This window comes from Hyla sarda, chromosome 11 (genome assembly GCF_029499605.1).
Source record: "Hyla sarda isolate aHylSar1 chromosome 11, aHylSar1.hap1, whole genome shotgun sequence".
NCBI classification, from domain to species: Eukaryota; Metazoa; Chordata; class Amphibia; order Anura; family Hylidae; genus Hyla; species Hyla sarda.
In genome coordinates, this window is record NC_079199.1 from 26,523,406 (window position 1) to 26,595,494 (window position 72,089).

Genomic DNA, 72,089 nt, shown 5'->3' on the forward strand with positions numbered 1-72,089 from the left:
AGAGTGTCATTAGTGACTGATAAAAAGCACTTGATATGTTCGGTGCCTGGGCTACGGATCTGCTTAACCTCTCCCGACCGGAGCAGTGAAAGGGTTAATAGAGATTTATGTAAGATGCTATTTGCGCGGCCAGATCTGGATTACATTATTGATTAGAAAAAGGAATTTGAAAGCCCGAGAAGACGCTTCAAAGTAACTCAGTAACCTCTAAGACAGGCTAATCCTATTGTCGATGTTTGGCACTGTAGTGTCTTACTGTCTACCCTTACATAATCTGCAAAGCCTTGCTCAAGTGCCCATAGACATGAAGATAAAGCTTGTTCACACTTGCATTTTCAAGTTTCACAATGAGAGCCCTGCGGGGGGGGGGGGGGGGGGGAAATAGATGAAGTGTTCCTTTGGGAAAGTTTTCATTGCTTCTAATCTATACTGAGTATTAGCCGACCCGAATATAAGCCGAGGCCCCTACTTTCACCCCCAAAACCTGCGAAAATTTATAAGCCGAGGGAGGCATTTTCAGCACAAAAAAATATACTTATATACTCGAGTATATACGATATGTGGATGATGTCTTAGTGAGGATCGTTTGAAGGTGGATTACAGCAGAAACAAAGAGGGGTCCTTACCCTTAGGTGTTGCGCTCAGGGCACAACACCTACAGTTGTGTCTGGAGAGAAAGGTAGCAAGACCGCTGCCATGAGGAACTTTCCGGAGTGATGTCAGTCTATCCGGTAGATACATAATATGGAAATGTAAAAGCAAGTTCCTCTGAATAAAGGTGCTGGTCCCCCAAGTATTATGATAAGGTTTATTTGCAACGCGTTTCAATCCCGAACTGGGATCTTCATCAGGCATGATGAAGATCTCAGTTCGGGATTGAAACGTGTTGCAAATGAAACTTATCATAATACTTGGGGGACCAGCACCTTTATTCAGAGGAACTCGCTTTTACATTTCCACAATGAATCTGCTCAGCTCCTCCTGTTCTATAACACGATCCCAAACATGACAGGTTTTCGTCAATGAATAGAAGTATGGTGAACCCTCCGAATCAGATAATATTTGGATCAATGAAAAAACAGAATAGCATTAGGTTTTGTACAATTTTCTACAGGAATACTGTTTCAACTAGAACAAATAATTTTTCATGTACACAGGTGTCAAACAACCACAGTCATACAGTGTGCCTATGGATACAATTATTATTGGTCACTTTGGACTAGTTGTTTCTTGTTATAACTTTTCACTAATATATCACTCATTAATCTCTAATCTGTGGATATAGCCAAATGTTAGAAGATTAGAACAAAAGTGTTTTACATGAGACTGCCTCACGAATAACTGGTTGGAATATATTTACAATGGCCTGAAAGATTTTCTCTTTATCTCATGTAAGCCTGATCGTCGGCTTACATGATTGGCTGAAAGTCAAATCCAATTGAAAATATTAAAAACCAAACCACAGGACAGTTATTTCAAGTCACACAATATTAAGGATTAGAACAGTTACTACTTTGTCACAATATCAATGTAATACATTTTTTGTAATGGTCAAAATAAGCCATCTGACAAAAAGGGTTAACTTCACAGCAACATCTGGAACATGGCTGCAAACTACCATGAGCTAAAAATATTGGTATTTGCCAATGTGGAAGAAGAGTCTTTGGCCCCCTTTAGGGATCAGGGCTTGGGTGCAGTTGCTACCTCTACACTCCCTGTCAAATGTTATTGCATGGGGCCGATCACCCACGACCTCCAGAACAGGCCTCGACTCTTTCTTCTTCTTGCTGAGCATTCAGGGCCTCACATTTCAAGACAAAGAGATCTCTGCAATAATGGGCTGCCTAGTCAATCTCAGCTACCACAGTGTCCAGACTTACTCAGTGATTGGCTGAGCGGGCCATTACTGCTGAGACCAGTGAAAAAAGTCGACCCCCGTTTGGGAGATTGTGGGGTGTCCAAAATAGCTGATCAGACATTAATGGTTTATCCTTTATGTAAAAGTCCTGGAATGCCACTGTCACATATGGGCAGGGAACAGTGAAGCCACTGTCCCTACCTATTGCCCAACCACCCTAAGTGACGGATCAACAACCACGATGACAAACCCTCCCTGCTAAGTGCTAGGGCAGCATGGTCAAAATAGTAAAATACAAAAACAGTAGGAGTTGGAAAACAGCTGGAGGCTTACAAATTAACAGAGATACACTAAGGCACACACATGGTCAAATCAATGTCAGTCTAGATGAAGTCGGTACTAGGAAATAGCGGAGTACAGGAACACTAAGCAGGAGAGTAGTCAAAAAGACGTGCCAAAGATCAAAACCGGAAGTGAGAAACACTATGAGATTGCTGATTACTAAACAAAGTCTTTCACTGGCAAAGACTAAAAGCATACTGCATGTTTAAATAGCCAGCTACACAGGTGCGCTCTCAGCATGGTCAGCTGACCAGCCCAGATAGCTAGGGTGTAGCCAGCAATCAAACCAAACCAAAGCTCAAGAAAGTTTAACCCTTCGGATCAGACATGGACAAGTCATTACAGCCACTTTAATATATCTACCACATCATGGTGATTCTAAGGCACTGTATTTTTTCATTTTATATTCCTCATCTGAAAGGCTGTATTCAGGTGTCATATTTTTGCCCCATATGTTGCCATGTTTATCCTCGCCAAAATCATAAGAAAAGAGTAATACAGCTTATTGTCTGAAGTATATAACTGCAATATGGCTCCATTCAGATTATATGTTATTATGACAGCCTCCACTAATACTCTCAGACCTTATCATGCATTCTGGAAAATGCCAGAATTACCAGATTGCCAGCCGGATTTTTTTCTTTTTCAATATGCTGTGTCCTCGTCTCTCTACTCATGATATGATGGCTTGTACAACCAGAGGCATGAAGCCAAGCAGAACTGATAAGGCAGAATTGCTGTCTGCCAAGTCAAGCCAAAGAGTCTGCTGACAAACCTCCCAATGACACCTAATGAGTCGGAGACTCCTGTGCTTCTCTATCTAAGGGCTTTAATTTAGACATTTGTTGTTTGGATTTAAGATCTCATTATGCAAAAAACTGAAATAAATGAAATTTTTGGTCCAGTTTTTGATAACATTTAACAATATTTTGTGTTTGAGGGGAAAAGCTCTACTTTTGTAACAATGAAGAGGAACTGATGTGTGGGGATATAATGCTATAACCATATCCATATCCATATGTACGGAGTCACTGGATGTACTGATGTATGATGCCTCTGTATGTTACTATATGACATGAAACGTCTTTGTGATACAGTACCTAATGTAACATGGTCCATCAGGAACATACGCGTCCTCGATCCCGTGCAGCCCCTGTAAGGCGCCTCTGATAGCGTAGTGGAGTCTTTATGATGCACAGCTCTGCTCAGTGTCATATTGTTGAAAGCCCTACTGACCATTTGGGAGGTGGAAGCGCCGGAACTCACACCTCCTGGAGCAGCATATTTAAACCAGCAGCTGCACTGCTACCACACCAGTGATTGGTCTTCTGGCGAGCCTCACTAGCATTCTGAGTCCTACTCAGCCTTCCTTGGATCCTGAGTCAGCCTTCCTTGGTTCCCTAACTTTGACTTCTGCCTTTTGATTTGGACTTAATGTTATTCTCCTGGTTTGAACCTTACCTGTCCTGACTTTGTCTCTTTGTACTTTGTACTTGGCTGCCCTCTTGGTTTCTAACTTTCTGGCTTGTCCCTGGTTAATCTTTTGTTTGTCCATTTTGTACTCTATGGGGGAGATTTATCAAAACCTGTCCAGAGGAAAAGTTGCAGAGTTGCCCATAGCAACCAATCAGATCGCTTCTTTCATTTTTGAAAAGGCCTCTGAAAAAGCAACTTTTCCTCTGGACAGGTTTTGATAAATCTCCCCTATGTGCTTGTGTGTTGCTGACCTGGCTTGTCTGACTTCCCTGACACCCCTGTGCACTTAACCCAGTGACTGTGACCTAGTTGGGGGCTGCAATTTAGAAAGGATCATGCAAGTAGGTAGGGGCAGTGGTTGGGGTGTGATAAGCCTCGGAGGGTGTAGGGTAGCTGGAGTGTTGCTGAGCAGGTATCAGAGGTTTATTAACCCTTGTCACTCGTGACGCCAGGGTAAGGGTTAAATGCTGAGGTAATGCTGGGCCTATTGCTAGATAACAGAGTCTATATACAGCTGAGCAGCGATTGACAATGGTTGGGACCGGGTAAGTTCTCTTTAGTTTAGGAGGATTTTGTTGCATAGATCCGCTGGATTTAGGGGTAGGTTTAGGTCCAGTGATCTTGCTGAGATAGCGGGGGATTGTAAGAACTCACAGTCTTTAGCGAAGGCCGAGGCCGCAAGGCTGTGGCCTAGTAATCGTCTTTGGAAGTTGCGGAGGTCCTACTTCATCCAGTGTCAGCAACCCAAGAGAGTGATTATTGGCTGCAGCTCCCTTATATGGGCAGGGGCTGAGCGGTTTTGGATTGGTCCATAACAGCTGTCACTCACCGTTACATGGCATTGTGGGTGATCACCTGACACAAGAACCACCGAAGGTCCTTCAGCAAACCATACAGTTCTGAACACCAAGTCACATGACCTAAGGTCCTGCAACGCTAACAGGTAGGCATTTAAATATACATATTTACACTGATATTTTAATGAATATTAGATAACTGAGGGATGACGAGGGGCTAACTAGAAAAGAGGGACCCCACCGTTCCTAGGAACTCTGACTTTGGAGACCTCTACCAAGGTACGGTAGGCAATACAGTACCGGGACACCACAGGGGCGAGCACTAGTCTATACCGATCCCTACTCTAGACACGTGGTACATATTGTAAGAGTATTAGTGATGAGCGGCAGGGGCCATATTCCAATTTGCAACATTTCACAAATATATGGACGAATATTTGTTCTATGTTCACGAAATTCGCATAATTCGCTATGTTCATTCTCTTTTTTTTTTTTCATGTGAAACTTCCTAATGAAATTTGCATAGTGCGCATGCGCAATTATATCTTTCACGTAAAAGAAAGGAGGGATCAGTGTCCAGTCTGGAAGTGCAGATATTCGCAGAAATATTTGCTTAAATATTTGAATAAATTCGCATTTAAAAAAAAATTTGCATTTCAAATATTCACACTCAATACTAAAGAGTATTGGTGCCTTTGATTGAATCAGAGGTATACAGGAGTAAAGTAGGGAGCCAAAAACTTTTGTGGCTGCTATATTAGAATTTGGTAGAACTCAGGGCTTCTACGTCAGTCTATGAAGTTTTAGTTCAAAAGAATCCAGACTTCACCCAGAATGATTTATTTTATTATTTAAAGTAAATAATTTACTCATTAATTCCTAAACTCCTAGGAAATGTGTTTTCTTCTCATTTGCTCTTGTAGGAGTGTCAGTAGGAGATGTCTGTGAGTGCTGTATTGCAGCTTGGTACAGTCAGAGCCTATACGGCAGTGTGCACGAGCGCTAAGTTTTCGTAAAAAAAATCCATACTTTACCATCTTCATTTAGTTCATTATTTTAAGTAAAGCATTTACTCATTCATCCCCAGAATCTAAAGAAATGTGTTTTCTTCGAACTTGTTCTTGTAGGTGTGTCAGTAGGAGACATGCCATCTGTAGCTGGAGCATGGCATGTGAATAAAGCACAAATGTTATTGTACCCACACATGCTCACTGCATTGTGACTGCTAATGACTGTGCCGTGCTAAACTGTATGCCCAATATTAAAGTTCTTATTCTTTGTTCACACAGTTTTTTCTATTACCGTATATACTCGAGTATAAGCCGACCCGAATATAAGCCGAGGCCCCTAATTTCACCCCAAAAACCCAGGAAAAGTTATTGACTCAACTATAAGCCTAGGGTAGGAAATACATCATCCCCCCATGTCATCATCACCCCCGTCATCATCACCCCCGTCATCATCCAGACCCCTGTCATCATCACCCTGTCATCATCACCCTGTCATCATCACCCTGTCATCATCACCCTGTCATCATCCCCCTTGTCATCATCCCCCCCCCCTTCATCATCACCGCCTGTCAATCCCTTCATCAGTGGTCTTCAACCTGAGGACCTCCAGATGTTGCAAAACTACAACTGCCCGCATGCCCGGACAGCCATCGGCTGTCCGGGCATGCTGGGAGTTGTAGTTTTGAAACATCTGGAGGTCCGAAGGTTGAAGACCACTGCGGCCTTCGTCATCATACAGATTCCCCCTTTAGTTTTCTACTCACCTCCCCTCAGTGGGAAGGAAGGGTGAGCTGGTCCAGGTCATCTATGCTGCAGGGACCGTCCGGTGGGGAGGGTTAGTCGTTCCGAGCTGTCCATCTTTACCGGGAGGCCCTCTTCTCTGCTCCGGGCTGGCCGCGATCTAGTGACATTGCCTTGACAACGACGCACAGGAATGGGAGTTGTAGTTTTGCAACCAAGATCTGGAGGTCCGCAGGTTGAAGACCACTGAGAAGGGATTGACAGGCGGAGAGTTCACTTGAGTATAAGCCGAGGGGGGGGGGTGTTTTCAGCACGAAAAATCGTGCTGAAAAACTCGGCTTATATTTGAGTATATACAGTAATTATTTTACTGTTTTTTTTTTTTTTGGGCAGAATATGGAAGTGAGATACTCTGCTCTATCCAGCAAGATGTGGGAACCTGGTAAACTATCTACAAGTAGGGGAGTCAAAAATGACTCATAATACTCATACTTATAATGGTTCTGCCATATCTGTTATGGAAACCATGGTGCCAGAATGAACAAAACTAGAGATGAGCGAACTTACAGAAAATTTGATTTGTCACAAACTTCTCGGCTCGGCAGTTGATGTCTTATCCTGCGTAAATTAGTTCAGCCTTCAGGTGCTCCGGTGGGCTGGAAAAGGTGGATACAGTCCTAGGAAAGAGTCTCCTAGGACTGTATACACCTTTTCCAGCCCACGGGAGCACCTGAAAGCTGAACTAATTTATGCAGGAAAAGTTATCAACTGCCGAGCCGAGAAGTTCGGGACGAATCGAATTTACTGTAAGTTCGCTCATCTCTAAACAAAACCTTATGACAATGAATAAAGTGGAAATGTACACTCATGATCACAACTTCATTCAGATGGGAACCTTAGGGACCCTGCTTTTGTGGCCCACAAGCAGTCGGATCTTCACCAAACACACAAATATCCTGTGGATAGGGGAAAACTGTATTTAGTTGGATAGGCCCTTTTACAATATCTCAATAACTAAGCGTAAACATACAATGGTCGAATCTGTAATATAAGTGGACTTGCCTGTAATAATTGAAGTGTATCTGTCTTTTAAAAATATTTAAAAAAAATCTGCATGGTTTTGTTAAGTTGACCCTTCAAAGTGAAAAAGTGATTCCCATAAAGGCCCCCCTCTATGGTGTTACAGCTATTTCTAATTTTCTCTAATTCAGGATGTGGGACCAGAGCTGGAAGTTTACCAGTAATACACACACACATGCCTTTTTTTTCCAACAGTTGTCTGGCCAATCACAGAACAGCACAGCACTCATTCCACTCTGCTATACCCTGAAATAGTGCTATTGAAAGTGCACTAAACAGGCTGGCACTGTGCTGGGGGATTATGTAACAGTGCTATAGATGGCATGTGTATGTTGTGCGTGGGGAAGTTACTTATGCATTGGCTTTGCAAGGTACTTTGTGATCACAATGGAAAAAATCAGCAGCAGCACAGCCAGGAAGGGGATACACCCAACACTAACCTGCTTCTCATGATGATGATAATTATGATGTTAAAAAGCTAAAGAGAGGGTTGTTGCATTCTGGAGGCAACACTGTGTACATATAGTAGTAGAAACAGAAGGGACAGCTGCTCAGATGTTTGTGGGTGGTCCAATTTGAGATGGGAGCCTGTATTAACCTTTCAGGGACAGTGTGAATCTTCTGGAAGAGGCAGCCAGGCTTAGCTTGCATTCACACAGACTAGGCTTTAAAAAGCTAAAGAAGGTTACATTCTCGAGGAAACACTGTGTACATTTAGTAGTAGGAACACAAGGGACAGCTTCCCAGAACCTTGCGGGTGGTTCGATTTCAGGTGGGAGCTTTGATTAACCTTTCAGGGACAATGGGAATTTTCTGGAAGAGGCAACTAGGCTTAGCTTGCATTTACACAGTCTAGGCTTTCTTCTGCACACAGCACTAGCTAATCCCCACCCACACTTCATGTGTTCTGGTTTGGTCGTTCTGTTATTAGTGAACGACTGAGCCTAACAACAGGCAGTAAACAGCAGATTGCTAGAAGTGAGACATCTAGCGACTAATATTTTAGGATAAGGAATTATTTTTGGTAAAGTGATTTACCAATATGTTAGAAATCACATAGGCTATCACATGGAGGGATGCTGTTTGAAGCCAAAGCCAATGACATTAACCTTGAAATTCTACTAGTACTGCACTATGTTTCCTCCTTGAAACGATTGTTAGAAGAAATCAGACTCCGAGATCTTCTCTCGTTGCAAACATCTTCACTATTTTCATTACACTACATGTTAAGATTAAGTTAAAGTTCTGAAACCAAAGATGTATAAACTTAAAAAGTTAAATAAATAAATAAATGAACAAATAAATAAAGAGCTTCCATTGCAAAATAAACAATATTACTACAAACAAATGGCAACCAAGCACTTAAGTTCTAGTTACAAGGATGAGTACTCAATCCCTTGGGAATGCACAGTACAGTAATAAACTGTTGTATGTGAAACACATATTCCTGAGGTCATTGTTAACTTTCACTGTTCCTGAATTCTCTCTCTATCGAAAGATTTGTGAAGGTTCCAGATATATTTGAATTGCTTGAATTGCTTTGTATTTGGTGACAATGCATAATGAATGAGGCCAGAATCAATGCTTGGAAATGGAGCTATGTCTATGAGCTTATGTAAGTAGCGGTACAGAATCAAATACAAATGGCCTAGTGCAGTGCTTGCTACCAATGTGCCTCCAGCAGCCTTCGGCTGTCCGGGCATGCTGGGAGTTGTAGTTTTGCAACAGCTGGAGGTACACTGGTTAGGAAACACTGGCCTAGTGCATAAATCCTTGCTTTTGTATTTGGCTCACAAAACCCTCTGTTCTGCTGCTCACTCATTCTGACATACACTGCTCAGGAAGGGGTGTGTCCAAGGCAAGCACTGAGCCTGCCCTCACTCACTATGCATTTACTTCCTCCCTGAGTCTCCTGTACTGGGTTTCTTCATCCAATCAATGCAGGTTGCTCTGTAACCCCCTCCTCTGTTTTCATGCTGCAGTCTGATAGGACAAGAGTGAGCATGGAGGAGTGCTAGTCCTGCCCTCACTTATTAGAATTTGTCCTAGCCTGTGCTTCAGCTGAGACAAAGATGATGCTTCAGTCGGACAAGAATATCTTCTGGATGGTATGGGGACCCCTAGTGGTCTTTTTTTTTATAAGCCATGATTTCTGTAAAAAGGAGCTAAAACAATTTTAAGAATTACATATTAGAAAGGTCAATGTTTTGCCAAGATGTACAACATATAACAAAGTTTTTTATTCTGAAAGTTCCCATTCAAATGGGACTTCCGGCAGACTGCTTGCCTTAGCTCCGTAGTCCGCTGCTTAAGTGAGAGGTATAGATTTGCCAATAGTCTATGGGACTTCCTGCAAACCCGTCGACTGCTTGCCTTAGCTCCATAGCCTACATTTCATAGACTTAAATGTAATCCTTTGGGACCAAATTTATAGACCGCTTAGATTGCTTTCTTTAAAAGCGGGCTACGGAGTCGCCGGGAGTTTAAAGGAGTACTCCAGTGGAAAACAAGTGTTTTCAAATCAGCTGGTGCCAGAAAGTTATACAGATTTGTAAATTACTTATATATAAAAATCTTAATCCTTAAAGGAATTATTAGCTGCTGTATGCTCCGCAGGAAGTTGTGTAGTTCTTTCTAGTCTGACCACAGTGCTCTCTGCTGACACCTCTGTCCATGTGAGGAACTGTCCGGAGTAGGAGCCAATGTCCATAGTGAACCTCTCCTGCTCTGGAAAGATCCTGACAGGGACAGAGGTGTCAGCAGAGAGCACTATGGTCAGACTAGAAAGAACTACACAACTTCCTCTGGAGCACACAGTAGCTGATCTGGAGCACACAGTAGCTGATAAATTTTTTCCACGGGAGTACCCCTTTAAGAGTGTATCCTGCTTCTACAACAAAAATTAGAGTTACCCTTTAAATCTTTGTCAAGACTTAGAAGTCCAGTGGGTGGTCCTACTAATTGATTGAATGTATGTAAATAGAGAGTTGTCAGTCACGGAGTAGGACCACCCACTGGACTCCTAAGATCAGAAAAGGTGTAAATGAGTTATATACAGCTATACTGACCTATACACAATACCCTTGGCCCAAGTGCCATCTAGTAATATAATAAAAGGAAGAAAAAGACAGACCTCTAGGTATACATATGTGATGGAATGGAATAATGTATTGTGTGCAAAATGTGGGCTAGGTAAGGTGAGTGCAAATGTGGTAAGGAAAATATGTGAAATAGAAATGTGAATATGACTATGTAGAGATGTATAAGATATAAATGAATAAACAGAAGAATTAAAAATAAATATAAATATAAAAATAAATATAAAAATTTAAATAAATGTAAATAAAAATAAAAATAAGTAAATGTGTGAATGGTGGACTTGTGAAAGGTATAAAGAGATGTAAAACATGGCCCAAGCTGGGCTTGGACTTATACGTTATGAAACATTTTTAATAACAATACATTTTAATATATTTATTTAAACCAGCTTATCTATTATTACATCTCTTTATATTTTTCACAAGTCCACCATTCACACATTTACTTATTTTTATTTCTTTTCCTTTTTATTATATTTATTTTTATTTATTTTGTTTATTTATTTATATCTTATACTTCTCTACATAGTCCTATTCACATTTCTATTTCACATATTTTCCTTACCACATTTGCACTCACCTTACCTAGCCCACATCTTGCACACAATACATTATTCCATTCCATCACCTATATATACCTAGAGGTCTGTCTTTTTCTTCCTTTTATTGTATTGTGTCTGCCGACACGTAGGGTACGTGTATCACAAGTACCTCGGCATATATATATTTATATAGTATGAGCCCCCCCCCCCCCAACCATTTAGCTTTTTCCATGTAGTAATATGTTTAGTGACAACAATATAGCAGCAGCATGTCCCTGGAAATGACTTTATTATATTGACAACCATGCCGTAATAAGTACAGGATCTGCAGTAAACGTGGAAGCAAACATGGCTCCTCTTTAAGAATAACTCCTTTGCGAAGTCGATTTGCATAGTGCTCATGGACGGATGAGATGTGACGTATGTTATAACAGACAATGAAACAAATGTATTTTAATACACGACTGCTAAAGGTGCAGCAATTATTTCCTGACATTTCCCTTTTGTTCGACTTAGGTTGATTTTCTTTAATATGAAAACTGGGATTTTAAACAAATATATTAACTTCAGCGCAGACCTTGAGAAGAATGTAATAAGTTACCTAGCAACACTTTAAGTTTGTTCTTGTACTTTTCCTTATACACTGCTCAAAAAAATAAAGGGAACACTTAAACAACACAATGTAACTCCAAGTCAATCCCACTTCTGTGAAATCATACTGTCCACTCAGGAAGAACACTGATTGACAATCAATTTCACATGCTGTTGTGCAAATGGAACAGACAACAGGTGGAAATTATAGGTAATTGGCAAGACACCCCCAATAAAGAAGTGGTTCTGCAGGTGGTGACCACATACCACTTCTCAGCTCCTATGCTTCCTGGCTGATGTTTTGGTTACTTTTGAATGCTGGCGGTGCTTTCACTCTAGTGGTAGCAACCCACACAAGTGCAGCTCATCCAGGATGGCACATTAATGGGAGCTGTGGCAAAAGGTTTGCTGTGTCCGTCAGCATAGCGTCCAGAGCATGGAGGCGCTACCAGGAGACAGGCCAGTACATCAGGAGAGGTAGAGGAGGCCGTAGGAGGGCAACAACCCAGCAGCAGGACTGCTACCTCTGCCTTTGTGCAAGGAGGAGCAGGAGGAGCACTGCTAGAGCCCTGCAAAATGACCACCAGCAGGCCATAATTGTGCATGTGTCCACTCAAACGGTCAGAAACATGAGGGTGGTATGAGTGCCCGACGTCGGGGTTGTGCTTACAGCCCAACATCGTGCAGGACGTTTGGCAAATTCGATTGGCAAATTCGCCACTGGCGCCCTGTGCTCTTCACACATGAAAGCAGGTTCATACTGGGCACATGTGACAGACATTACAGAATCTGGAGATGCCGTGGAGAATGTTCTGCTGCCTGCAACATCCTCCAGCATGACCGGTTTGGCAGTGGGTCAGTAATGTTGTGGAGTGGCATTTCTTTGGGGGGCCGCACAGCCCTCCATGCCTGACTGCCATTATGTACCGAGATGAGATCCTCAGACCCCTTGTGAGATCATATGCTGGTGCGGTTGGCCCTGGGTTTCTCCTAATGCAAGACAATGCTAGACCTCATGTGGCTGGAGTACGTCTGCAGTTCCTGCAAGAGGAAGGCATTGATGCTATGGACTGGCCCGCCCGTTCCCCAGACCCGAATCCGATTGAGCACATCTGGGACATCATGTCTCGCTCCATCCACCAATGCCACGTTGCACCACAGACTGTCCAGGAGTTGGCGGATGCTTAAGTCCAGGTCTGGGAGGACATCCCTCAGGAGACCATCAGCCACCTCATCAGGAGCATGCCCAGGCGTTATAGGGAGGTCATACGGGCACGTGGAGGCCACACACACTACTGAGCCTCATTGTGACTTGTTTTAAGGACATTACATAAAGTTGGATCAGCCTGTATTGTAGTTTTCCACTTTGATTTTGACTGTGACTCCATATCCAGACCTCCATGAGTTGATAAATTTGATTTCCATTGATAATTTTTGTGTGATTTTGTTGTCAGCGCATTCAACTATGTAAAGACGAAAGTATTTCATACGATTAGTTCATTCATTCAGATCTAGGATGTGTTATCTTAGTGTTCCCTTTTATTTTTTGAGCAGTGTACATTTAATTACCTCGTAGGAACCCACCTCAATACAACGGAACGCTCTATGGTTATTACTCATGGGTCTTATTGGACACCTGCGGTAAACATTGACCTGTACAGTGGGAGATGATAGATTGAAATTCCTCCAGCTGTTCTTCACTTGTTTCTCCTGGGCAGTGCATGATAATGTCGTATTCACGTCCTAAGGACCCGTTGACTTTTCGTATATGTCATTTTTAATTGCTATGGTTTGACAAAATTTATCTGAGATTAGAGGGAACATGTCACATTAAAAATGCAGTTCAGCCTGCAGGCAGCCGGTAAGATCCCACTACAGTTATGACTTCCGTTCTTAGCAGAGCCCTGGCAGCTATAAGGGATCTCTTTTATGATGGATCAAATCAGATCCTGATAGATCTCATTTAATGTTTCTATGCTAGAAAGCAAGAATTCCATCCCATGGTATCAGCTGTCTAGGATCCAACAAGATGTGTCCCCCTGTCTGGCGCTGTGCACCAAATTGAGGCTCCAGATAAATGTGAAATGTCCCACTTAGGCCTCCTTTACATAAATGCGTTGTATGTTTTTTTTTTCCTCCGGTGCTGCAGAAAATGCACAGGAGGGAAAATAAAAGCAAGAACTGACCCCATTCATTTGAATGGGACAGTTCACAATCATCTGGCATCTCAGTTTGGATGCCGGATGATTGGACTCGTTGGACCGGCACAGACAAGGAAACGCATCTTGCTGTGTTCCCCCTTCTGGCAATCACAAACAATGGATGCCGCATATATGTAACTTTAGCCTTAATGAATGGGATCAGTACTACCGTTAGTTTCCATCTGGTGTTGTAGTAAACACCAAAGGGAAACCGATGAATATATATATATATATATATATATATATATATATATATATATATATATGTGTGAAGGGGCCTTAGAAGGTCACATGCAGAAAGATTCCAGATTCCTGAAAAAAACTGTTAAGCTGGGTTCACATATGTCCATCATGAACCCAGCCTAAAACTCAATGCAGCTGATACTACAACTGATGTGCATCAGTTGTCATCAGTTGTTTAGCATCCTGTGTGTATTATTGCTGAATGTCAAAAGTAGGAATGCGGCAAGAGGCATTTCCCTGTCGGTGACGGTCCAGCGTGTCCAACCATCCGGCATCCATACTGAGGATGATTGTGAACTGGAATGGGATCAGTTCTACTATCAGTTTCTCTCCGGTGCACACCAGAGAGAAAGACTGCAAGACAACTGATATTTGTGAAGGGGGCCTTACATGGAAAACACAGTCCAATCTACTAGCATCATGCCATAATTCTGAGCTAAGCTATCAGTCCGAGCTTAGTAGATGATCGATAGTTTTCATCGGTACCATTTTTGTTTTGAAAGGACTTTTTGATACATTTCTATTTGATATGAGATGTGTCCAAAAGTCTGCATTTCTTAATTTTTTTACATTTACGTTGCTTACCGTGCATGATCATAAACATTATATTTCAGTTTGGACGCTTACGCACGCGGCAATTCAAAATATATTTATGTTTGTTAATTTATTTTTTACTTTTTTTTGTAAAATGGGAAAAAGGAGGGTCATTTTATTTTTTATTAGGGGAGGGCATTCATGTAATTTTTAAAGACAGTTTTAAATCTTTTATTTTACACTTTTTAAGTCTCCATAGGGAAATATTACATGCAATCATTATTGATTGCATTTACTATTCAGTGCTATGATATTGCATATCGTTGAACAGTGAGCTATGCCCTCTCTGATGCAACCTGGCTTTGCTAGGCTGCACCACTGAAGCACGCCAGTCCAGCACCCGGAGGCAGGTAATGGGAACCCCTGGTTCCATTTTAGCCTATCAGGTCCAATAAGCACTACCTGTACTTGAAATTAATATATATAGGCACAGTTCCACATTGATCATGACATCTAAACAGTTAATGATGGCAGCATCAGAATCACGGCTACCCGTCATTAGAGGTGAGGTCCCGGCTACTAATAGTATCTCTCCCTCACCACCAATGAAGGGAACACAGTTCCTGCACTTTATCGGCATTTAATGATACAGATCATAGAGGTAGACTTTGGTCATTAAAGGGGTACTCCGGGGTATCCAAAGGATAGGGGATAAGATGCCTGATCGCGGGGGTCCCGCTGCTGGGGACCCCCGTGATCTTCCATGCCGCACCCCGTTAGAATCAGCACCCGGAGCGTGCTCGCTACGGGTCTGATTACTAGCGATCACGGGGACGGAGCATAGTGGTGTCGTGGCTCCGCCCCATGTGATGTCACGCTCTGCCCCCTCAATGCAAGCCTATGGAGGGGGCGTGACAGCTGTAATGCCCCCTCCATAGGCTTGCATTGAGGGGTGGAGCGGGACATCACACGGGGGCAGAGCCATGACGTCACTATGCTCCGTCCCCGTGATCGCTAGTAATCAGACCCAGAGCAAGCACGCTCCAGTGGCTGATTCTAACTGGGTGCAGTGTGAAAGATCACGGAGTTCCCCAGCGGCAGGACCCCTGCGATCAGGCATCTTATCCCCTATCCTTTGGATAGGGGATAAGATGTCTTAGTGCCGAAGTACCCCTTTAAGTCCCAGATGGCAAGGACGTACCTATATACCCATTGTCGTCTAGGGGTTGAAAACTGAGAAATCATAAAATATTGTACAGAGCCATATCTAACCAATACTGTTCAGGTAACAAATTGTAACTCTCCAACGGGTGTGGGCCCGGTGTGTTACTTACTGTTCTAGCTTTGGGCCAAAATTTCAGACCAGAGTCTAAGTATTCCCCTGGTTTTCATCCTTTATCCCACCCGGCCTTACACAGATGTTGGATGGCAAAATCTAACAGCAGTCATAAGAAGGGCTGTCACCCAGTTAAGACATCATTTATATAAAGAGATAAATCCTGGACCATTGCTCTACTTGTTCTCCTGATATTTTGTATATGAACATGCAACATCCTGCCCTGTATTTTGGATCAAACGGGCACAACCACCAGGTGTGTTCCAGGGAGTTGCCCTACCAATCAGAAGCAAGAGCTCTTGCTCCAATTTGTAGGGAAACCATCTGGAACACACCTGGTGGTTGTGCCCGTTTGTTCCTAAATACATCACTATTTCTAGCACTATTAAACTTAGTGTACATTTCAATCTCAGTAAACAAAAGTGAGGTTTTAGTTAGCTAATTTTTTGGTGTGTATAGATTTCTGCTGGAAGGTTCCACCAATATAAAGTCTGCTAATTTGTGTTCAACATCCTGGCCATGGTCACCTTCGGGTTTAGTTGCGATATACTTTCAAATGATCGTGATCTGTGAATGCGTTAGCACAGGAAGTACCAAAGAACAGAGGAGTAGATAAGCTTTTTTATTTTTTGTTTTTTGGCGGGTATCACAGGACATGAGCATCTCATAGGTTCTGAGACAAGCTTACCGCTCACATATCATGTCAACCAATCACAATCCGGTGTGGAGTCTTTCCCGCCAATGCCAATTTACCATTCCTTTTGCTGAAGATTGCTGCGATATTCACAGGGATTAAATGATTTAACACAAAATCCTTTGCGATGTTGCTTTTGTTTTGGAAATCAGAGAGAGCGCCGAATGGATGAGATTAAAAGCTTGGAGAAAGAATGTTTTAACCCAATCCATTTAAAACCTAAGAGAGAAACTTTGTTAATCCAACAGTGTTTTTAATCCCTCATCTCTACGTGCCAAGGAAATTATATTTAACTGTTCTTGCTGACTAATTTGTGTTGGTCTTATGACAAAAAATTGGCACATAAATGTTTCGTATTTTTCTGTTGTAAGAAAATATCTGGCAACTACTGTGAAATATATTCTTTAGAAACCGGACCGCTATTTATATAATTATGGAAGAATCGTGAACTCATTAACACCTTTTGTACTAAGCACAATGATCGCTCTAACTTGGCTTTAGAGTTGTTATTGAGAAGAGTGTCTCGGATAAGCATAAAATAATAGAAATGATCTGTACAATAATAATTCATGTAAAACAGACATTATGCATAACAATACAATATGTGGCAGGACAGTGACCAGATATACAGGTCAAAATTAACTTAAAGGAGAAGTTCATTTTATTTCTCAAGTCTAATAGAACAACTAATGTAAACACAAATAGTAAGCGTGCAGGTCTAAATGTGTGTAAGCAATATTTCTGATAATAATAAGAATGGGAGATTTATCAAAACCTGTCCAGAGGAAGATTGTCCAGTTACCTATAGCAACCAATTCTTTCATTTTGCAGAGACCTTGTTGAAAATTTAAGAAGCAAGCTGACTGGTTGCTATGGGCAACTGGGCAACATTTCCTTTGCACAGGTTTTGATAAATCTCCCCCAATGTCTTTTTTCATATAGCACCAACACATTCTGCTGCACTGTACAGAGATTGTTATGACTCTCACAGGTCCTTAAAGGGGCACTCTGGTGGAAAACAATTTTTTTTTAATCAACTGGAGCTAAAATGCTAAACAGATTTGTAAATAACGTCTATTTAAAAATCTTAATCCTTCCAGTACCTTTCAGATGCTGTATACTACAGAGGAAGTTCTTTTCTTTTTGAGTTTCTTTTCTGCTGCCACCTCTGTCCATGTCAGGAACTGTCCAGGGCAGGAGCAAATCACCATCACAAACCTATCCTGCTCGTAACAGTTCCTGACATGGACAGAGGTGTCAGCAGAGAGCACTGTGGTCAAACAGAAAATAAATTAAAAAAGAAAAGAACTTTCTGTGGAGCATACAGCGGCTGAAAAGTATTGGAAGGATAAATATTTTTTAATAGAAGTAATTTACAAATCTGTTTAACTTTCTTGCAACAGTTGATTAAAAAAAAAATTCCACCAGAGTGCCCCTTTAATCTTAAAGGGGTACTCCGGTGCTTACACATCTTATCCCCTATCCAAAGGATAGGGGTTAAGATGCCTGATCGCGGGAGTCCCGCAGCTGGGGACGCCCACGATCATGCACGCGGCACCCCGTTTGTAATCAGTCCCCGGAGCGTATTCGCTCCGGGTCTGATTATGGTCGACCTCAGAGCCGGCGGCGTGTGATGTCACGCCCCCGCCCCCTATGCGACGTCACACTACGCCCCTCAATACAAGCCTACGGAAGCCTCCCGTCGGCTTGCATTGAGGGGCGGAGCGTGACGTCACACGGGGGTGAAGGCGTGACATCACACGCCGCCGACCCTGCGAACACGCTCCAGGGACTGATTACAAACGGGGTGCCGCGTGCATGATCCTTTGGATAGGGGATAAGATGTGTAAGCACCGGAGTACCCCTTTAATCCTGAATTAGCTTATTGATATGTTTTCGAGAGGGGGAGGAAACCATGCAAACACAGGGAGAACACACAAAGTCCTAGCGATGTTGTCCTTGGTGGGATTTGAACACAGTACTGCAGCTTTGAAAAATTATTTTGCCAACCACTGAGCCAAAAGGTTCCATATGACCCAGTTACACAACCAGTAGAGGATTTTTTGATTCGTCAACAAGCAGGTCCCACATTTTCCTGGTCCACTATGCAGAAACTAGTGGTACTTTCATTAAACATCCCCTGCATTTGCCTGAACCATTTTGGTATTACAGTGGCTGATACTTGTCCTACCATTGATAGCCAGCCACATTTGTTGCCAGTGGGGTCATGAACAAGGAGAATAGACTATTTCAGACTGGAACCTTATAGTCTTTCGTGACGACTCAACGTTCTGTTTGGGATGAGCGCTCAATCCTCCATCCTGCTGGTATGATGATCTGGGGATCCATAAGATATGACAGTCGGTCACCTCTAGTAGTAAGTCATACAAGAGACACTAACAGCTCCACAATATGTGCAGGTGCCGCATGTGTGTGTGCATAAACTAGTATTTTTCAGCAGGATAATGCTCACCCCCCACACACAACAATGATTTCCCTGGAATGTCTTCCATGGTATGTCTAGTCATCCATTCGAGCATTTATGGTGAGCCAGCTTCAGCAACATTCAAGTGTGCAGGATCTACAGGTACAAGACGCAATAGCTGTTGGCAAATACGCTGCAGGATGCCATATAGAACCTCTAGGCCTCCATGCCCAACCATATCTCACCATGTATTCAGCCTGTATTCTCTCCTGTCTATTGTACAGTTTTCCCCAGTAAACTGATCCTTATATTCTAATTGTATTCAGTTACATATATCATTATTACATGCGAACATACAAAGTTTCATCTGATTCCATCACCTCCTTCTTGGTACACTATTTTATTTGTTAATAAGTGTACTATGTTGTGTAACAGTCAGTTTTAGTACTGAAGTCAATGTAATCTGCTACAAATTATCCACTGCGGAGGTTCCTCTGTAATAAAAAAAAGCTGCTAAGGTAAATCCACCACGGCTCAAACTCGAAGCAGGAAACTAGCTGTAGAACCCACCTGTGTGAACCTACCCTTAAAGGTTTACTGCGCTGGAAATCTTATGCCCTATCCAAAGGCTAGGGAATAAGATGTCTGATCTCTGTGCAGCACCAGGCATTCGTTTAGACTGCTGGGTGACGGCGATGGGGGTCGTGATGTCATGGCCACACCCCTCTTGCCATCATGCCATGCCCCCTCAATGCAAGTCTATGGACTTGTATTGAGGGGGCGTGACGTGACATCACGAGGGGAGTGGTCATGACTTCACGACCGCCCACTCCATGCAAACGGAACAAAATGCTCCGAATGCTGGGGCAGCGGAGTATCCCTTAAAAACTGTTTCCAAGTATATGTCTTAGGAATTTCATCTAAGGATGTGGATGCATTTGTTTACAGACACTTGTGTATATAACATTGACGGTGAACCTTATACAGAAAGATTAATGACCTGGAGGAACTTCTAGTTGGCCTGGGTGTTTAAAAGAAAACTATTGCATTCACATGTATTCAAATACACAAAGTATATAATATATGTTTATTTATTATTGTAGTTTTTGAACTTCGAGGAGTCCACTTTGTCTAATGCATTTTATTTAAAAGGACCTTAAGACTTCAAAGTAGATCACAAGGTTTACTGCTCCCAGCTGCAATTTGTACTGGAACAGAACTAAAAATGTTCAATTTCCCTATAGCACTCCCAGAGGTGAAATAAAGCATTACACAATACCTATTTGTTGTTCATGCAATACACTGACTTGAATTGTCTCTATGCTAGAACATTAATAAAGTAAAATGTGACAAATTGTTAGTTTTTAGATTCATATTAACCAAATATTAACCAGACACAAATAAGCCATGTTATACAAATGTTTTGCCTGTGTTAATCATTACCTCAGAAATCACCCCTCAAAATGCCAGTCAGGTTTATTCAAGAAGGAAGAAGGGCCATGGTAAGAGAGGTGACCAGGAACTGATGGAAGAAACTTCCAGTCAGTCAACCATCAATGCAGCACTCAACCAATATGGGCTTTATTGCATAGTAGCCAGAAAGAAGCCTCTCCTGATGAAGGGACCAGAGAGACCCAGAAACACAATGTACCTGCAAAATAAATCCTGCCTTTATATCTATGATTTCTAACTTGATCTTGGTAGAACCTGTTTAGAAGGTTTGCAGTTAGAGATTGGTATCTCCTCAGTAAAAGACACATGTAAGCCCACCTGGAGTGTGAAAAAAGAACCTAAAGGAAAATGTTGGCCTCAATGCCACACCATAACAAAATGGGGAAAAAAATGAAACAGTCTGAACTCTTTCTGCATGTTTTGTAAGACAGTTCCATTAGAAAAGAGTTCTCTAACTTATAAGGCCTACATTTCACAATATTTTCACATACAGTCGTTTTTTCCTAGGGCGCTGTAAACTTGTACCACATTTAATGGGGTTGTCCAGGAAAAGAAACAGCTTGTGCATGGTGTCATAAAGTAAACTAAAGCAACTTACTAATGTAATGTTATTACCCATACTGCAGCGATCTTCTATTATCAGCTCTGCTCTCTCCCTTATCACATCACACTCAGAGCTCTTTTCCTTGCATACCCCTCCCCTCCTGTCTGCTTAGGAAAAGATCATTGATGTGAAGAGGGGGGCTCATATTACTGCTTTCTCAGTCACAGTAGTTTCAGTCACAATAAGCTCACTGCTGGCTTATCCGAGAAAGGCTTCCTGTAGTGTAGAAAAATGTATCCCCCTATCCAAAGAATAGGGGATAAGTGTCTGATCGCGGGACAACCGACCGCTGGGACCCCCCGCGTTATCCTGCATGAAGTTATGGCTCTCCTCACGCAAACAGCGCTCTCCATACATATCAATGGGAGAGCTGGAAAAAAACACGAGTACATGCGTAAGGTCCTTTGGATAGGGGATACACTTTCCTACACTGCAATACTCCTTTAGTATCTAATGAGTAGTTATATGAGCTCCCCCTCTTGACACAAATGGTCTGGACCTCAGTAGACAGGAGGGGCGAAGGCAGTAGAGACTGGAGTTTTCTGCATTTACAGCATGTGAAGAGATGTCACAACTACAAGCCAGACAGCTCAGCTAATAATGGAAGATCTCTGCACTATGGCTATTAACATTATATTAGTAAGTTGCTTTATTATACATTTTGACACCATACACAGGTTGTTTCTTTCAATTGGAAGCCCCTTAATCATACAGTGCCGTAGGCACTGCCAATCTGCTGCCTGTGTGACCGGCCGTAAAATCCATTCATCATGGGCATTTCACTGGTAAAATCCTAGACTAGACTATATTAGATATACTGGTAAAAAATGACTGATCTCCATGCATTTCCTGCAGTTCTCTATTGCTGTCCAGCAGAAGACCGCTATTAGTTATTGGCTGAAAATAGAAAGTATTTCTCAGGTTTATTCACATTAAATATAGATATTGCAGAGGGCAATGTGAGAACTGTCAAGTCTTAAAGGAATCTCTCTCACCTGTCAAACCACCAGAGAATATCATATCACCTACGCTTAATGAAGCCTACCTCCAACACACCGCGGCCGCATTGCTTTGGAAACATCCGAACGCACAATATGAAGCCAGACAAAATATCCCTGCAGTCTGGAGCATAGTCGATGTAAGCCGCAGCTAGATTACTTCAATCCAATCTCCTTTTGTACACAGTTCGCAAAGGGATATTATAAAAAATGGCAAATGTGTGTGATTAAGCGCGTTCCCATTTGTCTCTGTGGATGTCATTGTAATTATGTGTTTATATAAATGTAAATATCCCCATATAGACTCTGAATATATACACGATTTCATAGCAACACTGCATTGTTTACTCACCAGTTCTCATCTTATTTTCCTAAAATAAGGTAATTAAAATGATTCACTCCTGATCAGCTTATGAGAAAAAATAAGTGCGTGGGAGTCTAAATGTTTTGCCTCTGGTGTGACAGTAAATAGAGCTTTTCCAGCATGTTTTTATTTTATTTTTTAATTTAGCCCTAATCTTCTACGCTCCGGTTTGATGCCTGAAGACAAACATTTCGTCTCACTTCAATCTGTGTATTATTTTCACTGAAGGTAATAAATAGTGTTTTTGTTTCAGCTGAATCTCGCTTCACATGAAGAAATACAATTAGACTTGTAGCATACAGGCTTTATGTTTATATAAAATAAGAGGAAAATACGAGTGGAACATTCATTACACCATCACAGGCTCTCACATTCTGTCAGGGGAATAGTTTATAGACAGGGAAATTGTAAATATAGCTAACAAAACTTTGGGTTGTGTTAGCTTATTAAAGGGCACAGGCGCCTCTTTGCATAATTGTATGGTATAGTAGGGTAGTAGAGTGTATTATTTATAAAAACATCACATTATTGGATGGTACTGGGTGTAGAGCAATGAACTCCAAACTGTGGCCGTCCAAATGTTGCAAAACAACTTCCAGCATGCCATTGGCTCCATATTTTATTTTTGTGAATGTAAGTTAGTGGGGTTGAGGGTAGATGTTAGTGGAAAAATATTTAGATTTCGTAATATTGAGATTTAGTGTTAAGCTAGTCTAGTTAGCAGGGATGTGCACAATCATTTTGGGGGGTAGGGGATAAACTGAAAAAAGGGCACATCTAATAATTTATATAAATGCCCCCCTCTTTGCCCCAAAAAGTTGTAGGCCCCCTGTCCTCCATGCCTCCTTATATAGTAGTAGGTAGGCGGCCCCCATAGACATAATACCCCACTGCCTTGTTGCTCTCCTGCTTCTCTGATCTGAGGTTAGGAACTGCTGCAATGGCTGGGCCATAGCAGTAGGTTCCCAACTAAGAGAAGCTGACATGGGCGGTAGTTTAGTTAGCATCCTGGGGCCCACTCCAGGGTCCACACCAGGGTCCAGGCTCCTGCTCTTCTGACCTCCTCCTGTTCCACTCTTCAGGGCACAAAGTTAAGGTCGACACTTATCACAAGTACCGTCAGCCACTGCTCGCTGACTTAAAGTGGCCTCAGTCACTTTAAGACCAGTCCCTAGCAGCCAATGTGGCACAAAAACTGCAGAAATGTCAATTTTGTCCCAATTTGTTTACAAAAAAAGAGACAAGATCAACATTTTTAATAAATAGATGAAACATGTAAAAGAAATAAAACGGGACTGTCCCATTCAAAACGGGATGTATGGTCAACCCACTTATGTGCAACCTGCATGGTACAGGATTTTGAATGCTGCTGTGCACGGGCTGTGATGCATGATCGATCGGCACAAGCAACACAATGCATAGTATCTAATGTTATGTCCAGAGATATAACATTTTTTGTATATGGGGGGGGGGGTATTTAAGTGTAAAAATACATCATACTCACCTATTTTTTGCCCCAGTCTGACATTATTTAGTCCCTCTTCATCCCTGCTTCTTTCTGAATCCAAGACAAGCCATCTAAGGCAGCTTTCACACTATAAAATTCATCCCTTTTAAAGATCCGTTTGATGTTCTGTTAAGAAAACCCTGAAAATTGCCCAATAAACGTCCGTTAGAAAATCCCATACGTCCGTTAGAAAATGCCATTATAGTCTATGGGATTTTTACATTATCCGTTTTAATCCGTTATAGTCCGTTATTAATAACGACCGTTATTTTGTGACGGGAGAATGAACGGAAGAAATAGTGCAATGACCCCACTTGTCAGTGATGCTTAGTTGGCTTTTCTTGAAATCAAGAAGAAGTGATGAAAAGCAGGGAGCAAGAGGGGAGGGGGTGAGTATGGCTTCTTTTTACACAACCGCCCAGCCAAATACTTTATGTTCCTGAACAATCTCTTTGGGGTTTTCCAGGATTTTTGGACTGATGGACATTCTTAAGATAGGTGAGGAGCCAACATCTGCTAACCCTGCTGATCAGCTGTTCAGTGTCCCACACTATGTAGGGAATAGGGCCAAAGGCTCTGTGCCTTTTATTGTATATTGGTGGCATCTGGTAACTACAGCTCAGCTCTCATTGAAATAAATGAGAGCTGAGCCGGGACCTAGGTCATCAATCAATAAAGTCCTGGAAAATCCCTTTAAAGAGGACCTGTGGGGAACTTCCCCAAAAATGAGAATGCATTATCATAAAATTAAGTCCCGCCCATCTGACTGATTCCCTGAATTGTCAGACAAACTATAAACCCTTATATCTCAGGGACAATCAAAATGCGGGTGTATCAAAAAGCTGTAATAGACACGATCAGGGCACCTAACACAACCACATGGAGAGTAAAATCTAAATTTCTGGGGCTGGCCAAATGTCCTCCCTAGGTTGAAAATATAGTTCCTTATCTGAACACATGTAACCAAAGCTAGAAAGGGAATAATTGTGAATACACTTGAATGAACTTTATAATGGTTGGGATTTTATTGAGTAGTTCCTGTGAATTACAACATTTACACATAAGGGCTCCTTGTTTAACATTAGGTTAAGTAGATTCATAAAAACTAAAATTATGCATTAAGGTTCTGGGCTTTAACATTCTAACTACATACTGTCCTCCTTCCTAAAACTAACACTTATCCCTCCTGCAGGGAAAATCACCCCCCTCTGATATTTAAGAGTGCGCGGCTAAAATTAACCCAGCAATAGATATGTCACTACTTGTCTATGAACACGTGTGTGCTGTGCCTTCATGGGTGTACATATTGGTGTGAACTCCATTCACAGATATACATACCTTCAATTCTAACTGCTCCCATGCATTAGGGTACCTTAAAGAGGTACTCCACTGACCAGCATTCGGAACATTTAGTTCCGAACGCTGTGTGCGTGCTGCAGGGTTGGCCATGCCCCCTCATGATGTCACATCCCGCCTCCTCAATGCAAGTCTATGGGAGGGGGCGTGGCAGCTGCCACGCCCCCTCCCATAGACTTGCATTGAGGAGGCGGGATGTGACATCACGAGGGGGCATGGCCAACCCTGCAGCACGCACACAGCGTTCAGAACTGAACCTTCAGAATGCTGGTCAATGGAGTACCCCTTTAAAGAATATAAATCACTTACCTGTCTAGTACATTTCCATAATCGCTCAAAGCTGTCTAGGTCAAAGATAGAAGTTTAACACATTCTCCCAAACATATATGTTACACGTATTTGTAACATGTCTTTTCTCAAGTGGTTCCCCTCAGAAAGGAGATAATATCAGAGCAATACAATTCAAGACGTTCAGATTTACTCAACATTTCTTCACATACCGGAGCGCAGCAATCTTGATGGTTACAGTTCTTAGATAGGGTACAAAAGTTTAGTGGTTACATTTACTTTAGGTGGATCGGTTGCTTGAACATTTTTGGAATAGAACACTAACAATATTCAAAACTACACAATCTATTTGTATCATAGGAGTCCCACTCAGACCTGTCTTTCTTCACATAAATCTACACCAGCTTCGCGCTTCCCTCGTGCATCAGACATCTGTCTATCACTCTTTCAGATTGTTACGCCTAGCGCTCCGGGTCCCCGCTCCTCCCCGGAGCGCGTACGGCGTCTCTCTCTCCGCAGCGCCCCGGTCGGTCCCGCTGACCGGGAGCGCTGCACTGTCATGGCCGTCGGGGATGTGATTCGCACAGCGGGACGCGCCCGCTCGCGAATCGCATCCCAGGTCACTTACCCGTTCCCGTCCCCTGCTGTCATGTGCTGGCGCGCGCGGCTCCGCTCTCTAGGGTGCGCGCGCGCCAGCTCCCTGAGACTTAAAGGGCCAGTGCACCAATGATTGGTGCCTGGCCCAATTAGCTTAATTGGCTTCCATCTGCTCCCTGCCTTTATCTGACCTCCTCCCATGCACTCCCTTGCCGGATCTTGTTGCCCTTGTGCCTAGTGAAAGCGTTCCCTTGTTTGTTCCTAGCCTGTGTTCCAGACCCCCTGCCGTTGCCCCTGACTACGATCCTTGCTGCCTGCCCCGACCTTCTGCTACGTCCGACCTTGCCTTTGTCTACTCCCTTGTACCGCGTCTATCTTCAGCAGTCAGAGAGGTTGAGCCGTTGCTAGTGGATACGACCTGGTCACTACCGCCGCAGCAAGACCATCCCGCTTTGCGGCGGGCTCTGGTGAAAACCAGTAGTGACTTAGAACCGGTCCACTAGCACGGTCCTCGCCTAACCCTCTCTGACACAGAGGATCCACCTCCTGCCAGCCGGCATCGTGACACAGATGTTACTCTCAAGGGTTCTATCATCAACTCCATTTAAAGGGAACCTGTGATCAGATTTTACCATATATAATGTGTGGCAATGCATTATATATGGTAAAATCTTCTTCCTTACCATTCCCGGGAGATGTTCCTGCCCACACGGATGGTGACAATGGAGAGCAAAGAAGACATGGGCCCCTAGTCAAGTATATCCAACAGGTCACTGGTAAGTAAAAAGAGATACACTTACCAAGTTGTGTTGCGCTGAGGGCAGAACACCATGTAGCACGTATGATTAACAGACACCAGATCCCGCAGCCTTGATCCTTCTGGTAAAAGCCTCAGCTGGTCCGACTTGGTACATCAGCAACGTAAAATATTTAGAAAATAGGGTCTGGTACAGTGCTGGTCCTGTGTCTTTCAAAGATGCACTTTCATCCTCAAATAGTGAATAAACTGTTTATTTTGCACAAAAAAACAATGCATTTCTGGTCCGGTATGGTGAGGAAATGAAGTTTGTAAGTCTCCCTCGCTGGCCTAAGAACTCAAGAGAAAATATAGATAATTGGTTTTCTCAATCCAAAAAATGATAAAGATATCCCTTGGTGAGAGTAAATATTATATAACAAGAGTGAAAGATCACCAATAGGGTTTAGATATCAAATCTTAATTTATTTAGCTGATAAAATTGTTATCAAAAAGTGTTAACTAATAATGGGAGGGGGGTGAGGGTAACAGGTGAGTGCCTACACTCAGAGCCCTACCTATCTAGGGGGGGGGGGCTCCTAAACTAAGTGTGGATGGGAATGGGGAACATAGAGACAATATATACAGATAAATTAGCCTCTTCTACCAACGCGTTTCGCCTAATGTGGATACATAGGCTCATCAGGGGACAAGAGGGCAACAAATATATACAGCGATAACAAGGTATTGGTACATTAAAGCATAAATGAGTTAACACTTAGGTACTAGACGATTGACATAGGACAGATACAATCAGATAAGTAGAGAAAGGTAGAAATTGGTCACAGTGGTCAGGGACAGTCAAACTTGGATATATGTTGTCAGTGTCTATTTGTCAAAATATAGATGAATAGAGACATTTAGAAATGGGATATCGTATAAAGTATTAGACATAAATGATGTATAACAATGTCCTATACAGGTTAAAGTGATAGTAAAGAGATAATCTTCAGAGTATTTAGGTTCACTCCATGTAATATTTCATGCTGCAAGAAACAAATTAGAGGACATGAGACAACCAATCTCAAAGAATATTTATAGAGATTCCAAATCGTATAACAATTTATCTTACCACAGGTGTGAATGTGTGGTAGGCGCCATAGTCAATAGAGAATGGTGATAAATCAAGGAGGTAACGTTAGGTCTAGACAAAAACAGATAAACGCAAAAATTGTAGTGTCCAACCACAGTATAATACCAAAGAATAAAAAACATAGGAGCCATCGCATACCCTGATACGACAACCTGTACATGTAAGATATCCCATATAGACCAGATTCGATTGGTTCCAGATCTAAATTGATGACTGTGAACCCAAAATTGAGATCAGAATCAATTAATAATATCCATGTGTTTAAATATATAATGATAAAGTAATATGATAAAAAATGATAAGAAATTAAAGCCAGTTGTACTGACCTGTCCACAGCCACTAGATAGAGTCAGCGTGTGCATAGATAAGATCAGGCCATTCAGCCCGAGATAAATCCCAGGTAGCTAAAGAAAAAATGAGGCCAAATCAAGAAGAAGGAAACTGTATGGACAGTCAGTAAGTAAGGTGCATAATATAACTCCTTAAATACCTTATTAGATGAAAGTATGATGTCTGCTACCGAGGATGGTGAGCACCAGCACGCCGCTGGATACCGTGGCTCACACGGCGTTTAAATAGAGCTCCCGGGCGTCTTTGATGATGCTGCTTCCTGTATATGGAACGCAGCAAAGACGTCATATCCGGTGAAATGACCCGCAGGGAAGACAGAGCTCATCGCGGTGCTACTTACAGTGTGTGAAGCGCAACCGGAAGTGTACTGTGGTTCAATGGACCGCAGACCAAGGCAACTACCAGTGCCTGGAACGCACAGGGACATAACTTCCGGTCCCCATGGACCGCAAGGAAGGAGCAATAGGAGTTAGATAATAACCGCAAATAACCCAGATGCTGACATAGATTGACACCATAACATGTCACATCACATCGGATTACGATGTATAGACTGGCGTGACAGTCCCAAGTAATATGGAAAAATAGATAATAAATAAAAATAAACCAAGCACAGTAGGGGCAAAAGAGCCTTCCTGAAAAAACACATGGAACATTATTAGTAGTTTGTCTGTTCAAGTACCACTGGGGCCCAATGATATAGATGGCATGCAAATGATATAATAAGGATGAATGGAGGGGGGGGGAGAGCATACTGGACAATCCCATGACCTCTTAGGGTATCCGACGATACTTTAAATGAATGATGCAAATGAAATTGCATCATTGAGTCCGAAGGGGACATAAGTCCTCAACTGATAAATCCATTTGGTCTCTATTTGTAGAAGTTTTTTGTCTAAATCTCCACCCCTACTATCTAGTTGGACCGTAGTAACACTCTGGAAAATGAGATTACAAGGAGAATCTGGGTGGAAGAGATGCATGTGATTAGATAGGGTTTTGTCCCTTTTGTTTTTTATGTCCCCTATGTGTTCAAGAATACGTCGTCTAAGTTGTCTACTGGTTTTTCCGACGTATCCCTTGGGACAGGTGCAGGAGGCTAAGTAGATGACACCCATTGTTTTGCAATTCGCATAATTCCGATTAATGTAGACATGATCATCAGTGTAGCGTTTAAAGGTTTTTGACACTTTTATGTAGTCACAGGCTTTACATCCCCCACATCTAAATGTGCCCTTGATTTTTTGGTTAAGCCACGTAAGTTGTTTCGGAGTGGAGAGGTGACTGTGTACTTCTTCCTTACCATTCCCGGGAGATGTTCCTGCCCACACGGATGGTGACAATGGAGAGCAAAGAAGACATGGGCCCCTAGTCAAGTATATCCAACAGGTCACTGGTAAGTAAAAAGAGATACACTTACCAAGTTGTGTTGCGCTGAGGGCAGAACACCATGTAGCACGTATGATTAACAGACACCAGATCCCGCAGCCTTGATCCTTCTGGTAAAAGCCTCAGCTGGTCCGACTTGGTACATCAGCAACGTAAAATATTTAGAAAATAGGGTCTGGTACAGTGCTGGTCCTGTGTCTTTCAAAGATGCACTTTCATCCTCAAATAGTGAATAAACTGTTTATTTTGCACAAAAAAACAATGCATTTCTGGTCCGGTATGGTGAGGAAATGAAGTTTGTAAGTCTCCCTCGCTGGCCTGTAAGTAGTTCCCTGGGCGGGAGCTATACTTGCCTAGTCCTGTCTTCTCCGGCTGTAATCACGCCCTAGTCATAGGGATCTTTTTCACCTCCCAAACAAGGCCTAACTGCAGCCTCTCCTAAGTTTCAGCACACCACCACTTGCCATCTACAGGTTCCCCATACTAAGGTGACACCTCCCCTAGACTGACAAAGCAATCATCCTATAAGGCTTGGGCAGCGGCCTACAGTACATACAGTCATGGCCGTAAATGTCGGCACCCCTGAATTTTTTCTAGAAACTGAAGTATTTCTCACAGAAAAGGATTGCAGTAACACATGTTTTGCTATACACATGTTTATTCCCTTTGTGTGTATTGGAACTAAACCAAAAAAGGGAGGAAAAAAAGCTAACTGGACATAATGTCACACCAAACTCCAAAAATGGGCTGGACAAAATTATTGGCACCCTTAACTTAATATTTGGTTGCACACCCTTTGGAAAAAATTACTGAAATCAGTCGCTTCCTATAACCATCAATAAGCTTCTTACACCTCTCAGCCGGAATGTTGGACCACTCTTTCTTTGCAAACTGCTCCAGGTCTCTCTTATTGGAAGGCGCCTTTTCCCAACAGCAATTTTAAGATTTCTCCACATGTGTTCAATGGGATTTAGATCTGGACTCATTGCTGCCACTTCAGAACTCTCCAGCGTTTTGTTGACATCCATTTCTGGGTGTTTTTTGACGTATGTTTGGGGCCATTGTCCTGCTGGACATCAATTTTTCTCTTCCGTCCACGCCCAGGGAGATTGGCTAAAGTGCCATGGGTTGCAAACTTCTTGATAATGTTGCGCACTGTGGACAAAGGCAAATCTAGATCTCTGGAGATGGACTATTTTTCCACAATTTTGGTTCTCAAGTCCTCAGACAGTTCTCTTCTCCTCCTTCTGTTGTCCATGCTTAGTGTGGCACACCCACACAATGTAAAGACTAAGTGAACTTCTCTCCTTTTTATCTGCTTTCAGGTGTGATTTTTATATTGTCCACACCTGTTACTTGCACCAGCATTACATGCTGAAAATCTTATTTTTCCACAGTTTTGAAAGGGTGCCAATAATTTTGTCCAGCCATTTTTGGAGTTTGGTGACATTATGTCCAATTTGCTTTTTTTCCTCCCTTTTTTGGTTTACTTCCAATAGACACAAAGGGAATAAACATGTGTATAACAAAACATGAGCTACTGCAATCCTTTTCTGTGAGAAATACTTCATTTTCTTGAAAAAATTGAGGGGTTCCAACAATTACGGCCATGACTGTGGGACACGACAAGCCATTCTCCACCACAGCCAGACTCTCCTAATCGCAGAAAATTAGTGGTCAGTCTAATATCCCACCGTCTTCTCCATGACACTCCTCCAAATCCCACTTAAAAACAATCAAACAGCCTATACCCCAGAGACTAGCCCCACACTCTACAGGCAGCCCACCAGTGGGCAAGACATCCCCTTGCCTCCAGTTTACCACTTGCCGCTACTGCAGAAGAACAACCTAACATCCAAGTGTAAAGATTCCAAGTCTACCCTCAGGCTACACAGGCCAACATCATACTTCACTAGCACCTTTTTACGACTTTCCACATTCTCCCCAACTGGCACCAAGCCTTCTCCTTATAATAGTGCTCCTTCCACTCGGCATAGTAGTGCAGCACATCAGTGTTGCCATGATGGTTCTCCTTCAAGGGCCAATGTTAACCTAATTGTGCCTCCCCCAAAGTAGGAGACAATCATCCCTGTTTCCAGCCACAGAAATTGCCACAGATAAGCAATTCTGCAATAAAACGTTAACCATATATATTTTACATATATATACAAATTAAAAACAATAAAATGTATTATAGGCAGTCTCTGTGATACATAGAGAGAAATTCATTCCCTACACCAGAACTTGTACTTTCAGAACAAAGCGGGAGTTTGTACAACAATTTTTGTACAAAGATGGACTTTGTGCAAAAAATATTTTGCCCTGGCACAGGGAATTATAAATTCACCAATTTTGACCATTTAAAGTAAATTTATTTAGAAAAGAAAAAGTTCTTCCAAGTTCTTGCAAGATAGAATATTCAATTCACACCATTAACATACTGTATTAAGGGCAAAGAGATACATGAAACTCTAGACCAATGTGAATGTGGAAACCAGGTTTCCTGTTTTAAAAGTTCAAAGGGGTACTCCACTATGGCAGAGAGGGGATATTTGTCTGACTGTGGGGGTTTTGACCTCTGGGGTCCCCTGTGATCTCCAGAAGGGGGTCTGTCTCTTTTTGTGTATGCAGTAGCGTGTCGGCATGTGTTCCATGCATTCTCTATGGGAGCATTGGAGATACCCAAGTACACAGCTCGTGTATCTCTGGTGCTACCACAGAGAATTGTCAGGGTCCGGACTAGCGGCTGGAGGTGAATCCTCTGTACCTGAGAGGCGATGACGAGGGTCGTACTGGGGAATCAGTTCTAAGCAGTTACTGGTGTTCACCAGAGCCCGCCGCAAAGCGGGATGGACTTGCTGCGGCGGTAACTACCAGGTCGTGTTCCCCAGTAGCGACTCGACCTCTCAGGCAGCTGAGACTGGCGCGGTACACAAGTACTAGACAGAGGCGAGGTCAGATGTAGCAGAAGGTCAGGGCAGGCAGCGAGGTTTGTAGTCAGGGGCAACAGCAGAAGGTCTGGGTACACAGGCTTGGGAACACACTATAACGCTTTCTCAGGGCACAAGGCAACAAGATCCGGCAAGGAAAGGAAGGGGAAGTGAGTATTTATGAGTAGGGAGGTGATTAGAACTAATTGGGCCAGGCACCAATTAACGGTGCGCTGGCCCTTTAAATCTCAGAACATCGGCGCTCGCGCGCCCTAGGGAGCGGGGCCACGCGTGCTGGGACGAAACAGTCACAGGAGGAGGGTGAGTAGAACAGGGCGCGATCCGTGAACGGGTCTGACCCGCCCCACGGATCTCGTCCCCACCGGCACGAAGACAGCAGCGCTCGCGGTCAGAGACAGAGACCGGAGCGCTGCTGTTACTACAATGCCGCAAGTGCTCCGGGGAAGCCGCGGGTTCCGGAGCGCTCGGCGTTACAAAAATGAATGGAGCATGTGCCAAAACATTGCTTCATACACAGGGAGAGACTGGACTTTACATAAAAATTTTATCTTAAAAGTACTAAACAACTGGGCCCAAAATCGTCATAGGAATAGAATATTGAAATATGTTTAAATAGATTAAATCTGTCACATAATGGCCCTATCTGGTGACATGAACTCTGGTTTAGGTGTTGGTTTGTGTTCTCATCCAATGCCATAGTTTCTGTGTAACTGAAATGCAACAATACAGTGGACTACAAAGCAAATACACTCTCTATAGCCCACAATATTCATGAGATGCCACTCCGGACCACCCATCCGCTAATAAGGGGCAAATTTGTATGAACTATATATAAAATCTGTGCCAAAATCAGGGTCCCTGTGTCCAGGTTTACGCTGCCTTTAGATAGGGAAGAATAGATTTGGTGAAAGATTTCCCTTTAAATTTCCATCTAAATTTACTTTACAGCATGATCTTGCCTTTATGCATTCCACATGTAGACTTCCATACAATGGAGGCAAGTGCAACCGCTAGCTATTATGGTGTCATGTTTTTATATATATCGAAAATGAAAAAGTACCAGCATGGCCCATAGCTATTTCCAGTGCACACCATACACAATATTTATTTTTGTGTTATTTTGTATATTTCAGATATACAGTACTTGAAAAGAAAGAAAGTGCCAGAAACAGCTTTAGATTTTCTTAGACTATTGACCGTTCCCAGGGTATATGGAAGAGAAAGGGAGAGAGCGAGTCACAGATAAGTGATTTTCAAAATAGATGCTTGATACCTGCTTTTTCTTGACATTTCAGATACACACCAATCTTTATTTCCCTTTAGTCCTGCTGAGCTGGAAGCATTATTGTTTTGAAATGCAGGACACTTTGATGAAGCGTTACCGTCAAAACACTGGAGCGCCGATTCTGGCTAATTACACCCACTCGCTTTCTACATGGTTCTTTCTTTACCTTTCTATGCCTAAAACTTGTTGAATATTGTTAGTAAACAACTTTTGACATTCTTTTATTCTTGCTGATTATGACTACACTTTCCTACATACACCAGATTGATTTTGCCGCTACATATGTAAAGATGATAATAAATGTAATTTGTTTTGCATTTTGTGAGTACAAAGGAATAACGATACATGTACAGAACATCATTGTTACATTACAGAATTATGGGTTACCATGGAGACTATCCGCCAGGGGTAATTTAAGCAGTGACACGACTGCAAGATACATGAAGACGTTCGGTGGATGGCCGCTCATCCTTCCTTTGGTTTGCAGCTCGAGGATCGGCACAGGTTACCCTACAGGCCAATAAGTCAAAACTGTAAGTGAAAAATTAGTAATGGAAATACAGCAAAGAGCCATTATTATATTAACATCTGCATTTACAGTTAACATATCGAAGTTTAGAAATTTTTATAGCAAGAACTGGAAAAGCTGGAGCGGTTCTGCGCACTTAACAGAGGAACCTACAATCTTCACACTGAATGGGTCACTTACATGCCACTCACCCCACTGTACAGGTTTTCATCATACATATATTTGTCCGCTCGCTATGATCCCTTCACTGACTTCTTACAAGAAAATAAAGGCGCCGAAGTTGAAACCAAAAAAGGATTACAGGAAAATATTGGAGAGCAAACATGACCACTGTCTCATTTGTCTCCTTTACTATCTCTCTTAAAGGGGTTATCTATGCCGGGCTACATCTCCAGTCTCGGAAAGCTCTTTGTTTTCAGGAGACGTAACGTCACTCCCCTCGTGATGTCATGCCACACCCCCTCCATTCATGTCAATGCGAGGGGGCGTGACTGCCATAGACATGAAAGTAGAGGGCGTGGGGGTGAAGTCACATCTCCAGTCCTGGAAACAAAGAGCTTTCCAAGACTGCGGGTAAATGCAGGTGCTGCACGGAGATTGTGGGGGGGGGGGGGGGTCCAGGTGGCAGCCCCCCCACCCCGCGATCAGACATCTTACAGGGGATAAGATGTCTTTGGCTGGATAACCCCTTTAAGTGCCCTGAAATAGACTTACTTCGGAGGGGAGGAATCTCTAGTATGCCTTCAACTCCATGTCGGCTATTCACTTATGCACATATAGTTCCAGGACTAAGTTCAATAGTACTTACTATTTTTTTTTTTTTCAAAGTAAAAACATACATTAAAATAACAACTTGGCGCGTTTGGGCGTTCAACCCTTTTTCAAGACTCTTGACTCTTTTTATTGTGGGTATCTTTGGAACAGTAAGTTTTTGTTTATACATAGTAGCCAATCTAAACAACATAAATGGATTGTTCAAAGACATTATTCTAATTTTCAAACATGACTAGAGTGAACTAAAGAAATAAAACAAAGTGCCTTCACATGCTGCCATTCCTTGTTGCTGACGATCTGACAGTGCCCAGTCCCCACTGCTCAACACTTCCAGAAGTGCCCACACAACCAATCACTGCAGTGTGTAATAAGGTATAATTGGGGCATAAGCCACTGTTCTTGTGACTGATTGGGGTCCCTGTGGTAGGTGATAAATGGGAATAGTAGATACATGTTAATTCTGGAAAAAATCCCTTCAAAATTTCTGGCAAATTTCATCACTATTTCTGGCCATTTTATAACTTGTATATGGTATTTTTCAGCAAATTTCTGCTCTGCAGGATTTCTCTCTAATTTGCAGTTCTCCCAGAGCTGGGGAGGGGGAATCTCCCCCTTCCACCCTTCATAGACATGTATTTCTGGTCTGTATTGCAAAGCTGAGATGGTTTTCAGAGATGATTTTAACAGCAGGAAAGAGCGGAAGAAGAACTTGACAAGACAAGAAAGAAGCATTTTTGTCTAATAAGATATATTACAACTTTACAATATTCACTTGTACTATTGATGTATGCAAAGTTTGTTCAAAAGACAGTGCGTATTTAACAAATATATCAAGTAACGAGCAGCAAATAGTGAGCACTCCCTGACTATCCTCATTACCACAGATTTATTTGGGAACATGAGTCGAAGTAAACTATGCATCACTGGAATGGCCCTTTTGGAATTTCAATGCTCAGTAAAGGGGTAAAAATAGCACTTTCCTCAGACAGCTATGACAGATACAATACATTACTTAACATGTACTTGGAAGAAATATTTAAAAAAAATATTTCTGTATTTTAGACGAAAAGTATTTTAAAGGGACACCAACCCAACCTTAGAACATTTACTTTTTTTTCTTAAATTAAATCATCAAGCACTTAACATTTGAAAAAATTTCTGGGATGGAAGATTATTTCTCAATGCCGAAATAAGCTTCCATTGATTGACACACACAGTTGTGCGACAGCTACTCTCTTGCCGGTATAGGGAAGGTTTAAACAGTGATCTCTGTAAATGTTGATTGATTCCATCATTCTCCAGGGCAGGAGCATCATCAATGTAACATGTGAGAAGTTGAGTTGAATTTGGTTGTATGTCTAACACACCGGGCTTTAAAGAAGGATTCAACACCAAGATTGAAGAAGTAGTGAATTGCAAGCTGAGCAGTAAGTCAGAATTGTCGAAATTGCAGCCACTTTAGAGGAAGACTGCTGTCGTGCAACAAGCTATGAGGAAACCACTCGACCTGAAGGATTTTTACAAGTTCTTGCAACACATCATCCACTGCCGTCCCCTGCACTGGCGAAATATTGTCACTGCTTTGTATCTTGGATTACTAAGACTTGATTCCTGTTTTGCTGACCTTGGTGGTGCAGATATGCTTACATGTTTAGCCAGGAATGCAGGAGAACTTGAGAGTGTATCCTTCATAGTTAACCCTATGTTACAAAAAATCTAGGTCACAATTGTCTTCTCTGATATGGTGCCCCTTCCCAGTCGACTAGGTATGCCCCCTTATAACTTTAAATCAAACGCTCATCATCCTGTTCTCCATTTTCCTTTAGCGGTTGACGGTACATGGTCATTATCAAGGTATTCCTTTAGGGTGGACTATCTTCAGGATAGGTCATGAAGAATGGCTCTGTGAAGGTCATACTCCTGACACCCCATCGATCAGCTGTTTGGGGGGGGGCTTGAACTTGTGCAAGCACTGTAGCATCTTCAATGTTTACATTTGTTGGGTCCATGTTCATACTTTGCAAATGCTGCCCTTTTTGTAACACCATTGTAGGGTATTACATGTCCCAATGAATGCAAGATAACAAGAAAAAACAGAGAAAAAAGCGCAACTATGTGCCGTTACTCCTATAGGGAGTATATTCTACAATGCAAACGGTGCGCTCACCTTTTTGTGTTGTACTATGAGCACAACACCATCATATACTTGGAGCCAAACAATGTGGCTAAAGTAAGTGGAGTGCAGCCGGCATCAGGTCCCGTTCATCTAACGGTCAAGGAATATATAGAAGTGAAAATGCTGTGGACACAGCTTGACAGATGATGCTTGCAGGCGCTCTTCCAGTCAAGGGTTACCAAAATCAACCAAAAACGGACCAGTCTCACGGTTCCTTTCTTGCAGCTGATGGGGGTAATGTTCACATTCTCAGCTCGCATCAGTCACCTGTCTCGCAGTTCCCTTCTTGCAGCTGACGGGGGTATGTGTCACGTTCACCTTCTCACCGGGCATCAGTCCCAGGCAGCATGTAACTTGGTCTCTTACTGAGCTGCTAGTTTCTCTTATAAACACAGGTGGGAATGATATTTTTAAATCGTAGAAAGCTTAGTTTTGAGTTGAGCTATCCCTCAACAGCTGCCTTCGCTGATAACCATCTCCATGGATTTTGGTAACCCTTGACTGGAAAAGTGCCTGCAAGCATAATCTTTCAAGCTGGACCCACAGCATCTTCGCTTCTATATTACATGTCCCAAGTGAATGAGACAACAAACAGTACCTTGCAACATCCACACTAAAGCCAACATAAATGTTGAAGATGCTGTAGGGCTTTTATAAATGCTTTTGCCCCTTCGAACAGCATATGTGTAGAGATCCCTTCATGGATCTAATATGGATGACCTATCCTAGGGATAGGCCATCAAATATAAAAGGCTGGATAATCCAACCAAGGCATTCAAATAAATATGGTAATGTATAGTGCTTCGTACAAAGCTCATATATAATACAATGACTCCATGTCAGCATGGCTTTATGAGGGATCGGTCCTGTCAAACTAACCTGGTCAGCTTTTATGAGGAGGTGAGGACAGTGCACTGTTACAAATGGATCTGGATAGGTTGGAGGTTTGGGCTGAGAAGTGGCAGATGAGGTTCAACACTGATAAATGTAAGGTTATGCACATGGGGAGGAAAAATCCGGGCTTGGATTATGTATTAAATGGGAGCACACTTGGGACGACTGACGTGGAAAAGGACTTGGGAGTCTTAGTTAACAGTAAATTTAGCTGTAGTGACCAGTGTCGGGCAGCTTCTGCCAAGGCAAATAAAATCATGGGGTGCATCAATAGGAGCATAGATGCCCACGACAAGTAAATAATTCATCCGCTGTACAAATCACTAGTCAGACCACCCATAGAATACTGTGTACAGTACTGGGCACCAGTGTACAAGAAAGATATAGAGGAGCTCGAGAGGGTTCAAAGACGGGCAACCAGAGTAATAGGGGGTATGGGAGGACTACAGTACCCAGAAAGATTATCAGAATTAGGGTTATTTAGTTTAGAAAACAGAAGGCTAAGGGTTGACCTAATAACTATGTATAAATATATCAGGGGACAGTACAGAGATCTCTCCCATGATCTATTTATACCCAGGACTGTATCTATAACAAGGGGACATCCTCTACGTCTAGAGGAAAGAAGGATTCTACACCAGCACAGACAGGGGTTCTTTACTGTAAGAGCAGTGAGACTGTGGAAGGTGGTCATGGTGAACTCTGTAAAAGTTTTCAAAAGGGGCTGGATGCATTTTTGGAGAATAACATCACCGGTTATGTATACTAGATTTATAGGGACATAATGTTGATCCAGGGATTTATTCTGACTGCCATATTTGGAGTCAGGAAGGAATTTTTACCTCTAGTGTGAGGGTTTTTTGCCTTCCTCTGGATCAACTCAATAGGGACTCATTAGGGTTATAGGTTGAACTTGATGGATTGATGGACTCTGGTCTTGTGACCTATGTTACTATGTTACAATTTGAATGTCACCGTGAATATAAAGGTGAAAGACAGAGATTAAAGATAGTCTCCTGCCTCTTGGACCTTGATGTCAAGTTGAAAACTTTTCCCACATAAGACTAAAAGTTAATCCCTATCCATAACTAGCTGATCAGTGTGGTTTTCTTAGACCACGAGAACAGAGATCAAGGTTCTCCCAGTGAATGGAGCAGCCATGTACAGGCTCAGCCACCGCTACATTCACAATCTGTGTGACTTCCCAATATTGCCAAGTGCTGTACTTTGCTATGTTAAACATCAGGAAGACCTTTCAGTTTCATGCTCCAAAATTAAGCAGGGTATCCATGCCTGGAGGGTGGAAGCTGCAAACCGTCAATACCAGGTGCCAGAAGGAGCGGTGGGAGAAATAGAAGATGCTCATCATCTTTTGGCAGAAATTCCTATGGAAAAGTCAGCTTGTGGCTGAGCTCACCAGTGGGATGGCATAATCATGTATGGCAAAAGTGTTCCAAAGATCGATAATTTTATTTATGCGCTTATTTACAGTGATAAAGAACTATGCATTTTAAGAGGACAACTCCTCTCTTCGTCAGGTCATAAGGATGCCTTTATAAAAGACAACTGCTCTCTTCAAATAGTAAAAAAGGTTTCCTCTGTAGGTGCTAAAACCTCAATATGGATTTCACAGATTCAAGAAGATAGTAGAAAACATATAGTTTATTCACCAATGACGCGTTTAGGGTTGGAGCGCCCTTCTTCAGATTGATATATTCAAGACGGGTGCTACAACCCAAAACGCATCATTGGTGAATAAACTATATGTTTTCTACTATCTTCCTAAATCTGTGAAATCCGTATTGAGGTTTTAGCACCTACAGAGAGAACCTTTTTTACTATTTGTGGCTAATACTCTTGGACGGATCGCCATCTCTCTGCCTATGCCTACGGCCAAGCAACTCCACTGCAACTTCCCTACAACTACTTACCCACAGAGTTTGGATTACTTGTGCATTAGCATTGCGCTCCAGGTGAGCATAATATTTTATATTACACTTCCAATGAGTCATTTAATGCACTAGGCGCCCCCTTGTGGCTCTGTTTTTTTTCTATTCTTTGCAACTGCTCTCTTCGTCAGGCCATCAGGACACGTTTCTAGAGGACAACTTCTCTCTTCATCAGGCTGTCAGGACACTTTTTTAGAGGACAAATCCTCTCTACGTCAGGGCGCGTTTCTAGAGGACAACTCCTCTCTTCGTCAGGTCGTTGGGACACATTTCGACAGGACAACAACTCTCTTCGTCAGGTCACAGGACGCGTTTTAAGAGGACAACTCCTCTTTTCGTCAGGCCATCAGGACACTTTTCCGGAGGACGACTCCTCTCTACGCCAGGCCATCAGGGCACATTTCTAGAGTACAGCTCCTCTCTTCTTCATGCCGTCAGACCAAAAGACCGCATTTTGAGAGGACAACTCCTCTCTTTGTCATGTCATCTGGACACGTTTCTAGAGGACAATTCCTCTCTTTGTCAGGTCATCAGGACATGTTTCTACGGGACAACAACTCTATTCGTTAGGTCACAGGACGCGTTTAAAGAGGACAACTCCTCTTTTCCTGAGGTCATCAGGATGCTTTTCCAGAGGACGAATCCTCTTTTCGTCAAGTTGTCAGGACACATTTCTACAGGACAACTCCTCTTTTCATCAGGTCATCAGGAAGCATCTCTAGAGTACAACTCCTCTCTTCGTCAGGTCATCAGGAAGAGTTTCTAAAGGACAACTCCTTTATTTGTCAGGTCATCAGGAAGCATTTCTAGAAGACAACTCCTCTCTTCATCAGGTCCTCAGGACACGTTTCTGGAAGAAAACTCCTCTCTTTATCAGGTCGTCAAGATGCGTTTCTAGAGGACAACTCCTCTTTACCTCAGGTCATCAGGATGCCTTTCTAGAGGACAACTCCTTACTTTTTCAGGTCATCAGGACCCAGAAACACGTAATTCTTTATCACTGTAAATGAGAAAATTATCAATCTTTGGAACACATTTGCCATGTGTGATTATTCCATCCTACTGGTGGAAGCCTTCCATCCTACTGGTGGAAGCCACAAGCCTACTTTTCCATAGGAGTTTCTGCCAAAACTCCATGATGTGCATTTTCAAGCTCTCCTTCAATCTGTCAAAGATGTTTCAACAAGTGAAATCTTTTGTTTGTACGTTTGTTTGTTTTTCTTTCATCTTTGGCTTTGGATTGAGTTTCTCAACCCCTGCTGCCTAGAGTCAAAAGCCTATTGTGTCCAAAGACAATCCGGCCATGCCTGTACACATAAATACTATAATATATACTGTACACCTCTCTCCATCCAAAATGCTTCGCAATGATAGTCTTTTAGATGACGGTATTTTCTGGGCTGATTTTTCTACACACTTGGGAGTACTGTTTTTAAAATATGTTTGTTACAGACAGGAAAGGATCTTCAATATAATAGCGTTGCAAAAAAAAAAAAAAACAAAGCTATTGTCCCGGAATGCATTCCCTAGATCATTTGTAGGAGGTATATAATTCCTTTAAAAGCATGTTAGCCCATTTATAATATGGTGATGCTAGGGATATTTGCACGTCGCTGTAGCATATTATCTCATGTCTTATATTTTCTTTTCTGCATTGCATTGTTTTAAACAGAAACCTTTTTGGCTATCACAAATACTATACTTAAAGTTATTACAATGCAGTGCCTAATGCCATTCAAACCCTACAAATTAAGAGTCTAAAACATTGTTTCCTAACCAGGGTGCCTCCAGCTGTTGCAAAACTACAACTCACAGCATGCCCAGACAGCCATAGGCTGTCCGGGCATGCTGGGAGTTGTAGTTTTGCAACAGCTGGAGGGACCCTGGCTGGGAAACACTGAGATAGATAAACAGATCAATTCTTCTCTTTAAACAATGCTCAAACAAAACTGTTGGATGTTCCTCCTTCTGTTTGCTCCGATGATCGTGGGATTCAATAAAGTTTATCCACACTCCGTAAAATAGTATTAAATAAACATTCTTTATATACATGGAATAAGAGGGGGAAAAAAGAGAACAAATATTCCGACTCATATTCAGGGATTAAACCCCTTCCTCAGGGAAGTTGCGCCACACTAAAAAAAAATAGTAAACACAAATGCATACATTTAAATTCAAAATCCCAATAGAAAATTAATAACATATATAAAACATACCTAATATATAGAAAACATAGGGTGCAATGCTGGACATATTATAATATCTAATTTAATTAATTAGGGGTAAGTGTATTTAAATAAAAAAAAATCCAAAAGACATAACCCAGTATATCAACAGTATCACACATCAGTGAATACACTACTCACATTTTAGTAAATCTAAAATCTAGTGTACAGCATATCATCTTAGCACTAACAGGCTAAACCCCCCACCCCTTCAACCTCTCCAGCAAAAAAACGGGCAACGCCGGGTACTCAGCTAATAGACATATAAGTGCATATATGAAGATATTGTAAGCTGAAAATAGAAGGGGAAGTGGCTTTGTGGGACTGGGCGTGATTTGCAAGCCAGACCGATGCACAAAAAGGGTAGAGAATAAAAGGGGTGGGGCTTAAACAGTGGGCGTGTCTTTGTGAGATAGGGTGGGGCTTGCAAGCCCGACTGACACATTCACCAGGAGATGTAGAGCAGTGCTTGTGGAGTAAGGTAACGGAAGTCCCATATACTTACATGGGACTTGAAACAAAAATCCATCTTTTATATAAGGGTGTAGGTAAATTTAACTATCATATATTTTTATTTGACATATAAATAACATGTGTACCAGGTATTATTGAAATATCTCCAGCTGGATATGTGAAATTGCTACATGATGATGTGTTTCCCTCTTTATGCACTGATGCTGGCAAGTTCCCTGAGTTTTTCCAGCAAGATGGTGCACCACCACATTTTGGGTGTCAGGTCCGATCATTCCTAGATGAACAGTTTCTTGGAAAGCGGCTTGGTCGTCGTGGGCCAGTTGAATGGCCCCCAAGGTCTCCCGATCTAACCCCCTTTCTTGTGAAATTCCCAATAAGTTTGATGTGTTACATGACCCTCTTCCTATTGAAAAAACAAAAGTTGGATTCAAAATGGCCGACTTCAAAATGGCCGCCATGGTCACCACCCATCTTGAAAACTTTCCCCCCCTCATAAATACTAATGTGCCACAAACAGGAAGTTAATATCACCAACCATTTCCATTTTATTAAGGTGCATCCATATAAATGGCCCACCCTGTAGATTTCCCAAAAGACAACCTCTGGATATGATGCTAAGCATGTGCACTTCTTTGGACGACCATGGCTCAGTCTGTTCTGAGTGAAACCTGTCGTGTGAAACCATTGTATGGTCTTGCCCACCCATTATGTAGAGCAACAATTCTTCTTTTCAGATCCTCAGAGAGTTCTTTGCCATAAAGTGCCATGCTAAACTTTCAGTGACCAGTATTAGAAAGTCTGAAAGCGATAACACCAAATTTAAGATACCTGTTCCCCATTTACACCTAAGACCTTGTAACACTAACGAGTCAGATGACACCAGGGAGGGAAAATTACTAATTGGGTCTAATTTGAACATTAACAATTACTGATGTACTCAGTGTTGTTACCAAGGTTTAGAGATGAGTGGCCGTGTGCTGAGTTATTTTGAGAAGACACAACAGTAAACTCTGTTATACAGGCTGTTCACTCACTACTTTACATTGTAGCAGAGGGTCATTTCTTCAGTGTTGTCCCATGAAAGGATAGAATAAAATATTTATAGAAATGTGAGGGGTGGACTGACTTATAGGAGATACTGTGTATATATAATGTGAGGGGTGGACTGGCTTATGGGAGATACTGTATATAATGTGAGGGGTGGACTCACTTATGGGAGATACTGTATATATAATGTGAGGGGTGGAGTCACTTATGGGAGATACTGTATATATAATGTGAGGGGTGGAGTCACTTATGGGAGATACTGTATATAATGTGAGGAGTGGACTCACTTATGGGAGATACTGTATATAATGTGAGGGGTGGACTCGCTTATGGGAGATACTGTATATATAATGTGAGGGGTGGACTCACTTATGGGAGATACTGTATATATAATGTGAGGAGTGGACTCACTTATGGGATATACTGTATATATAATGTGAGGGGTTGACTCACTTATGGGAGATACTGTATATAATGTGAGGAGTGGACTCACTTCTGGGAGATACTGTATATAATGTGAGGGGTGGACTCACTTATGGGATATACTGTATATAATGTGAGGGGTGGACTCACTTCTGGGAGATACTGTATATAATGTGAGGGGTGGACTCACTTATGGGAGATACTATATATAATGTGAGGGGTTGACTCACTTATGGGAGATACTGTATATAATGTGAGGGGTGGAGTCACTTATGGGATATACTGTATATATAATGTGAGGGGTGGACTCACTTATGGGAGATACTGTATATAATGTGAGGGGTGGACTCACTTATCGGAGATACTGTATATAAAATGTGAGAAGTGGACTGACTTATGGGAGATACTGTATATAATGTGAGGGGTGGACTCACTTATGGGATATACTGTATATATAATGTGAGGGGTGGACTCAATTATGGGATATACTGTATATAATGTGAGGGGTGGACTCACTTATGGGAGATACTGTATATAATGTGAGGGGTGGACTCACTTATCGGAGATACTGTATATATAATGTGAGAAGTGGACTGACTTATGGGAGATACTGTATATAATGTGAGGGGTGGACTCACTTATGGGAGATACTGTATATATAATGTGAGGGGTGGACTCACTTATGGGAGATACTGTATATATAATGTGAGGGGTGGAGTCATTTATGGGAGATACTGTATATAATGTGAGGGGTGGACTCACTTATGGGAGATACTGTATATATAATGTGAGGGGTGGACTCACTTATAGGAGATACTGTATATATAATGTGAGGGGTGGACTCACTTATGGGAGATACTGTATATAATGTGAGGGGTGGACTATCTTATGGGATATACTGTATATAATGTGAGGGGTGGACTCACTTATGGGAGATACTGTATATATAATGTAAGGGGTGGACTCACTTATGGGAGATACTGTATATATAATGTGAGGGGTGGACTCACTTATGGGAGATACTGTATATAATGTGAGGGGTGGACTCACTTATGGGAGATACTGTATATATAATGTGAGGGGTGGACTCACTTATGGGAGATAATGTATATATAATGTGAGGGGTGGACTCACTTATGGGAGATACTGTATATATAATGTGAGGGGTGGACTCACTTATGGGAGATACTGTATATATAATGTGAGGGGTGGACTCACTTATGGGATATACTGTATATATAATGTGAGGGGTGGACTCACTTATGGGATATACTGTATATATAATGTGAGGGGTGGAGTCACTTATGGGAGATACTGTATATATAATGTGAGGGGTGGACTGATTTATGGGAGATACTGTATATATAATGTGAGGGGTGGACTCACTTATGGGATATACTGTATATAATGTGAGGGGTGGACTCAATTATGGGAGATACTGTATATATAATGTGAGGGGTGGAGTCACTTATGGAAGATACTGTATATAATGTGAGGGGTGGACTCACTTATAGGAGATACTGTATATATATAATGTGAGGGGTGGAGTCACTTATGGGATATACTGTATATATAATGTGAGAGGTGGACTCACTTATGGGATATACTGTATATATAATGTGAGGGGTGGACTCACTTATGGGATATACTGTATATATAATGTGAGGGGTGGACTCACTTATGGGATATACTGTATATATAATGTGAGGGGTGGACTCACTTATGGGAGATACTGTATATAATGTGAGGGGTGGACTCACTTATGGGAGATACTGTATATAATGTGAGGGGTGGACTCACTTATAGGAGATACTGTATATATATAATGTGAGGGGTGGAGTCACTTATGGGATATACTGTATATAATGTGAGGGGTGGACTCACTTATGGGAGATACTGTATATAATGTGAGGGGTGGACTCACTTATCGGAGATACTGTATATATAATGTGAGGGGTGGAGTCACTTATGGGAGATACTGTATATAATGTGAGGGGTGGACTCACTTATGGGAGATACTGTATATAATGTGAGGGGTGGACTCACTTATAGGAGATACTGTATATAATGTGAGGGGTGGACTCACTTATAGGAGATACTGTATATATATAATGTGAGGGGTGGACTCACTTATGGGAGATACTGTATATAATGTGAGGGGTGGAGTCACTTATGGGAGATACTGTATATAATGTGAGGGGTGGACTCATTTATGGGAGATACTGTATATAATGTGAGGGGTGGACTCACTTATGGGATATACTGTATATAATGTAAGGGGTGGAGTCACTTATGGGACATACTGTATATATAATGTGAGGGGTGGACTCACTTATGGGAGATACTGTATATAATGTGAGGGGTGGACTCACTTATAGGAGATACTGTATATATATAATGTGAGGGATGGAGTCACTTATGGGATATACTGTATATATAATGTGAGGGGTGGAGTCACTTATGGGATATACTGTATATATAATGTCAGGGGTGGACTCACTTATGGGAGATACTGTATATAATGTGAGGGGTGGAGTCACTTATGGGAGATACTGTATATAATGTGAGGGGTGGACTCATTTATGGGAGATACTGTATATAATGTGAGGGGTGGACTCACTTATGGGATATACTGTATATAATGTAAGGGGTGGAGTCACTTATGGGACATACTGTATATATAATGTGAGGGGTGGACTCACTTATGGGAGATACTGTATATAATGTGAGGGGTGGACTCACTTATAGGAGATACTGTATATATATAATGTGAGGGATGGAGTCACTTATGGGATATACTGTATATATAATGTGAGGGGTGGAGTCACTTATGGGATATACTGTATATATAATGTGAGGGGTGGACTCACTTATGGGAGATACTGTATATATAATGTCAGGGGTGGACTCACTTATGGGAGATACTGTATATATAATGTGAGGGGTGGACTCACTTATGGGAGATACTGTATATATAATGTGAGGGGTGGACTCACTTATGGGATATACTGTATATAATGTGAGGGGGTGGACTCACTTATGGGAGATACTGTATATATAATGTGAGGGGTGGAATCACTTATGGGAGATACTGTATATAATGTGAGGGGTGAAGTCACTTATGGGATATACTGTATATAATGTGAGGGGTGGAGTCACTTATGGGAGATACTGAATATAATGTGAGGGGTGGACTCACTTATGGGAGATACTGTATATAATGTGAGGGGTGGAGTCACTTATGGGAGATACTGAATATAATGTGAGGGGTGGACTCACTTATGGGAGATACTGTATATAATGTGAGGGGTGGACTCACGTATGGGAGATACTGTATATAATGTGAGGGTTGGACCCAAAAGTTACTCTAAAAACTGTAGGATCTGCTCTGTGTTATGGAGCCAAGTGTCGGGAGAATGACATTCTGGTTGGTGTTTACCTTTGGTACTGCTCCCGTCATTTTTGTGCCTATTTACTTTCTGTTTACACAATGAAATCTAGAATGTTTGTTAATCCGGCTGATTGTGTGTGATCTGGATAAAGACACTTCCTCCTTAGTTTTACCAAATGTCACCAGTCAGAGCAATCTGCAAGTGAAACCATTTACCTTTATTCGCATTAAAGATCATTTTCTGACACACTTATTTATTTTGCAATCCAAGAGCTTTCCCCGCTGAAGGTAGAGGTGGCCGGCGTGGAGCAGCTGTGCGCTGACTGCTGTTTGTACAGTAAGTGATACCTAGATCATCTTCAGGAGAGGGATTCATCAAGTTACTAAGTGTGTCAGTGAATATAAATAGGGGGCTGAAGGGATTACTGCGGATTGTTACAGATGGATTTTTTACCTAAGTAGCCATAAAGCTGCTTTGTATAGAAATGACAAATGTAATTCTAATGCGGTGCGGACACCATATAAGACGCCCTACAGTACTAATGCAGTTTAACGTATTGTTCAACTTTTAACCAAAACTTTAATGTGGAAAAATACATAATTGGAGAAATACATAACTACAGAAAGAAAACAAAAACAGCCAATGATACTGTGTATGTGTGAACATGGCCCAAAGACATTTTGGAGCCCAAAATCAGCTGTGGCTCATAATGGGAGAGAAAGTTTAAAATTCAGATAGTAGTAAAGAAGAAATAGTGGCACTCACCCTTTTATAGAAATCTTCATATCTTTATTGCGAAAGTACAGGTACAAAAATTGTGCAGCAGGGAGACATAAAAACAACTGGAAGGATATCTAGTGGCTACAGCCGTTTCTTGTGTCAACAATCGCCTCTTGGGGCCGACACCCCTGACCACCCGTACCTTACTGCGCAATGTTTACTTTGAAATAAACAACCCTGCTAACAAAGAGAATCTGCCACTTTTGCTTTCAATTATGACTTTATCTATCATTTACTAGTGTATGTGTCTGCAATTTTTTTTTATCATTTTTGGCACTATTTTATTGATAAATGCCCCTCCAATGTTTTCTTAATTAGATCTGATTTATAGTATTTGCATCTAAATTGTCTTATATGGGAAATACATGTCTGTAATAAAAAGTTTGCTTGCTGGTGTTAATGGGGTATTTCCCAGCTAGGCATCTTATCCCTTTGCAAAGGATAGGGGATAAGATGTCTGATTGTGGGGCTTCTGTCGCTGAGACCATCTCCCCCCCCACCCTGCGATCTCCGTGCAGCACCCGACGTTCTGAATGAATGCAGGTTCTGGCAGCAGTGGTCCTTGGCCCCTCGTGATGGCCTTTGGACAGGGGATAGGATGCCTAGCAGCAGAGTACCCCTTTAATCTCGACATAGAGATATACCCATAATAAATATCCACGTGCATGTGTTTTAGTTAATCTAAAAGGGTTTTTCCCCACAAATACTAGTGTTGCTCGCGAATATTCGCAATTCGAATATTATTCGCGAATATCGCATATTCGCGAATTCGCGAATTTCGCGAATATAGCGCTATATATTCGTAATTACGAATATTCGTTTTTTTTTTGTTTTTTTTCTTCACAGTACACATCACAGTGATCACCCCTCTCTGCTTCCAGCTTGTGTGGTGTAAAGAAGGCTCTAATACTACTGTGTGAGACTGGCGTGCAAAAATTCGCGTGTGCGAAAATTAGCATGTGCGCATTTTCGCATATGCGAATTTTAGCTTATGCTAATTTTGTATATGCTAATTTTCACATCTGTATGCGAAAATAAAACGAGGATATAACGAATATGCGAATATTCACGAATATATGACGAATATTCGTCCATATATTCGCGAATATTCGCGAATTCCAATATGGCCTATGCCGCTCAACACTAATCATAACAAGTCACTCCCCCTTTCTACCGATCTCGGAAGTGATGACTCATGGAAAACAAAGTTTTAATAAGGTGTGCAGGAGAAAGTTGCAGAGAGAAAATGGAGCAGTGGACAGAGGAGGACGGTACATCGGGAAGCAATGAATGGTGCCAGAAACAAGCCAGGGGAACTATTTTAAGGTCCCAGGATAACACCTTTAAAACTAGTTCTACAGTACTTGGATACACTCCTAGGTGAACTAACAGTGTTATTGTTACAGTGTGCACTCCGGTCCCCGCTCCTGGACCGGAGCGCTCACTGCCTCTGTCGCGGCCCGCAGCGGCCCTGCGCGTCCCGGTCAGACATGCTGACTAGTGTTGCTCGCGAATATTCGCAATTCGAATATTATTCGCGAATATCGCATATTCGCGAATTCGCGAATTTCGCGAATATAGCGCTATATATTCGTAATTACGAAAATTCGTTTTTTTTTTTTTTTTTTTTCTTCACAGTACACATCACAGTGATCACCCCTCTCTGCTTCCAGCTTGTGTGGTGTAAAGAAGGCTGTAATACTACTGTGTGAGACTGGTGTGCGAAAATTCGCATATACGAAAATTAGCATATGCTAATTTTCGCATATGCGAACTTTCGTGTATACTAATTTTGTATATGCTAATATTCACATATGTGAATTTTTGCATATGCGAAAATAAAACGAGAATATAACGACTATGCGAATATTCGCGAATATATGTCGAATATACGTCCATATATTCGCGAATATTCGCGAATTCGAATATGGCCTATGCCGCTCAACACTAACAAATACCACTTCTTAATCATCCAAAAGATTGGTTAAAAATGATTACATGTGGCCCTATTACTTTAGGTAAGATTGGCTGCTGGTTAGGCCTTAAAATGTGCATGACTGGTGCTGTATACTGCTGAGTGCCGACACAAGAAATAAGCACCAGACAAAATGTTGGTATATATCTCCTTCTCAGTATACTGGCTAAGGAGCTGTCCCAAGAAGTTCTGTTTATTATACTTTTTGGTTTTTACATTTGACAAAAAGGGGAGGTTAGTTATCACGTCAAAATCATCATGTTATATTTTCATTGGTTATTTGAGCATTGCATCTGTATATATTAGTATATTAAGCATTCATTTCTTTCTTAGCCATACGTCACTTATGTTGCCATCTCCCTATTCTACCAGATCATTCTGGATGTATCTGTCCTTCTGCACAGTCTATATTTCTTCAAATGTTTTGTCTCTAACTTCCAACTACTTCTTTATCTTGCTTCTTTTGGCCTCGTCCCAAGGTCTTCATCTTAGTCACAAGCAAATAGCAAGCTGATATGTCTCATAAGGAAAATAGTGTTTTTCTTCAGCATATTAGCATATATATATATATTTTTTTTTTATTTTTATTTATTTTTTTAATTATATATATATATATATATATATATATATATATGTATATATATATATATATATATATATATATATATATTGATCAGTAATGAAAATCCTAATGGTCATCCTTATCACTTTGACCCACACAATCACAAAATCGGGAGTCACTTCCTTTAACCCTATGAGACGAGAATTGAGTTATCTCTCTTTGTCCAATAGGTGCATGGCCCTTGGCCACTTAAACAAGGGAAACATAACCCTCATTCTTGTATCACAGATATCATTCACTATTCCTGTTTTTTTTTTTTTTTTGTGTGTTTTCTTTATAAATATTTTCAACTGATTACCATTTTTGGCCTTAATGACCTAAGAAATCTTTTTATTTTATTTTATTTTGAAGGATCCATAGCTATTTGAGGTTTTTGGTACTTTTTTTTAGGAATACTGATATAAAGATTTTTAGAATGGGGAAATGCAAAAAAAAATGCTGCCATTTTTTCCTTATTTGCTTGTTTTACAATATTTTCTATTAAAATGTTTGGATGTCATCAATGTATTATACAAGTGAACATGTATAAGAATAATATGTGTTTGTGATTTTCATTAAGTAAAATGTATTTATTCAAAATAAAAATGTGTTTATTGTATTCCGTGCACTGCATTTTTTTAGTTTTTACTTTTTAATTTCCTCTTTTTGTTCTCTAGAGATTTCTTATTTTACATTATATTACATGTCTGTGTGACACTACATTAGTCCCTGTGCTTATCAAACGCATGCCCTAATAGACACTGTGACTAGACAGCACTGTGAGCCCCAGTGATTTTGTTGATGGGTCTGACAGGGGCCAGACAAAGGAAGTCCTCTCCTTTGTCCGCACTATAACTGGCATTGATCAAGGTGCCTTAAAATACCAGAATGGTAGGAATGTTCTCCAATCGCCCTTTTCAAGCAGGTTATCGTGGATGTACCAACTCTGTGCATTCACCATCATATACATGTACATCGGGATGCAGGAAAAGGACCCATCCGACAATGAACATGTACATAGTGGAGGACTATGGAAAAGGGGAGCCTGACTTAAAGGGGTACTCCGTTGCTAGACATCTTATTGTTCAGAACACCAGGTGTCTGCACGAAGATCGCGGGGGGTACCAGCGTATGGTCCCCCGTGATCAGACATCCTATCCCCTATCCTTTGGATAAGCCATAAGATGTCTAGCAATGGAGTACCCCTTTAAGTTGCCAATATACCTCATTTAAGAGTCAGCAAAACCGAACACGACTGGTCCAGCCAACTATTTAAAGGGGTACTCCGGTAGAAAACTATTTTTATTTTTTTCAAATCAACTGGTAATCAACCAGAAAGTTTAATAGATTTGTAAATTACTTCTGGTAAAAAAAATCTTAATCCTTCCAGTAATTATCAGCTGCCGTATGCTCCAGAGGAAGTTGAGTTGTTCTTTTCTGTCTGACCACAGTGCTCTCTTCTGACACCTCTGTCCATGTCAGGAACTCCAGAGCAGGAGCAAATCCTCATAGCAAATCTCTCCTGCTCTGGGCAGTTCCTGACATGGACAGAGGTGTCAGCAGAGAGCACTGTGGTCAGACAGAAAAAACCACTCAACTTCCTCTGTAGTATACAGCGGCTGATAAGTATTGGAAGGGTAAAGATTTTTAAATAGAAGTCATTTACAAATCTTTATGACTTTCTGCCACCAGTTGAAAAAAATTAGTAGAACATTTGAAAAAAAATTGTTTTCCACTGGAGTACCCCTTTAAGGTGTATTGCAGCCTACCATTGCATCATGGTTCCCAACAGGTTATTAAACCCTAAACAAGTCACCTTCTGCAGCATTATCCAAGAGCTAGGGGGAAAACATGCACCAGCCCTGCAAGGCTGTGTGCCGACGAGCAGCAGAGAGAGGCGCCAGTTTTGGTTGTTGCTATGAGATCCTCTACTGTATGTAGACAACAGTCAAAGCAAATACAGAAATAATAGCAGAGGTGAATGCATCATTCAACATCGGGCTGCACCGTATTGTGTATTGTAATGACTTTATTGAATAAGAGAATACAATAGATCTGCTTTATTGTGAAAACTCACGTTCTGTGTGAAGGGCAGAAGCTTCGTCATGAGTGATGTACAATAAACAGTACCAGAAAACTAAATCTAAACCGCCCTCACCTGGTGTCCTAAGGAGCAGCTCATCCTGTTACAGGTATATAGAAGTAATGCGGTACATGTAGTGTTGTGGTGTAGGGAGGCGCTACTAGACAGCCAATGAGTGCAGGTACTTCAGTAATACAGGTGTTTTACCAATAAAATGCCCAATACTCACTGAACTACCCCTTTTTCTGCAGGATTATGCCACAATCATACTGCAAAAATTTGGGAAGGGTTTAAAGGGGTACTCAGCCCCTAGACATCTTGTCTCCTATCCATTATGGCATCATGACCACAGCTGCCTCCTTTGGATAGGGGATAAGATGTCTAGGGGCGGAGTACCCTTTTAAGAAACAAAAGTGTTAAAAGGGTATTCTGGCTTTATACACCTTATCCCCTATCCAAAGGGGATAACACGTCCCTCCATTCATGTCTATGGCAGGGGGCGTGACGACTGTCACACCCCCTCCCATAGACATGAATGGAGGGAAAGGGTGTGACGTCACTAGGGGGTGTGGCTGGGATGTCACATCCCCATCTCTGAGGCAGTGCCCGACAAAGAATGCTGGGGGGCTGCACTGAGATCATGGGGGTCCCCAGCGGCGGGACCCAAGCGATCATACATCGTATCTCCTATCAATTGGATAGGGGATAAGATGTATAAAGCCAGAATACCCCATTAAGTTGGCCTCCAAACTCAATCTGATCGAACATCTGTGGGATGTGCTGGAAAAACAAGTCCGATCATTGGAGGGTCTTCTACCAAAATCACAGGACACCCTCAGAGGTCTGGTGGAGCTCATGCCCTAATGGTTCAAGGCTGCTTTGGTGGCATATGGCGGACCATCACAATCTTAGGCATATAGCAGTAGAACCCCAATTGTTTTAATGTCATGGCTGAGCAGTTCATCTAGCAGTTATCTCTCCAAACATTACACTCGGAGAAGCCAACATATATAGATGAGTTCATTAGATGTATAGATGAGTTCATTTCACAGGCAATGTTAATTGATTGTGTCACAGCTTTCACACTTAATGTTGGAATTGCTGTTAATATATAACTTGTCATGTGTCATGTAACCTTCCCGGGCACTGTGTCTGGATTAGAGGGGCATCTAGATGTTGAACATGCATTGAGACGATCGTGTGAGTTTCATGGAAAGCTAATTGACAGCATGTAACGCAGTGACAGCATACATTAGATGTCGTATTACTAATTGCCCTATTATTTTATTTATTTTTTTACTACTGTGGCCCTTTTAAATGTTTCATGAAGCATTAATGAGATTCACATACCCTATACTATAGTTACTGCTGCTTTATTTTGAGAGGTGACAACCACACTGTTTTTAATGAAAAAGAAATGATCAATAAAGGTTTCTCTAACCACTAATGTTTTAAAGGCTGAACTGCTTCCTCTACTCCAGCAAGGACTGGCTTCTAAAAGCTGAGGAACAACCTTTCTATAATGTCAAAATATCTGCCTATAGCATAATCTGAGGCCCATAGACTTTCATACAACACTCAATTTTATGGCTATATGTTTGTTAAAAAAAATGGCTTGTTTCACACTTTGTGAACAGAGTCTTAGGCTGGTTCCATGCTAACATAATACATGAGTCCATGCCTGCCCTGATTTGGGACTTGTGTCCATATTGTATTAGGATGAAACGGCCTTAGAGAAAAAATAAATTTTATGTATGGACAGAAGGGAAAGAATCCTTCGAGGACAGCATGCCTCTGGCTGTAAATAGGGAGTAGAGCACACACAAGGTAGTTTGCATGCAAGAATCAGTTGGGCTATGTACAGTGGCTGTAGAAGAGAAACTAATCACATTTTTTAAAGAACTACAGGGAAAATGTTTCTTACACCACAGCCATAGTCCATAGCATTTACAGTAATCAACAGGATTTAAATTGATATGACAATGTTACCCTAATACACTTTATGTGTAAATAACAGAGGAAAGAACATAATTTATTTTAGTATTAACTAATACTATCTATAAGGTCAAAGCTGTCAGTATATTGGAGTATATTAAGCAATAAAAGTGATAAATGTAAACTAGTTTTTGATCATCATACTTTTTGATTTTTACGTGTAGTTGTATATCTCCCTCAAGATGTTATATAAATCATAAGGGTCACATATACCATATATTTATTATTTTTTATTATTATGTTTAGTCATAACCTTTCCCATGTCTAATGACTCAAAACAAAGTTATTAATAGTATTTATTAGGCTGGGTTCACATATGTCCGGTATCTGGCATAGGTGAACTCAGCCTAGATCTCGCCGCAACTGATACCACAACCGATGACAACATGCATCAGTTCTATGGCATTCAGCATATATTGTATCTGCATGCCTGACAGGGGGACGCAGCAAGCTGTCCAGTGCCGTCTGACGTGTCCAACCATCCGGCGTAAAAATCGGGACACTGGATGATTGTAAACTGTCCTGTTCAAATGAATGGGATCAGTTCTAGCATCAGTTTCCCTCCAGATGCCTGATATGTGTGAACCCAGCCTTAATGTTTTTGCTTTAAATCTTGCTTCAAATTATTATTATTTTTTTATTAGTATTCAGGGTGATGAATTTGAGCACTGATATAAAAAAAAAAAAAAAAAAAAGTTTAACCCCTTAAGGAAACTTTCGGGGGCTTCCGTTTCTACGCAGTGCATATTTCGGTAAAAATGACACCATAACATTATTCTGTAGGTCTATATGGTTAAAATGATACCCTACTTATATAGGTTTCATTTTGTCGCACTTCTGGAAAAATTCATAACTACATGCAGGAAAATTTATATGTTAAAAATGTCCTCTTCTGACCCCTATAACTTTTTTATTTTTCCACGTACAGGGCAGTATGAGGACTCATTTTTTGCACCGTGATCTGAAGTTTTTATTGGTACCATTTTTGTTTTGACCGGACATTTTGATCACTTTTTATTCATTTTTTAATGGTATAAAAAGTGACCAAAAATAAGCTTTTTTGGAATTTTTTTGCGCATACGCCATTGACCGTGTGGTTTAAATAATGATATATTTTTATAGTTTGGACATTTACGCACGCGGCGATACCACATATGTTTATTTTTATTTTTATTTACACTGTTTAATTTTTTTATGGGAAAAGGGACCTATAACACTGCACACACTGATCTCTCATGCTGATCACTGGCGTGTATTAACACACCTGTGATCAGTGTTATCAGTGCTTGACTGCTCCTGCCTGGATCTCAGGCACGGAGCAGTCATTTGTCGATCGGACACCGAGGAGGCAGGTAAGGGCCCTCCCGGTGTCCTGTAAGTTGTTCAGGACGCCGCGATTTCACCGCGGCGGTCCCGAACAGCCCGACTGAGCAGCCGGGTTAGTGTCACTTTCACTTCAGACGCGGCGATCAACTTTGATCGCCGCGTCTGAAAGGTTAATACAGGGCATCACCGTGATCGGTGATGTCTTGTATTAGCCACGGGTCCCGGCCGTTGACCCCGCGTGACCCCGCGGCATATCACGGGAGACGGCGGAGGACGTACATATACGTCCTTCGTCGTTAAGGGGTTAAAAGTATAAAATATACATTTTAGAGGTATTTTTTCATGTACAAAGGATCAGGAAAAAAAGAATTTGAAAAAATGTTTTATCAAACCTGCTTTCATGTGCCGTGAATGAATAAATGTAAGTAAATAATTAAATAAACAAATGCCTAAATACATGTATGAATAAATAAATAAGAAAACATAAATAAATAAATACATGTATGAGTACTCAGGTGTAAAACTTTTTTTTTAATCAACTCGTGTCAGAAAGTTAAACAGATTTGTAAATTACTTCTATTTAAAAAATCTTAATCCTTCCAGTACTTATTAGCTGCTGAAAACTGCAGAGGAAATTCTTTTCTTTTTGGAACACAGTGCTCTCTGCTGACATCACGATCACAGTGCTCTTTGCTGACATCTCTGTCCATTTTAAGAACTGTCCAGAGCAGCATATGTTTGCTAATGGGATTTTCTTCTACTCTGGACAGCTCTTAAAATGGACAGAGGTGTCAGCCGAGAGCACTGTGCTCATGATGTCAGCAGAGAGCTCTGTGTTCCAAAAAGAAAATAATTTCTTCTGTAGTATTCAGCAGCTAATAAGTACTGTAAGGATTAAGTTGTTGTTTTTTTTTTTTAATAGAAGTAATTTACAAGTCTGTTTAACTTTCTGGCACCAGTTGATTTAAAAAAAAAAAAGTTTTTCACCGGAACACCCCTTTTAATGGGGGAGATTTATCAAAGGATTTAGACCAGTTTTTCCCATCTAAATTTGTCGCACAGAAAGTCGCAGTCTAAATATGTGCGATTTTTTTTGCGGCTTTTGCTTTAGAGGATTTTCAGAACATGATGCATTCTAGTCTATTTAAGATGGAAAAATACATTGGTGCTGAATTTATCAAAAGCGACTTTTCAGCGACAAGTCGCATAGGCTGAAAGTACACTGAAATGTCAGACCATGCTGGAGCAGGTTTAAATATAATCGAAAGCATAGATCACGAAGTCTGCGCACCTTTGATAAATTAGGCACATAATATACCAGCCTGACCCTCTGCAGTTTGGTCTTTATTGATGCGGGACATAGACAGCTTTGATAAATCTCCCCCAATGTGTGTGTGTATATATGTGTGTGTATGTATGTGTAGTGTGTGTGTGTATGTATGTGTGTATGTATGTGTGTATGTATGTGTGTATATATGTGTGTATGTATGTGTGTATGTATGTGTGTATGTATGTGTGTATATATGTGTGTATATATGTGTGTATGTATGTGTGTATGTATGTGTGTATGTATGTATGTATGTTCCACCATCACGTCCAAACGGCTGAAGATATTAACATGAAACTTGGCCACAGGTTACTTATATGTCAACAACAAACATATGATAGGTGATTTAACCCTTAATGTCCACCATTTGCCAGGGGCAGGGGTTTTGTTTAAAGTCCCATACAAGTCTATGGGAAATATATGTTACTGCATAACTTCCAAACGGCTGGAGATTTTTCTATAATACTTGGTCACATGTTACTTATATGTCCACTTAAAATAGAGAATAGTTCATTTAACCCTTAACTACTTCCATTTGTGAGGGTCAGGGTTTTTGTTTAAAGTCCCATGCAAATCAATGGGAAATGTATGTTCCCACATAACTTCTGTATGGCTGGAGATATTTCAATAATACCTGGTACACATATTAATTATATGTCAAATAATAAGATATGATATGATAAGATATGAGGACGTAATATGAGGATGGAATATGAGAATGGGATAAGAGGTCGGGATAGGAGGTCGGGATATGAGGACAGGATATGAGGTCGGGATATGAGGACGGGATATGAGGATGGGATATGAGGTTGAGATATGAGGATGGGATATGAAGTCAGGATCGGAGGTTGACATAGGAGGTCAGGATAGGAGGTCGAGATGGGAGGATGGGATAGGAGGTCAGGATATCAGGACGGGATATGAGGACGGGATAGGAGGTCGGCATAGGAGGACATGATTGGAGGACGGGATATGAGGACAGGATATGAGGTCGAGATGTGAGGACGGGATATGAGGTCGGGATATGAGGTTGGGATATGAGGACGGGATATGGGGTTGGAATATAACAACAATATATAAGGACGGGATATGAAGTCAAAAGCTTCCTAGAGCCTGAGCTGAGTACTCAGCCAGTAAATAAATAAATAAGAAAACATAAATAAATAAATACATCAAGAAATAACTAAATGAATAAATAAATATAATTAAATGAATGAATGAATAAACAAGTAAACAAATATAAAGAATCCAATGTATTCACAGCACTGGTAAAACATCCATTTATTTAATCCATTAAAATCCAAATAAACAAGGTAAAGTGCTCTCCAACATGTTCGAGGTCAGAAACCTCCCCATCTGATGTGTTTCCCCCCTACCGGGCGTTAATCATAGATATAGGGGATAGTATTCACAGGTATTTAAAACAGTTAGCTCCGCCTCTACTGGGCATAGAGATTCCACACATATTAAAAACACGGCAAATATAAAAATACAAAAAACTGTCAATAACTGGTAACCAAATCTAACCTATGATTTATGCCTTCATTTTGGGTACGAAGTACTAAATATGAGAATCCAGAAACCTTCACGGCTCAGCAATTTTGCCCATCTGTCTCCTCGTCGCAATGGTTTAGTAACCCTTTCAATTCCAGTGATCACAAGGGCACTGACATCACCTGAGTGAGAATGTGCAAAACGCTTGGAGCCATCAGAAGGATTTCTGGTAGCATGACTGGCTCCATAGATATGTTCCTGTAATCTATCTTCAATACGCCTACTGGTACATCCTACATAGCCTAAATTGCAACTTGTACATTGTATATAATAAAAAGCCCATGTTGTGTTACAATTTATAAAAGATGAAATGACATACAATGATCCCGCAATAGTTTCACTGAATTCTTTGGTCTGATTCATGAACGCACAGCAACCGCATCGGATACCGCTGCATTTAAAGCAACCCTTCACACTAAGCCCCGTATTATCAGTGTTATCCTCCTGTACATGTGAGGGGGCCGGAATAGATTGTAGATTTGGATGGCGCCTCGCAGAAAATCTACAACCTTTACAGATAACAGATTTCAAGGTAACATCTTGTTCCAAAATAGAAAGATATTTTGAAACAATATTTTAAATCTTACTGTTCTGTTTACTGAAAGTCGTAACAAAGGTAACTGACTCCTCTTTCAGCTGTTTAGTTTTCTGGCTTCTTCTATGTTTAGATTTATTTTCACATAGAAGATCCTCTCTACTCATAGGGGGACATGTATGAAAGATTTTACCCCTGTTCTGTGTGTATTTTTTTTGCGCAAAATTTTGCGCAAGCCCTTTTTTTCCGCATTTTTTTTGCGCACGTTTTGGTAGAGCATTTCCTCCAGATGTGGCCAAATCGGGGTACCTTGGAGTGACATCTATAGTACGCATGGATTTATTAACTGCGTACTTTTCCTTTACACAAAAAATTTTGCCGCAAGAGCTGTTTTTTTGGCGCAAATATAAGCCATCTTGGACTTAACGTAGCAAGATGCTCTAAATCATCGATTCTATTTTCCAAAGAGTGGATTGAGGAGATTACTATATTTACCCACAATTTATGAAGCTCATTGCACTTGATTGATAAATTTAGCGCTTCTGCGCATAATTTAGAATTCGGGAAAAGGGGTAAACTGCTTCTACCATACACAAATAATGATACATGTCCCCCATAGTTTTTACTTTATTCATAGTGGAGACAATCAAATTATTAGGGTAATTTCTTTGTTTTAATCGTTCTGATAGTTTTATACTCTCTAATTCAAAAATCTCCCCCGAGGAGCAGTTTCTTTTGCTACGAATAAATTCCCCATAAGGCAAATTTTTAATAATATGTCTGGGGTGACATGAGTTTGCTTGTAACACAGAATATCCAGCTGTCGGGTAGAGGGTTCCTAAAGGTAGAGGTAACAATTTTCTGATCCACAATCTGCAAATTAATTTCCAAATATGTGATATTAGTGGGATGAAAATCATATGTAAGGGTGCATTCACACTTATGATGATTTGATGCACAGGATTTGATGCACAGGATTTGATGCACATCTGCACAGGATTTGATGCACAGAATTTGATGCACAAAATTTGATGCACAGGATTTGATGCACAGAATTTGATGCACAGGATTTGATGCACAGAATTTGATGCACAGGATTTGATGCACAGGATTTGATGCACAGAATTTGATGCACAGAATTTGATGCAGAGGATTTGATGCACAGAATTTGATGCACAGGATTTGATGCACAGGATTTGATGCACAGAATTTGATGCACAGGATTTGATGCACAGGATTTGATGCACAGAATTTGATGCACAGGATTTCCTGCTGCAGAATTCAATGTAAACTATTAAATCTGCGCAGGATCCTGTATGTGTGAACGTACCCTCAATCTGAGTGCACAAGGATTACTGTTAAGGTATTGTATGAAGTTGGTCACAGTCGCTACATTAGATGTACCGCAACACATCTGTAACAAAGGGGTAAAGTGCATCAAACAAAATTGTTTGCACGTGCACAGAGGAGGTGAGCGCTGTCCTTACTATTTTTTCTTATCTTCCACTTGGATTTTTTCCTTGGGATTAGCAGCTCCCTCCTAAACTATTTTTGTCCAACCAGGTGCTAATCCTTACAACTAGTTCCTGTATCTACAATGGAGGAAGGAGCTAGAGATGAGCGAATTTACAGTAAATTCGATTCGTCACGAACTTCTCGGCAATTGATAACTTATCCTGCGTAAATTAGTTCAGCCTCCAGGTGCTCCGGTGGGCTGGAAAAGGTGGATACAGTCCTAGGAAAGAGTCTCCTAGGACTGTATCCACCTTTTCCAGCCCACCGGAGCACCTGAAAGCTGAACTAATTTATGCAGGAAAAGTCATCAATTGCCGAGCCGAGAAGTTCGTGACGAATCGAATTTACTGTAAGTTCGCTCATCTCTAGAAGAAGCTATATGCTCTGGGCAGAGACCTGGACATATCCTGGAAAAAAAAAAAAAAAAGACAGATTTTCTAAACTTAAAGAGATTATTAAAAATAATTGCCCAGACTACCAATGTGGATATGGTTAAACAAATGTGGGAGTTAGAAAAATTAATGGAAAAAGAAATGCGCATATGGTGGGGCCTCAGTATGACACAAAAATATATTTAACACAGTCTGGTACCTAGAGGTTTTTGCCTGAAGAAAATTCCCACTACTATTTACTGCGATATTTTTTTTTCAAAGATGAGATGACATTTTAACTGACTCTTCATTACGTTTAATGAAACTTATTATGGAATAGGAAGAGAATGCTTTGATTCATATACGCACAAATATTTAAAAAAAACTACAAGAAATCCTGCAATGTTATGAAACTAATAAAGAATTTCAGGAATTGGACATATCTATTAAAGAAAAATGGCTGAACTGAAGGACATTATGGTTAAAACGAAAACAAGTAAATTTGAACGTGATGTAGTAGATTTTTTTTTACCAATATGACATATGAATGGGGTAGATGGGAAAAATTTCAGCCCAGATCCATCCTCAAATACTCCAAAAATCTACAGAAAAATAAAAACAAAAATCCTAGAAAAACCTCAACTACAAAAAATGTCACTTTCAAGAAGATGATTCTACTGACTAGAGATGAGCGAACTTACAGTAAATTCGATTCATCACGAACTTCTCGGCTCGGCAGTTGCTGACTTTTCCTGCATAAATTAGTTCAGCTTTTAGGTGCTCCCGTGGGCTGGAAAAGGTGGATACAATCCTAGGAGACTCTTTCCTAGGACTGTATCCACCTTTTCCAGCCCACCGGAGCACCTGAAAGCTGAACTAATTTACGCAGGATAAGTCATCAACTGCCGAGCCGAGAAGTTCGTGACAAATCAAATTTACTGTAAGTTCGCTCATCTCTACTACTGACTTCCCAAGTCAAGTGTCTGATACATCTACTGAAAATGATAATGTTGTTGGAAACCCTAAGCCTGCCTCCTTCTTCTCTTAATCCAAACCTAAATATGTGAAAAAAATCTAACGAAAAAATATGAAAACAGATGTGCTATCAGAAGGACATTGCAAAAAGATCCTGACTAAAGCTAGAACGAAAAGCGATTTCAGAATTAAAGGAGAATGACGATTTGTTGGTGCGATCGGCCAGTAAAGGCGGGGCAGTGGTTCTTATAAACAAAAATCTCAATATCAGACTGAATGAAGATACCGTATTTTTCGCCCTATAGGACGCACCGGCGTATAAGACGCACCCAATTTATAGGTGCAAAATCTAAAAAAAATAAAGATTTTGAACCCAATAGTGGTCTTCAACCTGCGGACCTCCAGATGTTGCAAAACTACAACTCCCAGCATGCCCGGACAGCCGTTGGTTGTCCGGGCATGCTGGGAGTTGTAGTTTTGCAACATCTGGAGGTCCGCAGATTGAAGACCACTGCATAGGAGGTAATACTCACATGTCCCCGCCGCTCCGGACCCGTCACCGCTGCCCTGGATGTCGCTCCATCGCTGTCGCCGTGTCCCCGTCGCTCCGGAACGTCTCTGCTGCCGGCCGGGTATCCTCGCTCTCTGTCGCCACCATCACGTCGTTACGCACGCCGACGCACATACGCGACGACGTGATGACGAGGAAGGAGACCGCCGGCCATACAGGGGATCCCTGAACGGAGAAGACACCAAGGAGGCAGGTAAGGTCCCTCCCAGTGTCCTGTAAGCACTAACCCACCTATTCAGTCAGGCTGTTCGGGACCGCTGCTGAATACTACAGAGGAAATTCTTTTCTTTTTGGAATGCTCTCTGATGACATCATGAGCACAGTTCTCTCTGCTGACGTTATTATAATAATAATAATAACAACACTTTATTTATTGTTGTCCTTAGTGGGATTTGAACCCAAGTCCCCAGGACTGCAAGGCAGCAGTGCTAACCACCGAGCCACCATGCTGCCCTTAGCATACATCTGCTATGCATGGTTGCTAAAATGGACAGAGATGTCAGCAGAGAGCACTGTGCTCGTGATGTCATCAGTGTTCCAAAAACAAAGGAATTTCCTCTGTAGCATTCAGCAGCTAATAAGTACTGGAAGGATTAAGATTTTTTAATAGAAGTAATTTACAAATATGTTTAACTTTCTGCCACCAGTTGATTTAAAAGAAAAAAGGTTTTCACCGGAGTACCCCTTTAATGAACTTAACCCCTTTGTTACAGATGTGTTGTGGTACATAGAATGTGTCGGCAGATAAGAACCATTTGGCCCATTTAGTCTGCCCAATAATCTCAATCCTATCAATAGCCCCTGGCCCTATTTTATAATGTTAATTTGCAGGAAGCCAACAGCTGGATACTCTGTGTTACAAGCAAACACCCCAGTCCTGTCACCCCTGACATATTATAGAAAATTTGCCTTATGGGGAATTTATTCGTAGCAAAAGAAACTGCTTCTAAGCGGAGAATTTCGAATCAGAGAGTATAAGAGTATGTTCACACTGAGGGTTTGGAGAGGAATTTCAGCAAGTAATTCTGCTCGCTTATTCCTCTCCAATTCATTCCGCAGTGCCGTACCCCATAGTATGTGGTTAACTTTTCTCTCCTCAGTTCACACTGAGGAAATTCCGCTAGCGGAATTCTGTCACAGAATTCCGTTCCGCATGAAGAATGAGCATGTTCTTTCTTCATGCGGAATTCGTCTCGTAACTCCTTAGAAGTAAATGTAAAAATTTTTGGCAGTCTGCCGCGCTTCCGCGTGGAATTCGTGCGGAATTTGCGCATTTTATTGTGTGTCCTATCCCCTTTCATTTCCGCGCGGAATTCAGCGCAAATTCCGTATGGAATTCTGCGCAAATTCCACGCAAATTCCGTGCAAATTCCACGCGGAAAAAAAACTTCATTTTGAGCGGATTTAATCAGCGAGAATTCCGCAAACATCTTAACCAGTGTGAACATACCCTAAAACTATCAGAACGATTAAAACAAAGAAATTACCCTAATAATTTGATTGTCTCCACTATGAATAAAGTTATAACTATGAGTAGAGAGAATCTTCTATGTGAAAATAAATCTAAACATAGAAGAAGCCAGAAAACTGAACAGCTGAAAGAGGAGTCAGTTACCTTTGTTACGACTTTCAGTAAACAGTACAGTAAGATTAATAATATTGTTTCAAAATATCTTCCTATTCTGGAACAAGATGTTACCTTGAAATCTGTTATCTGTAAAGGTTGTAGATTTTCTGCGAGGCGCCATCCAAATCTACAATCTATTCCTGCACCCTCACATGTACAGGAGGATAACAATGATAATACGGAGCTTAGTGTGAAGAGTTGCTTTAAATGAAGCGGTAACCTATGCGGTTTCTGTGCGTTCATGAATCAGACCAAAGAAATCACATCTTTGCTTGTCTCGGGAACTGCACAGAGTAGAAGAGGTTTGCTATGGGGATTTGCTTCTAAACTGGGCGGTTCCCGAGACAAGTGTCATCAGAGAGCACTTAGACATAAAAGAACAACTCAACTTCAGCAGCTCATAAGTACTGAAAGGATTAAGATTTTTTAATAGAAGTAATTTACAAATCTGTTTAACTTTCTGGAGCCAGTTGATATATAAAAAAAAGTTTTTTCCTGAATAACCCCTTTAATGGATTAAACAAATGGACATTTTACCAGTGCTGTGAATACCTTGGATTCTTTATCTTGAAGACGGTGGAGGAGGACTGTTTGCACGTGCACGGAGGAGGTGAGCGCTATCCATACTATATTTTTTCTTAACCTCTTAAGGACCGGGGGGTTTTCCGTTTTTGCATTTTCGTTTTTTGCTCCTTGCATTGATAGGACTTATTGATCGCTTTTTATTCATTTTTTCCTGATATAAAAAGTGACCAAAAATGCACTATTTTGGACTTTGGAATTTTTTTGCGCGTACGCCATTTACCGTGCGGTTTAATTAACTATATATTTTTATAATTCTGACATTTCCGCACGTGGCGATACCATATATGTTTATTTTTATTTTTATTTACACTGTGTTTTTTTTATGGGAAAAGGGGGGTGATTCAAACTTTGAATAGGGAATGGGTTAAATGATCTTTATTCACTTTTTTTTTTGCACTTTTTTTTTGCAGTGTTATAGCTCCCATAGAGACCTATTACACTGCACACACTGATTTCTCTTTCTCATAGGAAACCAGTGATCGATGATTCTGCAGCTTGACTGCTCATGCCTGGATCTCAGGCACTGAGCAGTCATTCGGCGATCGGACACCGAGGAGGCAGGTAGGGGCCCTCCTGCTGTCCTGTAAGCTGTTCGGGATGCTGTGATTTAACCGCGGCTATCCCGAACAGCTCCCTGAGCTAACCGGCATGGTTTCACTTTCACTTTAGATGTTCAACTTTGAACGCCGCGTCTAAAGGGTTAATAGCAAGCGGCACCGCGATCCCACCGTGGCCCCGCGTTATAGATCGGGAGCGGACACATGACGTTCCAGTACGTCATGTGTCCTTAAGGGGTTAAGTAAACAAATATATTTAAACAAATGAAACTGTAAAAAATAATAGGTTTCAGTATATGAATTTAGATTTTATGGAATATGGTCTGTAAAAAATTACAAAGTCATCAATGGCTCAGGCACCATTGTTCCTTCTGATAGGTGTCCTTGTTCCTCTTTTAACTCAGCCGGTTAAATCAAATCGGTCTGAAATGAATCACATGGCATTTGGAGTGAGAACTTTTTGTATTTTATTCTTTTCCTAACAGGTCTCTTCCTTGGTCCTCCATTCCCTCCCCTTCAAAACACAAAAGCAATTAACAAATAACCTGTTAAAAAAAATGAAAAAAAAGAAGCTTTAAGTATGGACAGAAGGGAAAGAGTCCTTCGAGGACAGCATGCCTATGGCTGTAAATATGGAGTAGAGCACACACAAGGTAGTTTGCATGCAAGAATCAGTTGGGCTATGTACAGTGGCTGTAGAAGAAAAACTAATCACATTTTTTAAAGAACTACGGAGAAAATGTTTCTTACACCACAGCCATAGTCCATAGCCTTTACAGTAATCAACAGGATTTAAATTTATATGACAATGTTACCCTAATATACTTTATAGAGTAAATAACAGAGGAAAGAACATAATTTATTGTAGGGTTAAAGGAGTATTCCAGGAAAAAACTTTTTTTTATATATATCAACTGGCTGCAGAAAGTTAAACAGATTTGTAAATTACTTCTATTAAAAAATCTTAATCCTTTCAGTACTTATGAGCTTCTGAAGTTAAGGTTGTTCTTTTCTGTCTAAGTAATCTCTGATGACACGTGTCTCGGGAAACGCCCAGTTTAGAAGCAAATTCCCATAGCAAACCTCTTCTAAACTGGGCGGTTCCCGAGACACGTGTCATGAGAGATTACTGAGACAGAAAAGAACAACCTTAACTTCAGAAGCTCATAAGTACTGAAAGGATTAAGATTTTTTAATAGAAGTAATTTACAAATCTGTTTAACTTTCTGGAGCAAGATGATATTTAAAAAAAAAAAGTTTTTTCCTGGATAACCCCTTTAACTAATACTATCTATAAGGTCATAGCTGTCAGTATATTGGAGTAAATTAAGCAATAAAAGTGATAAATGTAAAATAGTTTTTGATCATCATCCTTTTAGATTTTTACGTGTAGTTGTACAACTCCCTCAAGATGTGATATAAATCATAAGGGTCACATATACAATATATTTATTATCTTTTACTATTATTTTCATACATAACTTATCCAATGTATAACAAAGTCATTAACAGTATTTATTAGGCTGGTTTCACATATGTCCGGCATCCAGCATAGATCTCGCCGCAACTGATACCACAACTGATGACAAGGTGCATCAGTTGTATGGCATGCGGCATCTATTGTATTTGGATGCCGGACAGGGGAACGCAGCAAGCTTTCCGGTGCCATCAGACGTGTCCAACCATCCGGCGTCAAAATTGGGATACTGGATGATTGTAAACTGTCCTGTTCAAATGAATGGGATCAGTTCTAGCATCAGTTTCCCTACAGTGCACGCCGGAAGGAAACTATGCCGGACACCTGATATGTGTGAACCCAGCCTTAATGTTTTGCTTTAAATCTTGCTTCAAATTATTATATTTTTTTTTTTATTTATTCAGGATGATGAATTTGAGTACTGACATAAAAAAAATAAGTGGAAAAGTTTATTTTTTTCATGTACAAAGGACCAGGAAAAAAAGAATTTGAAACGTTTTATCAAACCTGCTTTCATGTGCCGCGAATGAATAAATGTAAATAAATAAATAAACAAATACCTAAATACATGTATGAATAAATAAATAAATGAATAAGAAAACATAAATAAATACATGTATGAATAAATAAATAAATAAAAAAACATAAATAAATACATGTACGAATGAATGAATGAATGAATGAATAAATAAATAACAAAACATAAATAAATACATCAACTAATAACTAAATGAATAAATAAATATAATTAAATAAATAAATAAACAAGTAAACAAATATATTGAAACAAATAAAACTGTAAAAACGAATAGGTTTCAGTATATTAATTTAGATTTAATGGAATATGGTCTGTAAAAAATCCCAAAGTCATCAATGGCTCGGGCACCTTTGTCCCTTCTGATTGGTGTCCTTGTTCCTCTTTTAACTCATCCATATTAATGGGCAGAAATATGAATCGGTCTGAAATGAATCACATGGCATTTGGAGTGCAAACTTTTTGTATTTTATTCTTTTCCTAACAGGTCTCTTCCTTGGTCCTCCATTCCCTCCCCTTCAAAACACAAAAGCAATTAACAAATAACCTGTTTTAACCCTGGACATCTGCCTGCTAGATTTTAGGCCTAATTTCCCCTTTTTTGTCCTTGTCAAGAGCTTGTGAATAGTGTCAGGTCCGGATTTAAGGCAGAGTTCCCAGCTCAGGCTGTGCAAGTTGTCTTTAGCTTTTATTCCTAGAACAAAAGCACTAACAGGTTTGACAAAGAAGGTTTTTCTCTTCCAGGGGAGAGAAACTCATGTTTAGACCCCAGGCAACCAACTTGGGCTTGTTTGGCTTCCATTCTCCTTCCATACAAGGGCAAAAGGAGTATTGAAAAATGCATGTATTCTGCTGATGTCCCCATTCAGATATCCCCCTGGGAAGTCACACCTTGAGCTGTCATCAGCTGCAGATATGCAAGCGTCCCCAAACCTGGGTGCAATGATAATACATTCACATACCTTCTCATTAAAGGGACCTGGGTAGGTATATTAACATGAAAGTATGTATAAATCATCAAATCATCCATCCAAAGATCTGAGTGGGTGTTGAAACCGGAATATTTGCTACTCATAACTTTTTTTCCTTTAGGAAGTTTTTTTTTTTTTTTTCTTGTTATTTTTTTTTTTTTTGTTTTGTTTTTTGTTTTAGTTTTTTCCCAAAATTTTTTTTCCTTTGGCGTTTTTTATTTTTTTATTTTTACTTATCTTTTTTTTTCTGGAGTTTTTCCGTGGTTTAGGGCTCCAAAATCCCAGCATGTGGAGACTATAAAGGGTATTTATGAAACCTTTTACTACACTATTTTGGCTGTTATTTGTTAGTAGTTTTTTGTGACAATGTTTTGCGCCAGACCAAATAGAACCTTTTTTACATAGTGACTTTGGAAGTCCTGATTTCCGCTGATATCATGCAGAGGTCAGGAATCTATGATCTGCGACTTTTCAGTTTGCCTAAAAAAGTCCAGCGCGGTATTCCAGAGCAATTTGTGCAATTTATTGCATAAAGCATGCAGTAGAACAAGAATACATAATGGTGACTTATTTTGGCCGGTAGTACCTGGCCTTACTCATATTCATTGGTATGTGTAAGGCCAGGTACCCCCGGCCGAAATGCGTCACCACCATGCATTCTTGTTGTACTGCGTGCTTTATGCAACAAATTGCACAAATTGTTCTAGAATACCGCGCTGGACTTCTATTTCTTTTTCTAACCATATTGTTTGGTGAGGTCCACACCTGTCCGCACTGCGGTGGGTCGTACTGGTTGAGATGACCACAACACTCTTTCTACTTTTCAGTTTGTCGCATCGTTTGGTGCAACTGTGCTAACTGAGACGCAATTCTACACCAGTACTCAGTTGGCTTAGAAACTGACTGTGAATAGCATTATTAAAAAGTTGCACATTTGTCGCACGGGTTAAAAAGCCGCACAAGAAAGTTGCAGAGGAATCACCATACAAAGTGGAGTACTGAAGCATGAAATGTGATCAGCACCATATTTATCACATGAATAAATTTAGTGCAGGTACACAGTTTTCATCATATTATTTAAAGGGGTACTCCAGTGGAAAACATATATATATATATATATATATATATATATATATATATATATATTTTTTTTTTTTTTTTTTTTTTTTTTTTAAATCAACTGGTGCCAGAAAGTTAAACAGATTTGTAAATTACTTCTATTAAAAAATCTTAATCCTTTCAGTACTTATCAGCTGCTGTTATGATCCAATGGAATTTTTTTTCTTTTTGAATTTTCTTTCTGTCTGGCCACAGTGCTCTCTGCTGACACCTCTGTCCATGTCAGGAACTGTCCAGAGCAGGAGCAAATCCCCATAGAAAACCTCTCCTGCTCTGGACAGTTCCTAAAATGGACAGGGGTGTCAGCAGAGAGGACTGTGGTCAGGCAGAAAGAAAATTCAAAAAGAAAAGAACTTTCTGTTGATCATAATAGCAGCTGATAAGTACTGGAAGGATTAAGACTTTTTAATAGAAGTAATTCACAAATCTGTTTAACTTTCTGGCACCAGTTGATTAAAAAAACATTTTTTTCCAGTGGAGTACCCATTTGAAGGAATACTGCAGTCTTAGACACTTGTCCCTAGTCCGCAGGATGTCCGTTCGCAGGCGTCCAGTCAATGGGACCCCTGCAATCTCCCGTACAGTGACCCGGCATTGCCGCGGCTAATGCGTATGTGGTTGACCTCACTTAGGTCGACGACATGCCTCCTCTACACAGCTCTATGGGAGAGGGGGGATGAACGAACGCTGCATCTCCGCCTCTCCCATAGAGATACATAAAGGGAGCATGCTGGCCACTGCACGGCAGAGTCAGGGCCCCGTACAGGAGATCGCAGGGGTCCCAGCATTCGGACCCCTTACGATCAGACACTTGTCCCCTATCATACAGATCGGGCATTCTCCACCCTCCCATGACATTTTTGTGAGACAAAATCTTGGCGTTGCTGTGGGAGGAAAAAAAAACATAAAATAGACAATATGGATTAAGCATTTGGCTTTCCCTTCTTCAATAGAAATTCTTGAGTCACATGATGAAAGAATCGCATGACTTGTCATGAGAAAACCGCTGGGGGAAAAAAATGGCAAAAGTAAAACACACTATTTAAAAAAAAATTTAAGAATGCATTTTGCTAAATAACAGGCACATTTTTTTGGTGTTAATAAAAAAACAACCTAGCCCCAAGAATCCACTAAAATAAAACAAGAGTTATAACAGTGTTCGCACATGGCTATCATTGATTGACTCTTTACCATAACAGTGGTCTCAAAACTGTGGCCCTATAGATGTTGCAAAACTAAAACTCCCAGCATGCCCGCCCGGACAGCTTTGCATTATACGGAGGCACACTGGTTGGAAAACACTGCTCCAGGCTATTAAATTCAAGCACCAAATACCAACACATTGTAATCATTTTATAATTCCCAGCCCCCATTGATGCCCATTAATGTCAAGGCTGGCTATAGACATAGTAATGAACTACAGTGAAATCCCCCTTAGCGGACACCTCCCAATAGCAGACAGTTTTTAATTCCCTGGCAGTGTCCCATAGGACTTAATGTATTTGAACCATCCGAATAGGGGACATTCCCTATAGCGGTCGTAGACACACCCGAAAGGGGACAATAGGGACAAAACACTCCCAATAGGGGACAAAAAACTCACAATAGGGGACAACCAGGCTTATGTGCTGCCCTCCCTTGTACACAGGGCTGCAGTCAGGGGGATACAGCTAATACCCCAGTAAAGGGCCCTGGTCCCTGCTGGACCCCCCTGTAGCAGCCCCAGCA